General features: G+C 34.4%; 4 protein-coding genes across 5 annotated transcripts; all 4 read left to right on the top strand.

Annotated features, from left to right (window-relative positions):
- The first annotated feature begins 2,817 nt into the window (after positions 1–2,817).
- On the top strand, positions 2,818–10,074 carry LOC133293471 (protein argonaute 1-like). Of its 2 annotated transcripts, XM_061492054.1 has the most exons (22): positions 2,818–3,032; positions 4,047–4,693; positions 4,777–4,985; positions 5,074–5,223; positions 5,308–5,441; positions 5,572–5,681; positions 5,974–6,080; positions 6,167–6,305; positions 6,387–6,503; positions 6,653–6,760; positions 6,865–6,936; positions 7,449–7,571; positions 7,657–7,816; positions 7,910–8,169; positions 8,267–8,409; positions 8,548–8,610; positions 8,697–8,760; positions 8,849–8,984; positions 9,079–9,152; positions 9,225–9,319; positions 9,438–9,469; positions 9,570–10,074. In XM_061492054.1, the coding sequence occupies exons 2-22, from the start codon at positions 4,055–4,057 to the stop codon at positions 9,785–9,787; spliced, it is 3,153 nt and encodes a 1,050-aa protein (XP_061348038.1). In that variant the 5' UTR covers positions 2,818–3,032; positions 4,047–4,054; the 3' UTR covers positions 9,788–10,074. The 2 variants fall into 2 exon arrangements, 1 of the variants encoding a protein (XP_061348038.1); XR_009749059.1 differs by lacking the exons at positions 9,438–9,469; positions 9,570–10,074 and having other exon boundaries at positions 9,068–9,152.
- Positions 10,075–28,389: 18,315 nt separating this feature from the next.
- On the top strand, positions 28,390–40,292 carry LOC133293435 (sucrose synthase 7-like). The gene is made up of 16 exons (XM_061492002.1): positions 28,390–28,408; positions 35,196–35,280; positions 35,369–35,501; positions 35,599–35,753; positions 36,045–36,237; positions 36,365–36,483; positions 36,795–37,011; positions 37,267–37,362; positions 37,528–37,701; positions 37,821–37,937; positions 38,031–38,197; positions 38,309–38,533; positions 38,638–39,204; positions 39,471–39,609; positions 39,701–39,882; positions 40,121–40,292. Exons 1-16 carry the CDS (start codon positions 28,390–28,392, stop codon positions 40,290–40,292), a joined length of 2,760 nt encoding a protein of 919 aa, XP_061347986.1.
- Positions 40,293–55,527: 15,235 nt separating this feature from the next.
- LOC133293459 (uncharacterized protein At4g15970-like) lies at positions 55,528–61,505 on the top strand. The gene is made up of 5 exons (XM_061492041.1): positions 55,528–55,855; positions 59,431–59,796; positions 60,009–60,490; positions 60,633–60,724; positions 61,239–61,505. Exons 1-4 carry the CDS (start codon positions 55,643–55,645, stop codon positions 60,682–60,684), a joined length of 1,113 nt encoding a protein of 370 aa, XP_061348025.1. The 5' UTR covers positions 55,528–55,642; the 3' UTR covers positions 60,685–60,724; positions 61,239–61,505.
- Positions 61,506–64,339: 2,834 nt separating this feature from the next.
- LOC133293405 (organic cation/carnitine transporter 1) lies at positions 64,340–66,720 on the top strand. The gene is made up of 2 exons (XM_061491973.1): positions 64,340–64,757; positions 65,504–66,720. Exons 1-2 carry the CDS (start codon positions 64,340–64,342, stop codon positions 66,718–66,720), a joined length of 1,635 nt encoding a protein of 544 aa, XP_061347957.1.
- Positions 66,721–72,089: the final 5,369 nt, after the last annotated feature.

The following is a 72,089-nucleotide window of genomic DNA, read 5'->3' as shown; positions in this document are numbered from 1 at the left end:
AGATAATAAAGGAAAAAAAGAGGGAATGTAAAAAATGTTAGGATTGAGCAATTATCACTAGGTCAAAAGCTATAACTGTTAGTCAGAGTTACTCTGACCCCACATTAGGCTTTGTCAGGGTAGCATTATTTTGTCTATTTTATATTATTGTCTATCCTTGTTTATATGTTTGAATGGATAAAAACCTTTGGGATAATTGAGTTGTACATTCTAAGATTTAAGGTGAGATCACAATCATAACGACTCAAGTACACAATCTGATTATTTGTTAAACTTATTCATAGTCCAGAGTCACCAAAAAAGGGTATTGATTGACTAAATTAGAATAGCATGACATCAGACTACTTACATATTGATATAAGGCACGAACCTCGTGGATGCACACATGGAGATGCATTGGCCGATGTTGTGGGTGGACTTATTAGTAGAACAAAATGCACTAAATTGACCCACAGAGAGATTTTACAAGAAATTCTTACAATATGTGTCATTGGATATAGTTGTCTCTCATTGTTTGATGTGGATCACCTTAGGCTTAAGGTTGTCATTGAATACTATGTTTAAATGTCATGCTTTAATTGTACTACTCTATTCACATGAAACATGGGGAGAACAATATATTTTTGGGTATGATTTGAGAAAACGAGCATAAATGATTTTGTATGAGAGTGAATTATCCAATGTGTCATTTAACATGATTATATTACATGGGAGGATCTTAATTATTCACGGGCAAATCAATATTAATGATGAGAAAGTAAAAATATCATCACAGAGAATAATAAAATCATCATCATTAATTTATCTATAAATAATTAAAACTCTCCCATATAATATGATTATGTCAAATAATATACGAGTATTTAGTTTGATTTTATAGGAACAGTCACCAAAATATCATTTTTTGACAAAATTTTTATTCAAATGTCACGCGAACAATATTTTTTATCAGATTGCCACGTGTCATAACTCGCTACGACTGGTAATGAATTACGTTCACCAATAATTTTGTGACATGTGGCACACTTTCGCAGGAAAAAGCTGACATGTCATAATTCGCTACAAGTGGTAGGCCGTAGCGAATTTGGTCTGCAATATGGCCACGTGTCATGAAATTATTGGCTACGAAATTCACTACCAGTGATAGCGAATTTTGACACGTGATAGTCTGGTAAAAAATACTGTTCACGTGACATTTGGATAAAATTTTTGTCAAAAAATAATATTTTGATCACCGATTTTATACCTCTGGCTCACTGCAAGCATTACTTTGAGCAAATGAATTACAGGTGATTTTTTTGTTAAAGAAAGCAAATGTGTTAGGTGCCTTTAGAGGAGTGTTTGGTATAGGAGAAATTTTTATTTGTCAAGAATCTCGATTTTTAAAAATATAATTTTTATATTCAGTTTACGATAATATCTGAAAATTTAAAATTTTAAAAATTTCAATTTCTCATAAATCCAGAAAAAATCCGTGTACCAAACGATCTGTAGAAGGATTTTTTTTTTTTTTTTTTTGTAAATACCTGTAGAAGGATTTTGTACATAGAGACATTCCGTCTAAAAATGTCCCTTAGCTGTAACGTGTATTTTATTTTATTTTTTCAAATTTGTGTCGTGTTGCTGAATCACCCGTATAAGTTATGATAAAATTGTCCCAATTCTTTTGATGATGCATATAAACACCTCAACAAAAATGTGAGTTCACAAAAGAAATGTGTCAGCTAAAATTACGCATATTTCAATTGTGTATTTTCCTTATAAGTGAAATTGCACATCTTTTTCTGCCGAAATTGTGCAATTTAACAATAGCATTGCACTTTTTGAATTTTTTTTAATCTAATTAGCTGTTATGATTTTTTTTTTAAATTAATCCTTTTTTTAAAGAATAAACATGATTTTATATGGGAGTGAATCATTTATGGGTGCATATTTTCTTATGTTGTAGGATAGTAGGAGAGAAAAAAAGTAGAGATAAGTTAAATGTGGGTCCCACATTTTAAATTAAAAAAGAAAAAAAAAATTAATTGGCACGGAAAACGAATTTGTGTAGGAAAAAATTCTTATCTCATGTAGATGGAGATAATGATTTCCCATCATTTATTGTGTTATTTGACATGATCATACTAAATAGAAAAATCCTAATCATTCAAAGACAAATCAATATCCATTAAAGATGAGAAAATAAAAATATTGTGATATGGAATAATAAAATCATCACAGTTAATTTATCTATAAATAATTAAAATTCTCCCATAATTATGTTACATAATACCGAGTATCTAGTTCCATTTTATGCCACTTGCTCACTAATTTAGAAACGTTGAAGATTTATTTGTTGGCAAACTTTTCTTTAACGATTCTCGAGAAACTGTTAAGAAAATAAAATAAAGAAAATTCCATTTACAAACAAGGAAACAAACAACCAGTTAAGATAAAAAAAAGTTTATATCACTTTCTTTGCCTTTTTTTCCAAATATTCTGTTGTTATATATATTGGGCACAACAAAAAAGAAATTAAAACTGCTATTCTAGTATTAAATAAGTCAATGATGAAACTTCAAAGAAGAAAACAAAAATTCATTTAATAAAGCAATAAATATTTGAATTATTTTTATAAAAAAGTATCGTTGATTATATTAATTTTTAAATGATAAAAAAATTATACATTCAATATTTTTTTAAATAGATAGGGGAAACGACAGATAAGAGAGTGGATGAATTAGAGGGTAAGGTAGGGACAGAGTGGTCATTTTCAATGACCTACCCCATCTTTATAACATGTCCGTTTCCTAGCCTTCATACGGTTTCACCCTCTCTTACAGTTTTCTCTCTCTCTTTTCACCTCTAAAATTTATAGTGAGAGAAACTCAGTGTTCTTCTTACTACCTTCACTCTTTCTCTCTCTCTCTCTCTGTCTCTGTGTGTGTGTGTGTTTTCATTCTTCGATACGCTGCGCTGCGCTGCGCTCTGCTTCGTTCTTCCCTACACCTAGAATCGGAGCCGATTTTATTTTCCATCTTCTTTTTCAGGTACTAGTCGATCACTCTTGTTTTTAGGGTTTTGCTGCCCCCAATGATTTTTCGGTGTGTTCTATATGTTCTCCTTTGTGAGCCGCGTTAAATTTTTGTTTTATTTTGTGGTTGATTTACAATTTTTATTTTCTGCTAGGGTTTACGTGTGTAGATCTAGTGTCTGTGTACTGTGGTAGGTGTCGCTGTGGTTGATTCTTGCTCTGATCTGTTCATGATTTTGACTATTTTTTTGTTTTGTTTTTGTCGTTTTTCTGGTCTTGGTTTTGAGGTTTTGTTGGTGGTTGTAAGGGTTAACACGCTTTTTGGGTTTCAGATCGTAGTTGCTTTTTTTCTTACACCGATGTTCTTTGGGGGGTTTGGTGTTGTTGGTTCTGGTGGTTTTCTAATGTTTTTGTTGTTGGTTTTTGTTTTTGTTGCAATGTGTGTGGAGATTTTTGATTTTATGTCCTTTTGAAAATACCCTTTAATTTATTTTTCGTTGTGCTTTTGATTTTTTTTCGTGGTTTCTGTGCGTGGAATAAAAAGGGTAGAGTCATGGGGAAAAGCCCATAGATATCTGCTTTTCTTGTTTACTTTTTATCGTTTGTGCGATATTTTATATTTTTAAATTCCCGTGATTTTTTCTCTTGCTGCTTTGTGAGTTTTGTTGCTGGAAATTTACTGTAAGCAGTTCCTCTGGAACTGCCCACTGTTTCAGTGGGTCAGTTCTTGTATATGTTGATGACTTTGTTTTTTTTTTTTTTTTTTTTTGTTTCATTAGTGTATGCTGAATGTTTTTGGTGTGCATCCTTTGGTTGATTTTTTGATTGAAAAAATGATGTTGGCTTGTGTTTGTGTGGGTTGCTCGTATGTAGCTTATCTTCAGAGTGATTGTATCCATTGGCTTTGGCATAGGTTTCCTTTTGCTTCTTATATGTTCTCATTGGCAATGTTGAAAATAGTGTTTCCTTCTGTTCAGGAATTATTAGTCACTAATATGGTAATGTTTTCTGTTGTATTGTGTGTTTCTAGTGTTCATCATGGTCAGAAAGAAGAGAACTGAAGGACCTAGCGGGGGTGAAAGCTCTGAGGGTCAACGTCCTCCTGAAAGGACTGCACCACCACCACAACAGGCGGCTGCAGCAGGAGGGGCAGCACCCCAAGGAGGTAGAGGTTGGGGTCCCCAAGGAGGACGTGGGGGACGTGGTGGTCGTGGGATGCCACAACAGCAGTATGGTGCCCCCCCTGACTATCAAGGTAGGGGGAGGGGAGGGCCTTCTCCTCAGCAAGGAGGTCGAGGAGGATATGGGGGTGGCCGTGGCAGCGGCGGTGCTGTGGGCAGTGGCCGAGGCATAGGTCCTTCATATGGTGGCCCATCTCGACCACCAGTCCCCGAGCTGCACCAAGCAACCTCAGTTCCACATCATGCTGGGGTGACTCCTCAGCCTACATCACCTGAGGCCAGTTCTTCTTCCCAGCCGCCGGAAACGTCCCAGTTGGAAACACAAATGGGGCAGATGACAATTCATTCTGAAGCTGCAGCTGCTGCTGCTCCTCCCTCAAGTAAATCAATGAGGTTTCCCCTTCGCCCTGGAAAGGGTAGTTATGGCACCAAATGTATTGTTAAGGCCAATCATTTCTTTGCTGAGTTACCCAATAAAGATTTGCATCAGTATGATGTAAGTGTTTCATTTTAACGTTTGGTGATAATGTTTTGCCCTTAAATTTACCAAATTACTTATATTGCTCCTCTTTATTGCAGGTAACAATTACTCCAGAAGTTACTTCAAGAGGTGTAAACCGTGCTGTTATGGAGCAGTTAGTGAGGCTGTATCGAGAGTCACATCTTGGAAGGAGACTTCCAGTTTATGATGGGCGCAAGAGCCTCTATACAGCTGGTGCCCTTCCTTTTATGTTGAAGGATTTTAGAATCACCCTCATTGATGACGATGATGGAACGGGAGGGCAGAGGTTTGCTTTATATTTATTAGCAATTATTTCTTCATGTTAATTTTCATAGTTGTTTATTTATGAATCTTTTGTTTATATTTCAATACAGGAGGGAGAGAGAATTCACAGTTGTCATAAAATTTGCTGCACGGGCGGACCTTCACCATTTAGGACTCTTTTTGGAGGGGAGGCAAACTGATGCACCTCAAGAAGCTCTTCAAGTTCTTGACATTGTTCTTCGCGAACTCCCCACCACAAGGTTACTGATATAGCCTGTTTTCCCCCTTCATTTTGGCTCATCATGTGTTATATTATTTAGCTAACTCGTCTTTTGATATTGCAGGTATTGTCCGGTAGGAAGGTCATTTTATTCTCCTGACCTAGGAAGGAGGCAGCCATTGGGAGAGGGGTTGGAAAGCTGGCGTGGCTTTTATCAGAGTATTCGTCCCACTCAGATGGGACTATCTCTGAATATTGGTACGTAACATCATAGTATTAATTTGTATCTCTCTTTCTTTTTAACCTTGATTCTCTATTTTATTTTTGTAAAATTATTCTTTTGACAAATCAATTTGCAATGTAAATATGCTTATATATGGATGTGCAGATATGTCATCAACTGCTTTTATCGAGCCATTGCCAGTAATCGACTTTGTAACACAACTGTTGAACAGGGATGTGTCGAGTCGACCACTTTCGGATGCTGATCGTGTTAAGGTCAGATTTTGTTGATGCCTCTTTTTGATATTTTCGTCTCTATGCCATAACATGTCAATTTTATTTCTAATATTGTAATGGTACATCATTGTATGCATGGGTTTGTGTTTTTTGTTTTGTTGTCTCTATATTCCAAATTTACTTGCATCTGGCAGCATCAATGAATTGTGATTTTATTTAGTTGAATTTTTGAAGATGTTTTTCTTTAGAGCATTGGTTTTAAAGAAATGAGAATGGGGATCCTCCAATATCTCTCACATTGTCTTTTCTCCTCTTTATTTCTGAATAACAGATCAAGAAAGCTCTTAGAGGGATTAAGGTTGAAGTAACACATCGCGGAAACATGCGGAGAAAATATCGTATCTCTGGCCTGACTTCGCAGGCTACAAGAGAGCTGACGTGAGTTGTTATATCTTAATTTTTATTTTAAAATGTAATAAGGAAATTTTTCTGCTAATTTTCTTTTGGGTTTTCAATAACGTTAGGTTCCCTGTGGACGAGAGGGGAACAATGAAATCGGTTGTTGAATACTTCTCCGAGACATATGGTTTTGTAATCCAACATACGCAGTGGCCATGCTTACAAGTTGGAAATACTCAGCGACCTAATTATCTTCCAATGGAGGTAAACATTCAAATAAAGTTATCATCTTTTGTCTATTATATGGATGGGTGTTCTTATGCTAATAGGTTGTCTGCAATGTAGGTTTGCAAGATAGTGGAAGGCCAGAGGTACTCAAAGAGGCTGAATGAGAGGCAGATTACTGCTTTGCTAAAAGTCACATGCCAGCGTCCTGTTGAGAGGGAGCGTGATATTATGCAGGTTAGTAGAACGTTGTCATAGCATTCTATGCAGTTTCATTACTTGTTTATCTCTTCTTGTTTTGGATTGAAAGGGTTATGGTGCCATATGTATGTTTTGAGTTCATTTTTTCCCCTCCCCTTAATGCATCTTGCGTTTGCCTGGTTCAGACTGTACATCATAATGCCTACCATGAAGATCCTTATGCCAGAGAATTTGGAATCAAAATCAGTGAGAGGCTTGCTCAAGTCGAAGCTCGCATCCTACCTGCTCCTTGGGTATCTTTTCCTCAAGATTTGTCTTTATATAAATTAGTTTTATTGACTTTTAAACTTTTAAATTGTCTTTTTTATTGTGGCAATTGTCTTTATGTCTCCTTCAGCTCAAATATCATGATACGGGTAGAGAAAAGGATTGCCTGCCTCAAGTTGGCCAATGGAATATGATGAACAAGGTAATTTTTTTTTCTTTATTAGGTGTATGGTAGTGTCTTTATGAAGACAATAATTTTTTTTCCCTTTTAATTTGTTAGTATATTCATTTGCATATTGTAATTGTAGACTGTCCTTTTGCATTATCTTTTCTGCTGGGATTTATATTTCTTTTTCTTGTCTGGGTTGGAGTGAATAGTTCAGGTATTTGTTTTTTCCCCAATTGTGTGTATATGATAAAATGTGTTGGATGTCTGCCATGATATTTTATCCTGTAAAGATGCTTGATATATAAGTGGGATTACTGACTCTATTTTTTCCTATACTCTTATATAATAATTTAAATAGTTGCACACACACTGAGTGAAGATGTTTAATCCCTTGAAAGATTTTAGAAGGTGTAGATATTGAGGAAAATTTCAATCAGATTAGTGCCTGTAATGCTGATTTGTAATGTCTTTGTGAAAGGCATACTGTTGTTTTGCTTGCCCTGATTGAATCTGAATTAACCTTTTTCTGTCTATGTTCCTTTCAGAAAATGGTTAACGGTGGAACAGTCAATCACTGGTTCTGCATAAACTTTTCAAGGAATGTTCAAGATAGCATTGCACGGGGTTTTTGCTATGAACTTGCACAGATGTGTTATATATCTGGCATGGTATTGATATATTCTCTTAACTCATATTTGTTCTTTCTTGCATACAGTTTACTTGATTTTTTATCTTTCTTTTGCTTGAAATCAGGCATTTAATCCAGAGCCAGTAGTTCCCCCACTCAGTGCTCGTCCTGACCAAGTAGAAAAAGTTTTGAAAACTCGGTATCATGATGCCAAGAGCAAACTGCAGGGAAAGGAGCTTGATTTGCTCATTGTTATTTTGCCTGATAATAATGGGTCTCTCTATGGTAGTGATGCATTGACTAATTTCTTCAAATTTTTTCCCCTTTCATACTGAACAGACCTGTGAACATATTATGACATCTTGATTTGTTATGCAGGAGACCTTAAACGTATATGTGAGACAGATCTTGGGCTTGTTTCCCAGTGTTGTTTAACTAAGCACGTCTTTAAAATGAGCAAGCAGTACCTTGCAAATGTTGCATTGAAAATTAATGTGAAGGTTGGAGGAAGGAACACCGTGCTTGTTGATGCGCTCTCACGACGCATCCCGCTTGTGAGTGACAGGCCCACAATTATTTTTGGTGCTGATGTGACTCATCCACATCCTGGAGAGGATTCAAGTCCATCAATTGCGGCTGTAAGTTTCTGAATTTTTATTTGGGTCCATGCAGTGCCTTAGCTTTAAGGCATTCTTGTATTTAGCTCTATTTTAATCATGCATGTTGAAACTGCAGGTTGTGGCTTCGCAAGATTGGCCTGAAATTACAAAGTATGCCGGTTTGGTTTGTGCCCAAGCACATCGACAGGAGCTAATTCAAGATCTTTTCAAACAATGGCAAGATCCAGTCAGAGGAACATTATCTGGCGGAATGATCAAGTACTCTCTGTCTTTCCCTCTTATCATATGTGAGCTCATTTAATGCACATGGGGAGGGGGGCACTTGCATTTTTTGTTTGAAAGTTTCATTAATTTCAGTTTTCTGGTTAATTTTTGTTTTATTTAAATTTTTGGCAGAGAACTTCTTATATCTTTTCGGAGGGCTACAGGGCAGAAGCCACAGCGTATCATATTTTACAGGTAACCTTATGCTTTTATAGTCTTTGTGATCATCATATTGATTTATTTTGTTATATATGATGATGATTCTAAAATATTTTCTGCAGGGATGGTGTGAGCGAGGGGCAGTTTTATCAAGTTTTATTGTTTGAGCTTGATGCTATCCGAAAGGTGAAAATGTTTTGCTTGCTCGAGAATATATAATGATTAATCCATTGCTAATGCTAACCTTGTCATCTTAACTGTTGCTCACTACTAGGCTTGTGCATCGCTTGAACCCAACTATCAGCCTCCTGTGACATTTGTGGTGGTTCAAAAGCGACATCACACCAGGCTCTTTGCCAGCAACCATCATGACAGGAGTTCTGTTGACAGAAGTGGCAATATATTGCCTGGTATTTACTCTAATTTGATATATTGTATGCATACCTTTATTATCATGCCTCACAATTCTGATCCAAAAGAACATTACCTGGAGTCTCGTTGCAGGCACTGTTGTAGACTCTAAGATCTGCCATCCAACTGAATTTGACTTTTATCTTTGTAGTCATGCTGGAATACAGGTGAAATTTTTGGCTTTCTTTTGTTACGAATAATTTGAAGTTGGATTATGTTCTTATGGCAAGATGTTACAGGGTACAAGCCGTCCAGCTCATTATCATGTGCTTTGGGATGAAAACAATTTTACTGCTGATGCTTTGCAAGTGCTTACAAACAACCTGTGCTACACGTAAGAACTTCGATGTTTTGCTTTTTTGCTGTGCCTTCCTCTTGTTTCTTCAGTTTCCAACAGTTTTTCATTTTCTAAGACATATTGAATGGTGATGTTTCTTTAATATTTTGTGTAGATATGCTAGATGCACGCGTTCTGTTTCAATTGGTGAGTTTTCTCAACGCTGATGATAAGTTGTCTGGTGGATTAATGTGCATTTATGATGATGTTTATGTATTTTAACAATTGGTGTATGATACAAATGCAGTGCCCCCTGCATATTATGCTCATTTGGCTGCATTTCGTGCACGATTTTATATGGAACCTGAGACATCTGATAGTGGGTCTATGACAAGTGGTGCTGTTGCTGGTCGTGGAATGGTAGGTGGTGCAGGACGGAGTACCCGTGCACCTGGTGTTAATGCTGCTGTTAGACCCCTTCCAGCCCTCAAGGAGAATGTTAAGAGGGTTATGTTTTATTGCTAAAATGATGTTTCCTGCCCTCAAGGAGAATGTTAAGAGGGTTATGTTTTATTGCTTAAATGATGTTGTATTGCTAAAATGATGTTGTATTGCTCCTGTTGAAATTGTGCACCCGTGCACCTGGCTCTCTTTTTTTGTTTTTGTTTTTCTGAAACATTTGTCATTAGTAATTATTGCACTGCACTAGTTGGATGTTTAATCGAGAAATTGAATTTGAGATCTGATTATTATTTTCTATTGATCCATTACTTCATTCTAAATGAAAAATATGATTATTGTTTTTCGGTGAATTCGAGTCTTTAATTTTGACGCAAGTACAACTGATCTAGCTGGGTTCCATGTGAAGATTGGAATCTTTTGTAAATGGAAAGTCTTTGAATTTTAATGGATTAAAATAATGAAGGAAGTATTAAGCCCTGTATGATATTACTCTCTGGTTCAGTCTGCATTTCTGCTTATCAAGCTAATGAGTGTCAATAGTCTTTGAATCTTAATGAGTTACAATTGTGAAGTTTTTAAAAATTAATTTGAGGTGAATACGTTATTGCTTATTCTTGCCGGAGTTTTATTTAGTAAATGTGTGTATAATAAATTTTTATTTTTTTTGGGTATTAAGTGTTCGATAAATTTATTTCGTTTGATTGAATATGTTTTTAATTTGCTATTAAGATTCTTATGGTGAATTTGTTATTAGAATATGGTTGTGTGAGTTACACGTCAAAGACTTAATTTATATTAGCTAAATATTTTTTTTATGGGTTTTATAAAAGTTAGGAAAATTGAATTTGTCATGTTGTAGAGATTTGTTTTTTGTGTCTTATTTTTTTTTTGTTTTAAAAAATGTGTGCTCACAAAATGTTGTATGATTATCATGTGACTTTTATAAGTTACATAAACACCAATGGTATTTTATATCTTAATGGGCTCTTCTTTCCTTTATCAATAGAAACTATTCTTGTTAGAGTATTTCTTGTCGGAGTGCTTTTCTGCTTTTTAAGTTGGTACTTACGATGATAAATCATAGCATGATGCCCAAAGCCCTTTCTTTCACGTTGATTGGAGGCTTATAGCTGGTTCTACAATCTCCTTAAACTTCTCATAAGAAGTAATTGATGATTTATGGAAGAGTTGCAGGAGGTAGTTTTTTTTTTAACCTGTCTAGGAATGTTGAGGCAGGTTTGAAAAACATTCGTGCCAACAATGATAAGTAGGAGATTTTTAATCGCAAAGACAAATCTATGACATGATTTTGAACTCCATTTGGTGGTGGAGGGTCGTCATGGTATTGCCTGCTACTTTGGGGCTTAGACCGTTAACGCTTTGGAGATGTGTTTGTCTTTAAAGTATTAGTTTGCACGGTTTCAATCGCAACATGTTGGTACTCAAGATATTTGGAATTCAAGAGGGAGATATTGACAGCAATAGGTTGTCCTTTTCTGCCATGGTATGTGAGGGCAAGACATATTGCACCTATATAAAGTAGATGTATGAATGTTTTCCCCAATCTTTGGCAAATTGTTGTGGGATCTCAAGGGTTATATAATGTTTTGTAGGAGAATATGGTCATGATGTGAAAAGGAAAAGGCTTGAACAAAATTCTTTGATGGTTTGGTTTTTCAGGGAGATGAGGGTTCTGATGGATTGGGTGCGAGTTGTTTTTTGAAAGCATAGAAAGAGTTTTTTTGGACTGAAGCTTTTTCAGCTATATTCGTGGTTTCAGGGATGTGAGTGATTTCGTATATGTTGTCTAATTTAAAGGCTACATGTTTACTACAAGTAGGTGCGATACACATTAAGGGGGTGTTTGTTTCAGGTTTTTGAAGAGGATTACCGATAATCTTTCTTTGGTAAATGTAATTACCACGTTTGGTAGAAGGAATAAATTACGATTCCCGGATATCCAAAGATTACCGGTAATTTGATTTATAAAGAAAAGTCATTATTCAGATTATCAAAAATATTATGGTAATTCGGAATACCAATCAGAATACCAAGTAAAGGGAAAACACAACAATAAATTTTGAGACAAAAATACCCCAATACACATAAAAATCTAGACCCAATCTATCAATTACAAAAGTAAAAATAGTTTGGATTTTGTAAAATAACCTCATATTCCAAGTCATATTTCGTTTTAAACCAAATATGAAATCAGTAATTCTTATACAATATTCCCGGTAATATTCTGGCGAACCAAACACCTCTTTCGTAAAATTCCAAGTAAACTCAATTTCTACTGTATTCCCATTAATCATGATTCCCGGTCACCAAAAAATTTCTCTTGTACCAAACACACCCTAAATAGCTAAGTAGAGGAAGAAATAGATGGACAGGGCCACAAGGGGAGGTTATGATGTTAGCATTTTGATGGTGATCCGTATCTTAATGGACTCGACTTTCCTATATTACTACTAATTATATATATTCTGATATCATTTTGGGATCAGAAAAATAATATATATATATATATATATATATATATATATATATATATGTATGTATGTATGAAACAGTGTGTGTCATTTTAAATGACACTAGTTATGTCATTTCAGACACACAAAGAGGTGAGATTCACACCTTTATTTTTTTGTCTTTATTCTTTTCAGTGGGACCACACCTCTTTGTATCTATGTAATGATACTCACTTTTCCATATATATATATATATATATATATATATATATATATATGGCTTATCTTTTCTCAAGTCACTTGAGATAACTGTATCTCCGGTTATAAATCATAACCGCACAAAGATGGACTAATAGTGATAAAGGAAGAGAGAGAAAAAAGTAATCATTATCATTCAAATGTGAATAAATTAATATAAAGAAATAACTAAAAAAAACGACATAATTTTGGGGGGACCGGAGATAAATATATCAAAGCTAAAATAGGAAAAAAGTGGATATTTTCCCACCCAAGCACTCTCTCCCTTGTCTTTACCTCTGCCATACTAGAAGGAAGCCATAGTTGGAGCTTGAAAACACAACTCCCTCAATACTTGATGAAATCACGTGAAACTTGAAGCAAAAGTGCTTAACCATCCATTCTTAGCAAAACCTATAATCCAGAATTCCTTAAAACACTGTGTTGTGAAATTTTCTTTGGAGAAAGTGATACAAACCGGCAAGTGTAGCGATTGTTCAAGTAATAAAGTGATAAGTAAATTATCGTCTCCACAGGGATTGTGAGCTAATATCTTATAAACTTCTTATCAAGATTTAAAACTCAAGTGATTTGAAGAACAATGGAAATTAAAGGCAAAGATGTATTTTTGGATTTTAAAATAAGAGAATGATGCAAAATGATTTGGATAAAAAATATGAGAGATATTGCAGGTAAGTACACTCGCCCTATGATCCCCTCTTTTTACTACGGATTGATTCACAATGCTCTATTAAAATAAACAACCAAACAATTTATCATCCAAACAATTATTAGCTAAACCCCAATTCCTTGCAAATTTAGCCCTTTAATCACAATTAAAACCCCAATTCCTTGCAATGTTTCAATTGAGATCAAACATTACACAGATAAATTAAACGTTTGTAATAAAAAATGCGTCTATTCCTAGCACGCATGTTAATTATTATCCTACCCCCTTTCTGGACCAAAACCCCAACATTCCTATCTAGGGTTCTAACCCTCAGATTATCATTCAATACTAAACTGATCAGATTTAATATAAACGATAAGCAATACGCACATAGTAGGCATAAATCAATTAAATTAAAGAGCGAAAAGTAAACCAATCCATAAATAAACAAAAGGTTCGCGGTTTGTGACCCTACCCACAATGAAAAGAGATCTAGCCAACCATAGACATGACTGATCTCGAAAAATAAAACATAAACTAGAAAAGACGAAGAAGAAAAACTAGAAGAAATCTGAATGGATTGGAATTCTCAATTGTCTCCAATGTCTTGGAATGGTGGAGGACCACCCTTTAAATAGGCAACTGGTCAATCAGGTTATAATCTTTGAATTTAATTTCATTAATTTTTCATTTTGATCATAATTCCACAATTCAAGGACAGCATTTATGACGCCCACGCTATCAGCGCCAAATCCGCGATCCGGTCATAATTCCTGAATTTATTCTGATTAATTTTCTGTTTTTCATCATAATTCCACAATTTAAGGATTGCATTCATGACGCCCGCACGATCAGCGCCAAATCCTTTCCTTGTTTTTTTTTTTCAAATTTCGAATTTCTTCACCTTTTAACCTAATTTCTGTGCAAAGTCTCCTATTTATAAGCTTTTTTTTCTTCTTCAGAAAATACCCTCGTGGAATCGCGTCAACATGCTTTTCATAATTTTGTAATTTTCACTTCTTTTACCTGTATAAACACAATAAATAGGTGAGAAATATCATTGACGTAGAAAGAATCAATATAATAAGCAAATATGTATTTAATTTGCTCTTTTATGACTAAATCTTATCAATTTTAACTTAGAAAACTACACCTGCCAGAGGCACATCAAATCATTCCCAAATTTAAACGTTGCTGTCCCCAGCAATGTACAAGACTCAATCCAGAAAATATTCAATTATTCCAACATAACATCACACAGACAATCAATAGTTCTTTATGCTAAGCATGACTGAATCAATGCAAAGAACTCCTAGCAATGCCTTCTATTCTCATGAAAATGTCAGAATCTAGCTTGAACACCCCTCACCAAGATAAACATATAACACTCAGCACTCAAGTGTTTGGGGGGAGTAACAATCACTCAATCCATCACAACAATAACACTACCATAAGCTTGATCATATTCTCAAGTTCCTAAAGATGAGGAACATTAACACATACACAATTGATCAAAAGGACTTCTCATGGATATAATTTGGTCGGGCTTAAGGGTAGGAATTTATGGGAAGTAGCTAAAATTGTGAGTTGAGATTGAAATACTGATATATTCTTGAAAACAATCAAATCTCAAACAAATTTTCAGCTCCAATATTCTTTAAGATCAGGGGTCCATCCCTTTTTATTTCCCACCTTTTTTTTTTTTTTAACATTGCTATAGACCCTTCCAAACTTTTTTTTTTTAAAGAAATATTTTATATTTCTTCTTTTCTTTTTGACATATTACTTAGCTTCAGTGAAGCTTACCCCCATCGATTTTCTTTTCTTGTCAAGTATTTCAATCTCAACAAAGGTAAGACAATAGGAATATGGCTAAGCAATCAGCAGGAATTATGAACAAAAAGGCTCAGGCTCAAAGGGGTTAACAATGGAGAAATCAAACAGGTGGGCTATCTGGCCATGGCTAATAGTATAAAATTGCCTTAATTATTTCAATCAATGCATGCATCACAGAGAAACAGAGCAAGTTCTAGAATGTTATCACAGTGAGGTCTCTCAGAATAAAATAAGTGTTTAAGCACAAAACCTCACCAGCTATGATGTCAAGCTAGACTTCCAAAAGAAACATCAGGCATCATTAATCATTCAAGCACAAAATTCAGACAAACGAGCAATCATGACTACTCAGGCCTATACAATATCATGTCAGAAGTTCATACAAAACATGTTTTCTATGATGAATCAGTCAAGTTAACTAGGGGAAGCATATCTAAACCTGGGACTTGCTCAGAAAATATTTTCCAATTTTTATTTTTATTTTATTTTATTTATTTTTTTATTTTTTATTTATTTTTATTTTTAGGCATAAAGAGCACACAAAATACTAACTAAAATAAAAACAACAAAAGAGTTTAGGATATCTCCCCTGATAAGAAGTGCAGTTCCAAGGTGCTTTCCAAAAGCCCACCATTCCCAGATTTAAAGAATTGTTGTCCCCAACAATAGTCAAACCAAAAGATGGATGATAAACCTGCACCATGGAACAAACTGTGGCATATAGGATAAACTATAATGCGCACGAATAAGCATCAGAATGTTGGGGAAATATACAAACTTAAAACAGCAAAATACTAAAAAGAATAATAAACTAATATACACTAAATCTCCGTCAGCAAGGAGATATACTCAACCCTCCATGTCATCCCCCTCAGCAGCGTGGGATGACTCAGCAAATGGAGGATCTGGTGGTGCTGGATGCTTTGGTGTATGAGACCACCATTCCCAGATTTGTTCCAAACCATGAAGCCATGTTAAGAACTCTTTCAAGCTTTGATTTTTCTGAGAGATAGAGTCTCGGTGTCTCTTGTCAAACTTCAGCTCCCGGTGTCTCTTCCAACTCGTATCAAAGAGTTTCACCACTTCCTTTCTTAGTACCTTCTTCAGTATCGGATTACGCCTCCTTTGAGACGTCTTCACCTCTTTGACATCATCTTTTAGAGTTTGAGGAAGATCCTTCAATTCCACTTTTGAGGTTCCATCTTCCTTGTAATCATCTGCTTTTTCAGGAACCTCAACCGCTACATATTTTTCTTTCTTTACGACTTCAAAACTAAAACAATCGTCTTTGTGAGAAGACTGTTTTAGAGAATCGAAGACATGAATAGTAACGGTTTCATCATTCATTCTTAGCTCGGGCTTCCCGCTTTCAACATCAATCAGTGCACGAGATGTAGCTAAGAAAGGTCTACCCAGCAAAAGAGGCATTTCAGCTCCCCCTTCCATGTCCAACACCACAAAATCAGCAGGGAAGATGAACTTGTCCACCTTCACAAGAACATCTTCAATAATACCACTAGGCTTCCTCAAAGACTTATCAGCAAGTTGAAGAGATGCTAAAGTAGGCTTCAACTCGGTGATCCCCAAGGAATTACAAATAGAAAGGGGCATCAAATTAATGCTAGCCCCTAGATCACATAATGCTCTGCCAATTTTTGTGTTACCAATTTCAACAGAAATATTGAAGCTCCCTGGATCATGACGCTTAGGCGGGAACTTCTTTGTAATAATAGCACTACACTCCTCAGTGAGTGTCACCGTTTGACATTCTTGCAACTTGTGCTTTCTTGACAACAAATCCTTCATGAACTTGGCATAATTTGGCATGCTAGCCAAGGCTTCAGCAAAAGGGATATTGATATGCAATTTCTTGAATATATCAAGAAACCTTCCATATTGTTGCTTCTGATCCTCCTTCTTGAATCTGTCAGGATAAGGTGCCATGACTCTCACATAGTCAGGACTCAGCTCAAACTTCTTCTTTTCAACTGGCTTCTCCACTTCAGCAGGTTTTTCAATTTCTTTTTCTGGCTCCTTAACCTCCTTTAGCTTCCATATTTATTCTCGGCTTTTCTGGAGCTGTTACCACTTTTCCACTTCTAGTTGTGACAAACATACAATCCTCCTTGGGATTTGTAACTGTGTTACTAGGAAAAGTACCTGGAATTCTTTCTGAAACTTGCTTTGCCAATTGGCCTATCTGATTCTCCAGGTTCTTTATGGAAGCATTTGTATTTTTGTTGTTGGCTTTAGTCTCCTCCATAAAGGTATTAGTGGTCTGAGCCATCTCATTCGAAGTCTTGGCCATTTGTGATAGTTGAAAAAGAGGACCACCAGCCTTCCAGCTCGAGCCTTATGATGGATTTGAGGAGGAGGATGCCTATGACGCCGCATTGAGAGGGACCAGCACGTATCCGGCTACTGAGGGCCATGATGATGAGGATGAGGATACCGTCATGACACCTGCCATTGTGCGAGATGCAGAGGACGAGGAGGAGCTTGATGAATGATCACTTTATCTATTTTCATTTTATTTCTTTTTTCTTTTCGATTATTTCTTTTTATTGTTATGGTATGAGATAACCATATGATGCAGTATGGTATTTCATTACTGATGACTGATAGTTTTGATTGATGCTATTTCAGAGGAATCCACTAGTTCTTAACTCTCAACGCGATTTTTTTAAGATTTAAATCAGTTGCTGGGGACAGCAACATTTAAATCTGGGAATGAGAAACGCATAATTCATCAGTGGGTATTGCTAAATGAACCGAAGAAACTGCATGAGTATACACGGAACATCCGGCTTGTACAAGGAACTATCTCAACCTTTTTCTTTTCTTTAATGCAACATTTTTAGAAATTTTTTAGAGTTTTAAATAATAAAAACCCCAATCTAGTGTTTTGTGAAAATTTGAAAGGTTTACTCAGTGCTTTTAAATGGAAGATTGGTAGGAAATTTGATCGGTGATTTGATTCAGAGCATGATCACGCACCTTCTTAATTTTTCATAATGAGCATCAATGTAATGATTTTCATGATTCATTGAATATTCTCTTTAGTGATGAAACTTTTTTTAAGATAAAGAATAAGGGAATTACTGAGCATTCATAGTCGTGAGGTTTTGAGCCTGTACAGAAATTTTTTATTGAGTGTGCATCCCACTGTATGAAAGACTCTAGAACTTGCTTGAATTGGTATGTGTTATATTCTATGGATATGATTGAGGCATGTCCTTTCTTTAAACTAGATGGACAAATATTCAACCATTGCTGACATTCCATAGTTAAACCCTTTTGAGCCTAGGCCTGTTTATTCTTTGAAAACCAATGAAGATGAACAAGCCACTTTCCATATAAATCCTCACTTTATTTGGGATTAACTTTCAGATTTGAATTGAGGAACAGATGATAATTAATTGATTACATAAGTTGTGATGTATGTGAGTACAGGGAAGAAAGACAAAAGCTAAGGAAGTAAGGTTGGTTAGAATGAAAAAGAAACAAAGAAAAGGAAGATTACTCAGAAAGAGCAAAAAGAAAAGAAGTGAAAAGAAAGAAGAAAACTTGTTATGAGAAAAGAGAACGACAAACAAGAAAACAAGTTCAAAAGAAGAAGAAGAAGAATGGACCAAAAAGAAGAAAGAAAGTTGTTTAGAAATTGTAAACGATTACATTTATTCCTCTTTGAATCTAGATTTTTAATCTTGGAGATCATTCTCTAAATTTTCCTTTCCTTCAACCAGTCCAAGTTATAACCCTAAGCAAGACCTCTTGATCTGTGAGATATGTCACAATAATTATGGAGAGCAAAAATATAAGCAAGCCTATGGTAGTGATGACTCCGTGGGATACGAGTGAAACACCAACCCTCTAGACAGTTGAGTGTGAGTGAATTAAATTCTTAGTGAGGGAGTGTTTCAGGAAATTTTCCTTATTCTTGATCTTAAGAAATTTTGTTACAGCTTTTAACTTGTGAATTATGAATCTCGTTGATTGATGTATCATTCCTTAGAGTCTGAATGCTCTGTAATCATGTCTCTGATTTAGTCATTCATGTCAAAATTCCGTGCAATTAAGGATTCCTACTCTCTAATTCCTTAGTTTTATTCTGATTGATTGCTGAGGACAACATTTTTCAAATCTGGGAATGTTTGATAAACCCTTGGTTTACCATATTTTTATGCTAAATTCTACAAGAATTTTATGGTAGATTGCAAAGAATTTGTAACACCCCGTATATATCCGGTAGTGTTATCATTACATCGTATTAAGCTACGCTTAATTAAAAATGCGGAATATTCTTTTTCTTTTCAATTATGACGTCATTATCAATTACCAACTTGATTACTTAATCAATTTCATAAAATATCGCCTGAATGTAAATTGCAATAAGACATCTACTGAAATACCTCAATATATAAATAAAATGAGTATCTAAGTTACGACATTACATCACGTAATCCGGACAATATCCTGATACATTAATACAACTCTACTATCAGCAAGACATAACAAGCCTATGTGGCATGGACAATTTCCATGCTCACCAAATCAACAGCGTCTCAACAAGATAATCCAAAATCATAACACGAAGCAAAAGCATAAAAACAGCAAGCACATCAGCATCCAACATGTCAGCATATAATGTCATCACTAGCTAACTCAGCTCCGGCCTCCTGCCGCCTGAGGTCTCAACATTACCTGACCCTGAAATAAGCATTCCCCAAACGTGGGGTGAGATCTCTAAACCAGAAATCTCAGTAAGACAAGGGGTCCTCAAGGATCTTCCACCCCAAGCTCACTTACATGTGCAATATAAGTTCTAAAAGCATTTATATCAATATCAGTTCCAAAACTATGCAGTGCAACAGATATTCATGCCATGTGTGTTATCACTATTCTACTGGCCAGAGAAATGCAGGAATACGTCTATTACCTACATATAGTACAAGGAACACCGCTTGCACCTCACCCACAGCCTCACCATATTGTATGTACCACATGAAAGTAAAATGACCTTGAAGGTCGAGGCATGTGATAGGGAAAAACAAAATTTTTCGCTAGCGGAACACACATGAACATCAAGAAACGTGCTTTAAGACGTATATTATACCTTTGTTCATAAAACTTCAGGATGATCAAGGTCAGGTTTGAAGGGTTCAAACCCTCTAACGTTGATCCAGACCACCCGCGTCTAGATGCAAGAACTCCTTCTTGTAGAACCACCAATTGATCACCACAATAAGGCTTGCTATGCGCTCAATGTATGAAAGAGGAGGCTAGGCAAATGTGTTTAGAAGAGTGATGTTTTCAGAGAGAAAACCTCACAAGGTGGCGCATGGAAGGAGGAGAGAATGGCTAGGTCTTTTCACTTAAAAACCCTAAGGAGGAACACACTTATATATAGCACAAGAGAGTGAGGGAATAAATAAGTGAAATCAGATTTTTCACTTCAAAATCCCATGAAAGTGGCGCACAACAATTGAGAAGATAAAGGAGTTGTTGCAATTCAAAACTCCAAACAACCTCTCCATTGAATCCTTATGAGATAAGGTCTTTATCTAATCAAGATTCTGACCTGATGGTCATCACATGACCACTCATACTGTGCGCCCCATTCAGTCCCAAAAGGAGTCCAGATACGTTTGAGTAGTTGCATTCAAACTTGAATCAACTCACTCAAATATTCTCCCAACAGACCGTATCTTTTGGAGCTGATTTTGATGACTAAATGACACTCACCAACATCCAAAATCAGTGCCCCAATCTTCTTGAATCATGTCCAAATGATCTCCTCTTGATACTAGTGATTTGTTCCAACAAGATCTTATCTTATCCTTTTGTTATGAAATAACTTTTCATAGCCAATTCAAATTCGAATATTCAAATATTCAAATTCAAACTTTCAAACATTCAAATTCAAAATTCAAAATTCAAAATTCAAAATTCGAATTTCAAAATTCAAATTCCAAATTTCAAAATTTTAATGTTTGATAATTAATTTAACCAATTAAATTAATTAGTAGTGTCTTGGACTATCCAAGCCCATTACTGTGATCCATGCGCCCTCCACCCTCAAGGTGGACTTCCAAACTACTTCATGGACTAATGACCATTATTAGGCCCAATACCTTTAATGTTAGTTCATCTATACAATTGGGTGTTAGCGTGTGACCCATTAGGTCCAACATAGCCACTGACATAAATGGGTTTGAGCCCAATAAGCCCAATCTAATGACAACACAGAGCACTAGCAATGCTTTGTTGCCCCAGAACTAGTTAGATTAATGACTTGATCATCCTATTACACATATTTGGTTGCCGTATGTATTTCCCTCCGTCTCGGTTACCTTTCCATTAACCTAGGGTAAGGAAATGTATCAACCCTTGCGGTTTAGGGTAAGCTTTATTCGAAATAGGGAATCTTTAATTTACTGATTCTAAAGGCAGATCATCTCATGATCTCTTTTACTATGCATAGATTCCCTAGTCCCTGTAAATGTCATCCCGATTTCTCCGGTTTACAGATAACCTAATCTCTCACAGAGATTTGACGAATTCCTTCAGCTTATCACCCTAGCCCTGTGCTCTTTCAGGACAAGCCCAACAGTATATCTATGAGTCTCCATGTTTCAGGCAGACGAGGTATACAGTCAAACATGCCTTCTAGAACAAGTCTAGGTAATAACTTCTGGTCTAAGGAAAGACATACCCAGATATAAAGAGACTACTCTAATGATACTCTATGTGAGATTTCCTCATAGAGTCTCTTTGTGGGTCTGTTCAGTGCGAGCTATACCCTTATAGGTCCACCCACGACTTTAGCTAAGACATCTCCATATCTGTAGCACATGAGGTCTTTACCTTGTATCCGTATACAAGTAGATAAGTCGTGCTAGTCTTATCCGAGATCACTGATCCTCATTCTCAGTGTCTCTAGATTAGGAACATAAAATTAGGAATAAACGTGCGGTATCCTTGAATCCTCATGATTGTGATCTCATCACAAGTACTCAAGAAATACCTGTTCTATTCCAAGGGGTTTATCCAGTTACTCATATAAAATATTAACAGTAATATCGAGACATAATATGAAACAGGATAAAGAGTGCTTATTATTTATTTGCGACAGTAAAGGTCTACATTTAATGTCCTTATTTAATCAAAAGATTGTCTCTAGGACACCCATATACTAACACCACATACTCAGGCTTACCGTATAGGTGGAACACCACATGCATATCAACAAGGCACTAGCATATAACAGCTCAATAGCATTTTCAAAACATTAAAAGCATGTAACACAACATGCATATAACCATACCCCCATGGGACATGGTGGAACCACAACATGGCTAACCCGAGGACACGAAAGCTTACCTTGCAAGCTCACTATCCAATGCCAAGAGTCCACACAGCTCAAGTCCAACACACAGCAGATCACAATCTGATATGGACCAACAAGTATATCAATATACATAGCTCAAAAGCATTAACATAAAGACTACGTTCTCCTTTAACGATTTACGTCTTAAGGCATCCAACGAAGCCACAAGCCCTTAATCACATGACTCTGACTTAGTTCATTAATTACAGAAGTTCAACTTCATCACTCTAGGGTCCACAAACCCCCAATAGCCTACTGTCGTCACAACACAGCTACTGTTCTTCGAAATCTCAGAATATCCGGATTTTCCTCGGTACATATCCGGATATGCAATATCCGGATATCTCACTGTCCATATCCGGATATACAATATCCGGATATCCAGATTCCCATATCCGGATATCCAATATCCGGATATCCAAATCCCATATCCAGATATCAAATATTCGGATATTTCATGGGCAGATATCCGGATATTTCACGACAGAATGCAGAAACTGCATTTCATGAAGATATCTTTCCAAGGTTGGGTTTTTACCGATTATAAACACTTAAACATGTATTTCTTGGTGTGTTTGACATTACCCAACGTTAAGTTATCATCTTTTAGCCTTTAGATGCATCAAGGTTCCATTTTTAGGCATAAAAACTCAAGATCAAGTTGAGGTACATACTCAAGGCTTCAAAGCAGAAACAAGGGCTGCTCTTGGAGCTCACAACCAGCTCCAACAAACTGACTACACAAGGCCAACGAAAATGCCACAAAGCTTGGCCCTTTCTATACCAAGGAAGCTCCTTGAAGCTTCACAAACCAAGAAGATGACTCCACAACCCCCAACTCAACAAGACAGCACCTCAAGCTCATAACAATAGCATCACAACTCAGAATGGAGCTCACCACACTCTTATCATGATAGTTCCCACTCACCCAAGGTGTTTAAATGAAGAAACAACCAAGAAAAATGGTCTCTTGGAGGTCTCAAAGGAGGAAGAAGGAGGTGCAAGGCTGCTGCACACAAGACTCAGCAATTTCTCACTTAGAAATGAAAGGTGGCTGACCTAGGATCATGTGCAAGGGTCCTTAAATAGCTTACTTAAAATTAAAACACACAGTATTAACTTTAATTGCTACGCTTAGCATTTTACTCCCAAACTTGGGATTCTTATCCTACTCAATTTTACAAGAATTGTCATATTTTTATTATATTTTTCGGAGCACCTTTCCGGTACGCGCTTTTCATAGCCACTATCAGTTTCTGGCACCAGTTCTCATTATTTGGACTTGAAACTCGTTTTACAAGTCCTATATATCATTCTAGTAATTATCATGCACTTATTATAATTTTCCAGGATACTTTTTCGGTACGCATTTATACCGACTAGCAGAACCGGTATCTGCATTTTTCTTCCGAAAAGCGACTATCAGCATTCTAAATCACTTACTATAAATATTAGAGCCTCTTAATAATTATTAGGGTCAATTATGGAATTATTTCCTAATTTTGCATAATTAATTAATTAAATACCTTATTTAACGGTGCAGGTTCTTACATTCACCCCACCTTTTTAGGATTTTGACCTCAAAATCAAAAACATACCTGGTCGAAACTCAGGGTGCTGCTGGAGAAGCTCGTCCTCACGCTCCCAAGTACACTCCTCAACTGCTTCTCGCCACGATCGAGAATCTTTAGTGGTCCGACGGGAGTCTTTAGGTTCTCCGAACCTCCACATCATCAGGTTGCACCACGTACGAAGGATCTGCTATGTACTTCCGAAGCTGAGACACGTGAAACACGTTGTGAATGTTAGCCAAGTTCGGAGGCAAGGCAAGCCGGTAGGCAACAGGTCCTACTCTACCAAGGATCTGGTATGGCCCAATATATCGCGGGCTCAGCTTCCTCACTCCGAGTGCCCGACCAACACCGGTGACAGGTGAAAGTCTCACAAACACGTGCTAAGCCTCACTGTACTCCAGAGGACGATGCTTGACATCATAGTAGCTCTTCTGGCGATTCTGCGTTTGCTTCAACTTTTCACGGATCATCTGGATCTGTAAGGTGGTATCTTTGACAAAGTCCAAGCCAATAAGCTCCTTGTCTCCAACCTCAGACCAACAAGTAGGAGTCCGACACCTCCTACCATACAGTGCCTCGTAGGGCGCCATGTCCAGGCTAGCATGAAAGCTGTTGTTGTACGAAAACTCCACCAACGGAAGGTACCTATCCTATGCCGAGCCTTGCTCCAACGTGCAAGCTCGCAACATGTCCTCCAAGGTCTGGATGGTCCTCTCAGTCTGTCCATCAGTCTGAGGGTGATAGGCGGTACTCAATCTCAACTGCGTACCAAAACCCTCCTGCAGCGCCTCCCAGAACCGAGATGTGAACTTCGGGTCCCTATCACTGATGATACTCTCGGGCACCCCGTGAAGCCTCACAATCTCGCGAACATAAAGCTTGGCCAACTGCTCTGAAGTGAAGCTCACCTTCACTGGAAGAAAATGGGCAGACTTCGTCAGTCTGTCCACAATGACCCAAATAGAGTCACAACCCGCCTGAGTCTTCGGCAATCCCACCACGAAGTCCATGGAAATACCTTCCCACTTCCACTGTGGTACTTCAAGAGGTTGAAGTTCACTAGGGGTCTCTGATGTTCAATCTTCACCTTCTGGCAAACCAAACACTTGGACACAAAGACAACAACATCTTTCTTCATGCCCGGCCACCAAAAGTTCTTATTCAGGTCTTGATACATCTTAGTAGCACCAGGGTGGATCGAAAATTGGCCCTTATGGCCCTCTTCCATAACCTCTTCGGTCTACGGACCTCGAGGAACCACGATCCTCTGCTGAAACAAAAGCAATCCATCATCATTCCAAGACACACCGTCTTGGTACTTCACATAATTCAGACACTCTCTCAGAACTTGTGCCTCTTTGATCTTTTCTAAACAGCTCATTCACAACGTCTGTTGCTTCCATCTCGAGAAGTACACCCTCACGCGGAGCGGTCACTGCCAAGTTTTGAAACTTCTCAACCACATCAAAGTTACCAAGTAACAAACTGGATGAGCTACTGGTTTTCCGACTCAAAGCATCAGCTACCACATTGGCCTTGGCAGGATGATACCTCAGCTCGAAGTCGTAGTCCTTTATGAACTCCATCAATCTTCTCTGCCTCTTGTTCAACTCCTTCTGGTCGAACATGTACTTCAAACTCTTGTGGTCACCACAAACCTCAAACCAAAAAGTTAATGCCTCCAAATCTTGAAAGCAAACACAATAGCAGCCAACTCCAAGTCATGAGTAGGGTAGTTCTCCTCATGAGGTTTCAACTGCCTCGAAGCATAGGCAATCACTTTGTCCAACTGCATCAACACACAACCTAGCCCCTTCCCGGAGGCGTCGGTGTAAAGCTCAATCTCAAGCGCAAGATCAAGAAGGACCAACACAGGAGCAGTAGTCAGTATCTCCTTCAATTCCTGAAAGCATTCCTCACACTCGTGAATCCAGACAAATGGAGTCTCCTTCCGAGTAAGGCGATTCAAAGGGAGAACCATCGTGGAGAAACCCTTGATCAACCTTCGATAGTAACCTGCCAAACCCAGAAAGCTCCTCACTTCTGCAACTGTCTTGGGTCTCTCTCAATCCACTACGGCCTCGATCTTGTTCGGATCCACTGCAACTCTTTCAGCAGAAATAACATGCCCAAGGAATTTCACAGACTTGAGCCAAAACTCACACTTAGAAGGCTTCACGTACAACTTCTTCTCCTTCAGCACTTGCAGAACAATCCTCAGATGCTCCACATGCTCCTACTCCGTCTTGGAGTAAATCAAAATATCGTCAATGAAGACGATCACAAACTGATCCAGGTACGGCTGGAAAATCCGGTTCATGTAATCCATGAACACAGCAGGTGCATTGGTGAGTCCAAAAGGAATCACCAAATACTCAAAATGACCGTATCTCGAACGAAATGCGGTCTTAGGGACATCCTCCGGCTTCACCCGAATCTGATGGTATCCGGACCGAAGATCAATCTTGGAATACACGCGAACACCCCTGAGGTGATCCAACAGATCATCAATCCGAGGAAGGGGATACTTGTTCTTGATCGTCACCTTGTTCAGCTGCTTGTACACGGTGCACAATCACACTGTCCTGTCCTTCTTCTTTACAAAGATAACTGGTGTTCCCCAAGGAGACACACTCGGTCTAATGAAATCTTTCGCTGAAAGATCCTCAATATGCTTCTTCAGCTCTGCCAACTCCGGTGGCGACATCCGGTATGAAGCTAAAGAAATCGGCCCCACACCATGCAACATATCTATGGAGAACTTTATCTCCCTCTGTGGCGAAAACTCAGGAATCTCCTCAGAAAACACCTCGAGGAATTCCCTCACCACAGGAATGCCAGTGATATCCTCCTGTGTCTCACTCACCAAACCTTCCAACATGACATAACCAAATCCCCTGCTCTCAAGGCTCTCTTAGCCTGCAACAACGAAATGTACGACGAGGAACTGGCTGTGGAATAACACGGAGACAACACCACACGCTTGGCACAACAGTCAATCAACACACAATTTCTGGACAACCAATCCATGCCCAGAATAACCTCCAAGTTGGCCATCGGAAATCCTATCAGATCTACTGAGAACTCACAGCCATCCCACTGAAACGCTACATCGCGATGAACAGTGGTCGCATCACACTTTTCTCCGGTGGCGGTGGTAACCCGCAATCGAGGTTGCAACAAAAGAATGCGTAGCCCCAGAGTCAAACAAGACATCCACAGGTGAACCACCAATGGTAACAGTACCTCTAACAAGGTTCAGAGCTCGATCCGACTGCTGACGATCCAGAGAATAAACTCTCCCAGAAAATGGTGGCACTGCCGGTGCCGAAGTAGGTGGAAGAGGAACCATTTGAAGTGGAACTGCCTGCACTGCAGTAGCCCTCGTCGTCGCCGACGGACAGTCTCTGGTGAAGTGGCCCTCCTTGCCACACTGAAAGCAAATCAACTGACCGGTAGAACACTGCCCAAAATGAGTCTTCCCGCATCCCGAGCACCTGGGAGCAGGAGGTCTCGTTGCATTCCCTTGAGCATAAGTCCTCTTGAACTGAGTCGGCGCCTGTCGAGCTGCCATCTGTTTACCTTTGCCCTTGTTCCCAAACTTCCTGTCTCTCTAAGAAGTGGAACTACCAGCTACAACCTTCGTCGCCTCTGCAACCTTGGCCTTCTTGGCCTTACTTGTGCTGTAGAAATCCTCAATATCACGACACTGCTGAACCAGTGTCCCAAAGTCTCTAGAAGCAGAACCAGCAAGGTAACCAGCAATATCCTCACTAAGTCCCCTGCGAAACTTAGCAGCCAAGAATGTAGGAGTAGGCCTCGCCATCCTAAAGTGTGCAAACTTCACCAACTGGTTGAACTTGGCCAGGTACTCGTCCACAGACAACGAGCCCTGAACCAATCTGTCAAACTCTCCCAGCTGTCTCTCCTGAGCGTCATACGGAAAGTACTGACCCAAGAAGAAATCCTCGAACAATGGCCACGTCATCCTATGGCCCTGCATCTCGTAAATGTGAGAAGTGTTCGTCCACCACTCGTAGGCATCGCCCTCCAGCATGTAAGTAGAGAACAACAGCTTCTACGGATCTGTGCACTGCATGACTCGAAATATCTTGTCCAACGGCTGTAGCCAACGCGCCGCAGCAACAGGATCAAATGATCCATCAAAGGCAGGTGGCTTATGCTTACGGAAAGCATTCAACCGGCGATCGATCTCATCTCGATCCTCAACAAAAACAGGGACGGTCTGCATGGACCCCGTAAGGTGACTGCCATTACCCATCTGACTCTGAGAGTCATCCTGCAGACTGGGCGGAGGTGGTGGTGGTGGCGGAGGAACATGGCCAACAGCAGGACCATTCCTCATCTCCTTCAACATGACTCTAAACATCGTCATGTTCGCTAGACGGTTGGCCTCCAACACGTCCTCAGTGGCCTTCCTGTTTGCCTCTCTGACGGCGTCCAACATGGTCTGGTTTTCCATTCTCATGGCCTTCTGGTCGGCTTGTCGGGCCGCCTGCATGTCAGCCAATGCAGCCAGGACAGGATCAGGCTGATCCTCCGAAGTCTCGCGGGTTCTCCCGGGTCTTACCATGACTCTGCACAAGTTACACAAATTATGAGTTGATCAGGCCCACACAATGGGTTCACATATGCATTATCATAATAATACTCGACGAAGCAAACACACAAAACAGACACAACCAAACATCCTAATCATTGCAATACATACAAGCTCTTCCCTTGAACCGTTGCTCTGATACCATAAAATGTAACACCCCGTATATATCTGGTAGTGTTATCATTACATCGTATTAAGCTACGCTTAATTAAAAATGTGGAATATTCTTTTTCTTTTCAATTATGACGTCATTATCAATTACCAACTTGATTACTTAATCAATTTCATAAAATATTGCCAGAATGTAAATTGCAATAAGACATCTACTGAAACACCTCAATATATAAATAAAGTGAGTATCTAAGTCACGGCATTACATCACGTAATCCGGACAATATCCTGATACATTAATACAACTATAATAAAAGCAAGACATAATAAGTCTACATGGCATGGACAATTCCCATGCTCACCAAATCAACAGCGTCTCAACAAGATAATCCAAAATCATAACACGAAGCAAAAGCATAAAAACAGCAAGCATATCCAGCATCCAACATGTCAGCATATAATGTCATCACTAGCTAACTCAGCCTGAGGTCTCAACATTACCTGACCCTGAAATAAGCATTCCCCAAACGTGGGGTGAGATCTCTAAACCAGAAATCTCAGTAAAACAAGGGGTCCTCAAGGATCTTTCACCCAAGCTCACTTACATGTGCAATATAAGTTCAAAAAGCATTTATATCAATATCAGTTCCAAAACTATGCAGTGCAACAGATATTCATGCCATGTGTGTTATCACTATTCTACTGGCCAGAGAAATGCAGAAATACGTCTATTACCTACATATAGTACAAGGAACACCGCTTGCACCTCACCCACAGCCTCACCATATTGTATGTACCACATACTCAGGCTTACCGTATAGGTGGAACACCACATGCATATCAACAAGGCATTAGCATATAACAGCTCAATAGCATTTCCAAAACATTAAAAGCATGTAACACAACATGCATATAACCATACCCCCATGGCACATGGTGGAACCACAACATGGCTAACCCGAGGACACGAAAGCTTACCTTGCAAGCCCACTATCCAATGCCAAGAGTCCACACGGCTCAAGTCCAACACACAGCAGATCATAATCTGATATGGACCAACAAGTATATCAACATACATAGCTCAAAAGCATTAACATAAAAACTACGTTCTCCTTTAACGATTTACGTCTTAAGGCTTCCAACGAAGTCACAAGCCCTTAATCACATGATTCTGACTTAGTTCATTAATTACAGAAGTTCAACTTCATCACTCTAGGGTCCACAAACCCCCAATAGCCTACTGTCCTCACAGCACAGCTACTGTTCTTCGAAATCCCAAAATATCCGGATATGCAATATCCGGATATCTCACTGACCATATCCGGATATACAATATCCGGATATCCAGATTCCCATATTCGGATATCCAATATCCGGATATCCAAATCCCATATCCGGATATCAAATATCCGGATATTTCACGACAGAATGCAGAAACTGCATTTCGTGAAGATATCCTTCCAAGGTTGGGTTTTTACCGATTATAAACACTTAAACATGCATTTTTAGGTGTGCTTGACATTACCCAACGTTAAGTTATCATCTTTTAGCCTTTAGATGCATCAAGGTTCCATTTTTAGGCATAAAAACTCAAGATCAAGTTGAGGTACATACTCAAGGCTTCAAAGCAGAAACAAGGGCTGCTCTTGGAGCTCACAACCAGCTCCAACAAACTGACTACACAAGACCAACGAAAATGCCACAAAGTTTGACCCTTTCTCCACAAAGGAAGCTCCTTGAAGCTTCACAAACCAAGAAGATGACTCCACAACCCCCAACTCAACAAGACAGCACCTCAAGCTCACAACAACAACATCACAACTCAGAATGGAGCTCACTACACTCTCACCATGATAGTTCCCACTCACCCAAGGTGTTTAAATGAAGAAACAACAACAAAAAAATGGTCTCTTGGAGGTCTCAAAGGAGGAAGAAGGAGGTGCAAGGCTGCTGCACACAAGACTCAGCAATTTCTCACGTAGAAATGAAAGGCGGCTGACCTAGGATCATGTGCAAGGGTCCTTAAATAGCTCACTTAAAATTAAAACACACAGTATTAACTTTAATTGCTACGCTTAAAATTTTAATCCCAAACTTGGAATTCTTAACCAACTCAATTTTACAAGAATTTTCATATTTTTTTATATTTTTCGGAGCACCTTTCTGGTACGCGCTTTTCATAGTCAGTATCAGTTTCTGGCATCAGTTCTCATAATTTGGACTTGAAACTCGTTTTACAAGTCCTATATATCATTCTAGTAATTATCATGCACTTATTATAATTTTCCGGGATACTTTTTTGTTACGCATTTATACCGACTAGCAGAACCGGTATCTGCACTTTTCTTCCGAAAAATGACTATCAGCATTCTAAATCACTTACTATAATTATTAGAGCCTCATAATAATTATTAGGGTCATTTATGAAATCATTTCCTAATTCTGGATAATTAATTAATTAAATACCTTATTTAACGGTGCGGGTTCTTACAGAATTCATGGTGTTATATGATAAAATCATAAAGATTTGAAATTGAGCTAATGTTTTGATATCTTGCTCATTTTGAAGGTAAATCCACAAGATTTGGTGCTAAGAAGTGATAAAGGAATCATAACAAAGATTTGAAGCCCAATCTGCAGGATCTTAAATAAAACAAAAACAAATCAAGATTTGATTGGGAATTGATAGAGATTCATGGGGAGATTTGATGAAGAATTAATGGATATGGCTTCAAAAGTTATAAATAGGGTGCTTGGGGTCAATGGAACCAACCAATTCAGAGACACACCAAGGAATTACACAGAGACCTGAAGGAGGAATCCTGTTGCGGAGCGTTGGAGCACTGAGGAACCAAGTCAACATCACACCAATGGAGGCTTGAGGTTCTCTTTTATTTCTTATTGCTTTTTAATTCAGTATGCTAGGCTAAGTGTTTATGTAGTTAGGGGTAGTTGGAACCCAATTGAATCTTATGCTTTGAATTAAATTGTCTCTGAATTCTTTTTTTTATAATTGAATAAATTTATCTGTCTTTAATGCTTTCTATGAGTTTGCTCCTTATAGATTGATTTAGGAGAATTGTATGACAATAGGGATGTTGGTGCATGAACCCAGACTTGGTAAATTTATCACAATTCTTGTGATCTAGAGATAGACATAGGGTAATTGTGCAATCTTGAATTCTTGATCTTAATGTATGTTTTCTTGGGGAATAACCAGGGAACTAGGGTTCTTCTGAGATCACATAGATTTAGGGTAACAAGAAATTGAGCCCTAATTAACTTAAAAAGAATTGATTGGCAATATTTTAAGAACATATTCTTGACAGTTTAATTCATAGCATATAGAGGAGATTGGGGAAAGTCGAAGCCCTAACTACGCTTGTTTTTAATCTTTAAATCAATCATCTTTCCAATTGCTTTTTAATTATGAATTTTAATTTGCATGTTGTTAATTGTTTTCTTTTTAATTTCAATTTTCTTCATCTAAATATTGATTGTCCAACTAAATCGCGATTAGCAAACTAGTGTTTGAAACCCAATTCTCGTGGAAACGATTTCGTACTCCGATACACTTTTATTACTTAACGATCGGTGCACTTGCCGAGTCGCAACACCGTGATGTGAAAAAGAAGAGGCTTGGACAAATTCTTTGATGGTTTGGGTTTTTTAGGGAGACGAGGGTTATGATGGATTGAGTTTGAGTTATTTTTTGTTTTTTTGAAAGCATAATAAGGGTTTTTGGGACTGAAGCTTTTTCTACTATTTTCGTGGTTTCAGGGATGTGGGTGATTTCGTATAGGTTGTCTAATTTAAAGGCTACATGTTTACTACAATAAGGTGGGATAAGCATATATAGCTTAGTAGAGGAAGAAATATATAGACACGTGGAGGCTATGAAGTTAGCATTTTGATGGTGATCCATATCTTAATGAACTTGTCTTTCCTATATTATTACTAATTTAATCTATGACACGATATCATTTTGGGGTTAGAAAAAATAATTATATATATATATATATATATATATATATATATATATATATATATATATATATATATATATATATATCTTGAGTATTAATAAAGTTTTATTAAGTTGTATTATGTTTTATTAGTTTAATAAATTTTTTTTTGTTTTTCTATCAACATTAACAATCTTTCATCATCACTTTCTACTCTTTTTTTTAGTTTTAAATAAAAGTAAACTATGGAAGTTATTGACATCTACCTTAGTGTTTTTCGTCCCTTTGTATTAAAAAGGAATTACTAGATTGTGTTAAAAGTAGATGATCAAATTTTAAATTATTACCGGATGCGTTGATATAATATGTGCCATTAATAATCATACATGTTAATTTTAATTTATAAAATACATTGCACATTGCACCCAAATTTTTGGCCAGATTTAATTCTTTCTTTTACATCTTCAAATAAATAGTTTGTATTTGAATTATGGGGTGACTATATTTTCTATCATTTTAATCTTACTTTTTTTACTATCTGTTTGGTTACTGTTGGATCAACTTGAAATCAACGTTTGAAGAAAAGAAAAAATTAACTACCATTAATTTCAAATTAATCAAACGGTAATCAAATAGATAGTAAGAATAGTAAGATTAAAATGGTACTAAATATAACCTTCCACTTGAATTATATGATAAGCTTGTGTTTTATACAAATTTAAAAGGCAAAACACAAAACACCAAGTTTTGGAAAGAACCTTGGGATACACCACTCTAAAAGCTAGCTCAAAGTCGGGGTGTTCATCAACCGATCCAAACCGATTCAAACCGCGGTGACCGAATCGACAAACCGAAAACCGAAAAACGAAAAACCGAAAAAAAACCGCAAATTTTAATTGGATTGGATCGGTTTTCGGATGGGTTGATGAAAACCGATCCAATCCAAACCGATCCAATATATTAATTCCCTTATACTTACTTGGGCCTTTTCCTAATTATAACCCAAAAATTTATAAACCCAATACCTATTAACCTATCAACTAAATCCAAGAAAAAAAACCTAGTCACATCTCATCAATAATATTTCAAAAAAAAAAACTATATTATCGTCTATTGATGCTTCATATATCATTGCCAAAAAAAAAACCTACATTTTCGTCTATTGATACTTTTGTATTTCAAAAAATAAATAAATTTACAAATCAATATATACAAAAGTTGTTATTTGCACAATAATCATGAAACAAATTTTAGGATTTTTAAAAAACCGATAACCGATCCAATCCAAACCGAAAAAAATTGGATTGGATCGGATCGGATTTGAAAAAAAATTCAAACCGAATGGATGATTACATGAACAAACCGAAGTGATTAGATCAGATATTTTTGCTTCCAAAACCGATCCAATCTAGACCGCGAACACCCCTAGCTCAAAGGGTGAGAGTGCCCAAGGTTTTATAATCTTCACATTAGTTGCTCATACAACTAATGTGGGATTATATATCTCAATAAAATATTCCAATATACTACACTTCCAAACTTCTTTTTTATTTGCCACATTTAAGATGGGTCCACCAATGATATTGCTTTTGACACTTGGCAAGCAAAAGAAATCTGGCTAATGGAGACAACCGTACTTAAATGTGATAGATATGAAAAAAGTTAAAAAATATGGCATATTGGAGAATATATTTTCCCATGACATTTTGGTTTTTGTACCCAAATTTCTAATTTTTGTTTTTTTAAAGTATAATTTTTTCTTAGAACTTAATCTTTTCTATACGTAGTTGACTTTCTAATGTTGTGGAAACTCAATGCTGTTAAAAATATGAGTAAATGACCCTTTTTATCCCTAACAAAAAAACACGATTTTCACTTTAGTCTCTTACAAAAATAAATTAGTTAGTTAGTCCTTAACAAATTCAAGGTGGATTCATTTTAGTCCTTTTGAGGGACTAATATGGATCTTTTTTGAATTTGTGAGGGACCACAATTTCAACTAAATGGATTCCCTTTAAATTTGTTAGGGACTAACTGACTAATTTATTTTTATAAAAAACTAAAGTGGGGACCGTATTTTTTGTTAGGGATAGAAGGTATTTACTCTAAAAATATACACAACACAATATGCATCTGATTTGATGTTGATGCACCTGATTCCTCGAATATCATAAATTATATACAAAGTCGCAGAAACTGCTCAAGTACAACGTGTGCATTTGAAATGGAATAAAGAAAAGAACATCAACGTTACCTCACATGACAACTTCATGTTCCTTAAACATTCTTTGCCTCCACTTTTAAAACAAATAACACAAAGGGCAATGTTATTTGCTTTCACCCCATCATCATATTTCATATATTCTTTTCTTGCTTTCACTCTTTCTTTCAGACAAATGATAACCAAAATCCAATCTTTCTGATTATGAAACCACACCCCATGTTAAAATCCAATATAAATATCACCCCAACATGATCCAAACAACATGTAGAAAACTATTCTCTCTCAATTCAACCCAAGTCCTTTGTTATTTGTTTCATAGTTATTATTGGCTTATTGCCATTGTTGTTCAAATGGCTTCTACCTCAAGTCCAGTCTTGAAGAGATCAGATTCAATAGCAGATAGCATGCCAAATGCCTTGAAGCAGAGCCGTTTCCATATGAAGAAATGCTTTGCCAGGTACTATATGTCATTGCACATAGAGTTTTATTTTTGTTTATGTGTTCCACATTTTGGCTCTTTCATTTTCTCATAAAATGTAAAACAGGTTTGTTGCAAGTGGGAAAAGGTTAATTAAAAGGCATCATATAATGGAGGATGTGGAGAAAACAGTTGAAGACAAAGTTGAGAGGAGCAAGCTCCTTGAGGGCTTGTTGGGTTATATTCTGAGTAGCACTCAGGTACAATTTTAAAGCTAACAATTTGAATCTCTTTTGACAAACTCTAAAAAAGTGATTTAAGGGATTAACTTTTGGAACAAATTGGGATTGTGTGCAGGAGGCAGCTGTTGTTCCACCTTATGTTGCTTTGGCAGTGAGGCCTAATCCTGGGTTCTGGGAATTTGTTAAAGTGAATGCAGATGATTTGCAAGTAGAAGGTATTGAGGTCTCAGAATACTTGAAGTATAAGGAAATGGTATTTGATGAAGAGTGGTAAGTGGTTTTCTCTTATGCTCATTTGCATAATGGTTTAGCTAGCCATGCCATTTTCTTTTTGTCAACATGTTAAGAGATATTAATATAAAATCATTAATGTCGACATGATTTACCAGCATAACTTGTTAGGTTGAATTGATTGCATTACATGGTATCAGAGCTTGTGACCAAGTCATCACGAGTTCAAACGTTACCCCTCCTGTTCTCTAATAAAATTACAATGATTAGTTGACCCTTTGATGAGCCTTGAGGCAGTGCAAATGCTGAACATCACTTGAATATGTGCAGGGCAAGTGATGAAAACGCTTTGGAGATAGATTTTGGGGCTATTGATTTCTCAACCCCTCGCATGGCTCTTTCTTCTACTATTGGAAATGGACTAAACTTTACTACCAAGATCATGACCTCAAGGTTGAGTGAGAGCTCCCATTTTACAAATCCATTGCTCGATTACTTATTGAGCCTTAACCATCAAGGAGAGGTAAATAGAGACCTGAGACTATCAAATATTGAAATGTTTATAAATGAAAAAGCAGTAAAAACTAATTTTGTAATAGAAGAAAAGGTGGTTATAACAGCGACTGCATATTTATTTTACCATTCTGCAGAGTCTTATGATCAATGACACTTTGAATACCTTGCCAAAGCTTCAGCAAGCACTGAAAATAGCTGAAACTTATGTATCTGCACTCCACAAAGATACACCATACCAGAATTTTGAAGCCAGGTCAAAATCTAACTTTTCTACTTCATGCCTCCATTTTGGTAATAGTGAATAAACGTACATGAAAAGATTGAAAAAAAAAAGGTTTAGAAAGTTCACTCTGAGTTGAAGATATAGTAAAGAACTAATGAGTAATGAACTTTTGTTGTTATTATTATTATTGTCTTTATTTTTTTCTTTCCTAAGTTTTGATCATAAGTTATTTAATTTTCTACTTCTGATTGTGTCTTACTTTCTTGTTCATTTTACCTGGGGAACCAAATGAAGATGGGAAAATCTATTTCCATATTGATAATCTCTACTAATGTTAGCAGGTTCAAAGAATGGGGATTTGATAAAGGGTGGGGAAACACTGCTGAAAGGGTTAAAGAGACAATGAGAATGCTTTCTGAGGTACTAGAAGCAGCAGACCCAGTGAAATTGGAATTGCTTTTCAGTAGGCTTCCAAATATGTTCAACATTGTTATTTTCTCTATTCATGGGTACTTTGGTCAAGCAAATGTTCTTGGATTGCCAGATACTGGAGGCCAGGTATGATTCCCTCCTCTTCAATGATTGAATATAAGAAAATGCAACATAGTCAAAATTTTATTGTCAAAATTTTTGAGCACACTAAGTTCATTGACTCTTAGATGTATTATGGTCCTTACCATGTTATTTTATCTAACAACTTCCCTTGAATTTTACCTTAATTTTGTCAAAATTATGGCTATGTTTTTTTTCTGGCTATTTGAAGTCTATAAACTGAGTGTTCTTTTCTTTTGATGGGGTTGCTTTTTCTAACAGGTGGTATATATTCTTGATCAAGTAAGGGCCTTGGAGGAAGAGTTACTTCATAAGATTAAGCTTCAAGGCCTTAATGTGAAGCCCCAGATTCTTGTGGTAGGCTACTAAGTACTAACTAGTAATACAAAAAAAACAAATTATGCTTCAAAAAATTGAAAAAAAGTAAAAGCCATCACCACATTTCTTGTTTTCATCATTCTTATTCCTTTTTATTTTGCTTCCTCTATCTTCAAAGTGTTTACACTTATGTTCCATGCACAGGTTACTCGTCTTATACCAGATGCAAGAGGGACCACGTGTAACCAAGAACTGGAACCTATCATCAATACTAAGCACTCCCACATTCTAAGGGTCCCTTTCTGGACAGAGAAGGGAATTCTACACCAATGGGTCTCACGTTTTGATATCTACCCTTACTTAGAAAGATTTTCCCAGGCATGTGCTATCATATCTTTATTTCATTCCATATAAGAGAGGAGGTTGAATAACAAAAGAATGGAAAAGATAATGTGCTTATGTTACTCTTTTAATTCATGTAACTTTATCTTCAACAGGATGCTACTAGCAAGATTCTTGAACTCATGGAAGGGAAGCCTGACCTCATTATTGGAAATTACACTGATGGAAACTTGGTGTCATCCTTAATGGCTTCTAAACTTGGAGTAACTCAGGTTCTTTCAATCACCTGAAGAGTCAAAAGTGTGCATGTACATTATTTTCCTATTAGAACTTTGGACTAAAACTTCTATCCATAATAAATGAAGGCAACTATTGCTCATGCATTGGAGAAAACCAAATATGAGGACTCAGATGCCAAATGGAAGGAATTTGATGAGAAGTACCACTTTTCAAGTCAGTTCACAGCTGACATGATCTCAATGAATGCAGCTGATTTCATCATAACTAGCACATACCAAGAGATTGCTGGAAGGTAGGTCTTTTTTTTTTCCTTCTGAGTCCTACATTCTTATTTATAAACTATCTTATGGCTGATTATTATATATTATCAAGATGGTAACTTTTCATTATTTTGTATCATCAGCAAGGATAGACCAGGACAGTATGAAAGTCACACTGCATTTACCATGCCTGGACTTTGTCGCATAGTCTCAGGCATCAATGTGTTTGATCCAAAGTTCAACATTGCTGCACCTGGAGCTGATCAGACTGTGTACTTCCCTTTCACAGAGAAAAAGCAAAGATTGACCACATTTCATCCTGCCATTGAAGAACTAGTTTATAGTAAGAATGACAATGAAGAACACATGTGAGTCTCTTCCAAGTTTGATCCCATCATCCACTTGCATTTTATAGTAATGGAATCTAGTCATTATAATGGCCTCATTCAATCTAAAATGTGTTTTGGAACAGTGGATTTTTAGAAGACAGGAAGAAACCAATCATCTTCTCCATGGCTAGGCTTGACAAAGTGAAAAACCTTAGTGGCCTAGTTGAGTGGTATGCAAAGAATAAGAGGCTAAGGAGTTTGGTAAATCTTGTGGTTGTTGGAGGGTTTTTCAATGCATCCAAATCCAAAGACAGAGAAGAAACTGCAGAAATCCAAAAGATGCATTTCCTAATGAAGGAATACAAACTCAAAGGTGAATTCAGATGGATTGCAGCACAAACTGATCGGTACCGCAATGGAGAGCTCTACCGGTGCATTGCAGATACAAGGGGAGCTTTTGTGCAACCAGCATTGTATGAAGCTTTTGGTCTCACAGTCATTGAGGCAATGAACTGTGGATTACCTACTTTTGCAACAAATCAAGGAGGTCCAGCAGAAATTATAGTTGATGGGGTCTCAGGTTTTCATATTGATCCCTACAATGGAGGAGAATCAAGCAACAAGATTGCTAACTTCTTTGAAAAGTGCAAGGATGATTCTGAACTTTGGAACAGAATGTCACAAGCTGGTCTTCAACGTATCAATGAATGGTATTACTTTTAGGGTTCATTTAATCTTATGTTGAAGGAGAGATATTCTCTCATGTTGTTGTGACACATATGTGGCAGGACCCGCCATTTAAAGAAAAAAGAAAAAAAAAGAAAAATAAATGTCACGATTTTTGATGAGTGTGTAGGAGATAAAACTACTCTTATGCAACATAAGAGTAGTTTTTCCCTTACTTTTAACTAACAAGTGTACTTAAAACATTATTCATGGTTGAATTTCTTAATTTCATGGTTGGTTTTCCTTGCAGCTATACATGGAAGATATATGCAAACAAAGTCTTGAACATGGGATCAATTTATGGGTTTTGGAGAAGGTTGAACAAGGAGCAAAAATTGGCTAAGGAAAGATACATTCAAATGTTCTATAACCTTCAATTCAGGAACTTGGTAAGTTTGGCAAATGGTGTTACTTCCTTTGTTCTAAGTTCAATAATTATTGAAAAATCATGGGATTTTTTTCTTCTTCTTTGCATTGCAGGCAAGAAAGGTTCTCATTCCTATGGAGACACACCAGGAACCTACATCAATCTCAACAACTTCAGCCAAAAAACCAGCAACAGAAGCATTGCCTACACCCAAGGTCTTGAGGCCTGGTGCATCACCTCAAGCTCAATTAACAGCACCACCACCCCCCAAAATTGAATATCAGCCAACCCCAAGGTAAGTCATTTAATGCAAGTAGCTAGACCTCATGTGTCAAATAAAAAAAATACTAAGATTTACCCCAAATGAATATTTTATTCCAGCTTTGCAGATAAATTAAAAAAAAAATTAAGTAACATGGATGAATATTTGCATGAAGTTTTCATAAATTGTATCAACTGAGAAATTATATTGATATGATCTAAATGAGATAGAAAATTGTATGAAGCTTTTGCATGTATTCATCTTGGTCTAGCCCTTATGAGGTTCTCTTTAGCAGGGTTGATGGTTCAAGTCAAGGACTAGCTGCTTCTAAAGAAAGGGTTGGTGTTTGCAATGGATTAACTTGGTTGGTTTCCATTGTTGCTTGTCTGTTCATCATCCATTACTACTTCAATTTGGACCGTCTATTCAATTGGAAGCAATGATTTCAGATAGAATCACAATCAACTATAGATATAATTTTAGTTTTAACTTATATACATATATTTGTATTTCAGTCTAATTGTAAATGATTTCAATAGTAAATAAGATGTGCCATTTCAACTGAAGTCCGTTGGAATTAGTGGCATGTGAAGTCAAAACATTACAAATTCTCTTTCACATGGATCATTCATCATGTCACGGCATGTTTATTTTTTCTTATACAAAAATTGCAAATTATAATTCAGAACAATACATATACAGATAGGTGGAGATTTCCAGAGAGATATTACAAATTCATAAAAAAAGGGCAAACCCAATAACCAATGATATCAATTTCAAAGTAGTTAGGGGATTGACATTTTTCCCATATGAGAAAGATATCAAATATTTACATTATAAATTAACTTCTCTTTCTCTTTATTTAGAAATTGTCAGCGCACACACAAAAATACCGAAATACGCAAGTAAAGCTAAAAAAGACGTACACAATTATCTGATTTATACTTATTTGTAAGAGTCATTTATCAACTCACAAAAAATTATACACTTCATAGATGAAGCTAGAAAATTTTGATATTATTGTTTTGCATAAAAGATAAGCAAATATTTGATATTTTTATTTTATAACTTGTAAAAATATCAAACACCGAATTAGTACCAACACCCCACTATCTATAACAAAAACTATCTTACTTCTTAAATATATATATATATATATAGGGGGGAATGATCCGTTTACAAACTTTTTTTACAAATTTTTATAAATTACACTATCGTCCCCCGGGAGAAGATAGTGTAACTAGTGTTCTCCCGGAAGAAGATAGTATAGTTTGTAAACAAAAAAGTTTGTAAATATAATCTACTATATATATATATATATATATATTGTGGCCTGACCAATTTAAGTTTTTTTTTTTCACCTTAATTTTTACTTTTGGAATGGATCTCGTGTCTACGGTGTTTTTGAGAAGCAGAATTGACCTTGTCGAAGTTAGGAATTTACATACATTTTGGAAAGATTTTACATATTGACATGCTTGAACCTTTTTCTCTCCGTTGAGCTGAAACTTGAGCTATAGCTGGTTAATTTGAAACTTCCAAAATTACGTATGGTTGCTTTGTTTCTTTCTTAACTGGCTCACTTGATTGATATGAAAACTGAATTTTTTTTGGCTAAAATCTTGATTATGAATAGAGTTACAGTTTGTTTGGTTGGAGAGCATTGAGAAAGAAAGAAAATTGAAGGAGACAAAATGGACAGCTTTTGGGTCTTTTGACCCATTTAATATGAAAAATGAACATTTTTTTTTCATTTATTCAAAAGTCAAATGTTTTATCAAAGTAATACGGTGACACACACTAGAGATGTACACAAGTAACATGTAATGTGGCCGTGTAAATTCAATTTTGCATAAATCGTGTATCACTCCATGTACAATTTGAACATACATATATTTTTATATGTTCGTTTCACAGCATTATTTTAACAAAATATTTAACATCCAAATCAACTTAAGAAAATATTTGCCTCTTGAAATCATTATTCTTGTAAGGGTTAGATTCCAATACTTTATCTTCCGTGGATGAGGAAATAAAAGGGATGAGAAAGGGGGGAAATATAGGTGTGGGGTCCACTAAGAATTTTGTGAAGCAAATAAGAGGGAGACTGGGTGAATTTTAAATATGTAATTGTCCAAAAATAGAAATTCTTTTCAAATCATATTAAAGGTAAATAGGTCATTTTATACAAGTACATTTTTGTTTCTTCTCACATTTTTATACAACCAAACAAGAGAAAATATTATTTCTCTCTCCTTCTCTTCAACCAAATATTAGTGTGATGTATTGCTTTTGAGAGCGGGATGAAAACGTAAGGCTGAAAGCTTGTGTGATCCAAATTACTAAGATGGAATTTTTTGTTAATTTTTTTCCCTTTCTTTTCCTTGGCTCTGTAAATTTTCCTTGGGACACATAATTTTAAATGATATATTATGTTGTTTCTTGATAATTAAGAAAAGACAATCTTACTAGAAAAAAAAAGCCAAGAAATCTCAGAAATTTAGTCCTTCTAGTGATTATTAATCATGGTTATTTGAAATGTACATGGGATATCTACAATGATTCAATTTGTAATATGGAATCTACCCTGATTTCGCTGCACGGTATGTGGATTTATTAGAAGGATTTCCAACTAGTTAGGGTTTGCAGCCACATGGCCTAATGTCCACCTGGTCAATTTAAGATCAATTAATCAAAATAAAAGTCTAAGAAGGAATGCATGACTTTTGTATTATGAAGATAAATGTTGTGACAAGAGATTAAGTATATATAAATAATAGGGTAAATAGTACTACATCCCATTTAAGATTTCTTATATAATACAAAACTATTATTTAAAATCTACACCGCATTTACATTTGACCATATTAGCAGCAGCAACAGAGGGAGGAGAGAGAAAACCTCTCTCATATCATAAATATATATATATATATATATATATATATATATATATATATATATATGGCAAAATGATTTCTGCAGCTGTTATACCTACAGTAAGCAAGGATACACGTCCGAATCCTAGGATACGGCAACGGATTCTGAGTTTTTTTTTTTTTTTAAAAGCCGTGGGGCCCACTTTTTTGTGTCAGCTGTAGATAACACTATCTACGGCTGCTGCAGAAATGTTAAGCCTATATATATATATATATATATATCCAAGGAAGATGAAGCTCATGTGCTTATCTCCCTTTAAAGCAAAGTTGGAAATTTAGAATGGAACAGAACCAATTAGATTTTGGTCTGCTTCTTTATCAGCCTCCAAATGGTTGATTCTTGAAGTAAGAGGCAGCGGATTTTCATGGCTTCATGGGTGCTTAGGCTATACGTCAAAGTTATCCCTTGCACTATATTCATGTACAATTACATTACAAATAATTTGAGAATTTATCTTAGTTTTACATTTATTTGCATCTTTTAAAGACTCACTCTTAATATTCCGTCTTGCTCTTTGAATATAAAATTTAAGATAATTATTGCTTGTGGTAAAAATAAAATATATAGGAGACTACAATAAGATAATTATTGTGTGTGTTTGTAGCTGCAACAAAACTAGCTTTTTGTTTGTTTGTAATGTTATCTTATTTTGTTGCTCCATGTTTACTTGCATCTTTTATGGACTCACTTTTGAAATCCAAACTTGCACCTTGTATACAACATTTAATTTTATGTCCCTCTCTATATAAAAAGTAAAGCCTATGGCAAAAATAAAATAAGAGACACCTATAAGCTAATCTATTTACAATTGAGTATAGGAAAGTCTTTCTCGAAGGAGATGCTCCAGCAGTATACAATTGTATTTTGGACCAGTCTGAATGAAGATCATTCACATAATGGTATCATTTAGGACCTGTTTGGATTAGTTTTTTTCTTAACCAAAAGTCTTTTTTTTTTTTTTTTTAGAAAAAAAAAAAACATTTCTGCTACAAAGTTCATTTGGATGTCTGCTTTTAAAAAAACAGAAGTTACAAAAAAAAAATCAAAAATCTATTTTTTTTTAAGCTAAAAATCTTAGCTTCTAAAAAAAGAAAAAAAAATTAAACCAATTTCTTTTTCAAAAGTTAAATCTTTTTTTTTTAAATCTAAAGAGCTTTTAACTTTTACAAAAAAACACTTCTAAAATAAACAAGACATAAAACATCTTTTTTTAGAAGCTCATCCAAACGGATTTTTCCAAGACAGATATGTTTATGCTTCCTGGTGGTGGATCTATGGAAAAGTTAGGAAGGGCTATCCCCCCTCCCCCTTCTCTCAAATTCATTAAATTTTTGTCTTAGACCACATTTAGACTTAAGAGAAAGGTAATCTTCCATAAATTTCTTGTTTGAAGAATATTTCAAATCTGACTATATATCGATCTACTATTATATTGCTCTCTCTAAGTTAGTGTAATTTTACTTTTCTAGTTCTCTCGTGCAAAATTTTGTGGCTAGTTATGGCTTTGTTCCACGTGATTGTAATGAAGTGGGATCTGCTTTGAGGAATTTTGCTAGGTAGGTTGGTTCTTGTATACCTGGCTGGAAGAACCTCCAGACCTGATCATTCATTCCTCTTGTTATCTGATTTTGATCAATCTATTTGAAGTTTCGAATTTTAGATCCCGAAAAAAAAAACCTAATCTATATTCTATATTACTACATAGTAAATTACCCTGAGAGATAAAAAATTATTTTAATAAAACTATTAAATACGAAATAAACTTCTGTTAATTTTTAAAAGAAAAAATAGAATAATGAAATTTAAAAAGTCAACAATTTTAGAGTGAAAGTGTTGGTAAAAAACAAACAAGTCTAATGATAGCAAATAGTAAAATTTAAGGGTTCGCTTTTTCTGCGGTTACTGCAGATAAGTTATCTGCGGTTACTGCAGATAAGTTATCTGCAGTAAGCTCAATACGACGTCGTTTTGAGGCTGAAATTATGATATTTTTGTAATTTTAATTTATGTCAAGGTTATAATTGTCTTTATATTTATAATTTTTTAATATTTCAACATAAAAACGACGTCGTTTTGGGAATAAATACAGATAACTTATCTGCAGTAACTGCAGAAATATTTTTCCCAAAATTTAATTGAGAATTAGAGTTTTATTTGAACAAATTATAAACATTAAATGTTAAATAAACATTATATTAATTTTTAAAAGAAAAAGAATGGAGTAACAAAATCAAAAGAAGACTAAAATCTAAGTGTTGAATTTGGTGATACATTACTGCATTATTGAGAAAGGTTGGAGAGGCCAAGATTCTCTCTGAAAAAGATTTAGTGGAGGGGTCGGAATTCGATCGAACCATGATGTTTGGGTGGTAGGGATAAATAGAAAGAATTATGCTCTGACTTAAAACTATAATTTTTAACTTAATTAGTAATAAATATTTAATTCAACAATTGTATCAAAGCTAATTAAGCTCATGGGTTCAATTTTTTTACTATTACATTTTGTAAGAAATAGGTGTTGGGAGAATTATTGGAGAGGTCAACATCCTATCTTGAAAAAGCCCAATGTAAGATGAAAGTGAATTATGGCGCTAGAGATAAATAGAAAGAGTTGTCTTTTGATTAAAAGTTATGACCTTTGCCCTAATGGCAAGCGCTCCATAAAAAAAAAGTTTAATGAAGATAGAGTATAATTTTATTTTATTTTTGGTACACTAAATTAACCTTAATTGATATCATATTTAATTAGCTGACGTAGATATGATAGTTTGACGCAGACATGAGGCTGCAACTGGGGCTGGCCTTTACCTGTGATGACTCAATGTGTTTGAAAATCACTTATCCTCGGTGTCTTTTGGAACCATGCATATCAACCAATCACGTCACGTTTCCCCGTTCTTACAATTGGACACAATTTAGAAAGTGTGAGTTGAACAAATCAAACTGACGGCAAAAAAATAAAACTAAATTCACGGTTCTGAATTCCTTGTAAGGTTAGTTTGATTTGTTAGCCCTCAGTCTTTCTAAATTGCAGTTGAATTTAACTTTAGTCTCGTCTTGGAATCACAAAAAATCAAAGAGAGCTATACTTTAGTACTTATGAGAATAATATTTTATATCTATAGAGATAGGATCATTTAACACTAATGTCAAATTTAAAAGTTTGATATCAAATTTTAATAATTGATTTTCACCAATTGACGATTATAATTTATTATAAATTATTAATAAATTTAAATCAATAAATTATAATCGTCAGAATGACATAAATCAATGATTAAGAAAAATTATAGAGAGAGCGAGAGCAGGTAAATTGCTTAACTTATGCGCGTCTGTGATGCAATTGTTTTTTAAGTTTCATATTTTCAGTTGATCTCATGATGACTGCAATTTTCTTGTAACTTTGTTTTGTGATACGGTTGCTTTTGTTTTTGGGTTCAATTCCTATGTAAGCAAGTGGCGGACTTTTCATCAAGGCGAATTACTTAAAATATGTATAAGTTTATTTGAATATTGCTGGATTGCAATATTTAAAAAAGTGTATAAGTCATATATGTAATTTCGTTCGAATTATAATTTAAAATTTAATATTATTGTTACAATAGTTGTTTTTATTCAGTAGTTATTTAGTATTAATATATCACCTTCAAGCCAGGGGAGGCATTAAAATTAAAAATATAAACTCTTTTGAAGTGAGTTTACCTTTAAGTTTTAGTATATAAAGATCATGATTTGATTTAAATTAAATAAAAATGCATACACCAATTATGTAGTTTATAGACAAAGCTCACTTTAAAGGAATTTTATCTGACATTTTTTATAATATCCATCTTGGGATTATAGTAATAGAAGAATTGTTATATAGTATATAAATAGATATTAATAAAAAAATTAGCCATCCTCTAGCTGATGACGTGGAGTGATTCTCTTATTTTGAGACCCTGGTGTCTGGGTAGTTCTGTCATCTGTGGGCGTCCCTCCTTTGTTACAAAAATAAAATAAAAATTATTGAGTAGAATAAATATATATTAACCTTTAAACAATGAGTAGGTTTTTAATTCTTTTTATTTTCCTCTTTCAATGTGTGAAAGTTTAGAAGAGGAAATGCTATTTTATTGTAACGTAAAATCTTGTCACAAATTTTAATAAAATTTATAATACACAATAATTATAAATAACTAGCTACCAACAAATTTCGACTTTTAAAGTGTTTGGCATTGTGCGCATGCATCTTAGGTTTTACTTGTTTCAGTCATGAGTCCTGAAATATTGAATTATACATGGAGTAGATATCACTCCATCTGCATGTAGAAGATTGAATACACTTACTTTATTATTGAATTTTTTTATGAACTTTGATTTGTTATATTAAAGTATTTATAATATCATATTAGCTCACCTTTCGGTCAGTTCAAGTTTATTGTATGCCCTGATTAGTTTAATTTCTAATAGGTGATACCGCTAGATATTAAATAACTTTTTTAAGGGAAGGGCCCAGTAGCTTATTTACCTGTTAAAAAAAAGTCTTTATGAAATATATCAATAAATGTGAAATAATAGATTGAAAACTTATGAATATCTTATTTAATTTTTTTGGTTGTAATATCTACCATACATACATCAATCTATATAGAAAATGATTTTTAGCAATCTGGTTATTGAATTATATATTCAATTGACATGTGAATCTTGCTCATCAATACATTATTAGATTGGCAAGAAAGAATTTATTGATTTAATTGGAAGTAAATGCTAGACGTAATAATATCTTCTTCCATATTATAATTTTGAAGTCAAATGAGGGAGGTTTCGTGTTTCGGAGATTAGTTGCTAACTACGTGACTTCAACATTTATAAATTTGGTTCTTTAATATGATAACCTCACATCCGCACCATGTGATTTCGAAGATAAATAATTAAACTTAAACATTTTATAATGATTAATCTTCCGTAGGTTGGTTTTCGGTCTATGATTAGATGTTTAAAAATCATAGTTTTAATTTTAATTGTATTATTTGGAAAGTTTCTTGTCAAAACCAATTGGAAAATGATTCAAATTCAAGAACTATCGGAAGATACTTTAACTAAAATAAATATATAAATAAAGTTAAGACAATGATCGATTAAGCAAGCATATTGTCATATTTTATCCACTCTTATACAATAAAAGTAAAGGGTTAACACACTTATCAAGTACATTTACACTAATATTTTTTCAAAAACTCTTAAATTATTAATCACTTTTTTATGCCAACATTTCTCCTTCCTTTTTATACATTAGCTAATTCTTATACTCACAAAATGATTATTTTATTTTATTTAGTTTTTTTTCTTTCAAATCTTAACGGCTGATTCTCTCTAATTGATTTTTTTTTACGTTGCTATTTTTTTTATGGGTTCGCTTTTTTTTTGCAGATAAGCAGTAAACTCAATACGACATCATTTTGAGGTGAAAATCATGTTGTTTTTGTAATTTTAATTTATTTCAAGATTATTATAGTCTTTATAATTATAATTTTTTAATATTTCAATCCCAAAACAAAGTCATTTTGAGAGTAAATGCAGATAACTTATCTGGCAGAAATATTTTTCTATTCTTTTATTCAAGTCTTAGTTTCTTTATTCTTATTTTTCAAATTAGAATACATATTTTGACAGTGAGTTAATCTTTTAATTTAGTTTTTTTTAAATGGCATTTTTTCTAGTACATAATAATGGCATTTCTTTCTTACTTCTCTTCTTTTAAATTTTTTTTTTTAAATTAATCATGTATATCTTTTTTATAATTTTAAATTTTTCTTTGTTAATTTATACTTGTTATATTTTACTTAAATTTCAAATACTTATATACTACACAGACGTAATTATTTTATGGGGGTACCTAATCTTTGATGATATCAGAAATCTTTGATCAATTTGATTATACGTATTATAATGAAGTCATTAATGGTAATGCTTTTTTTAGAGTAATATAAGGTATGCGTTATTTTCTAACTTAGTGCTTTACTCAACTTTTTTTTTTAAGAAAAATATTTCTTCTAAAAAATTATCTTAAAAATATAATAGTTATTAAAATAAATCAATACAGATGCACATTAATTTATAATATTTTATTCAATGAAGAAAGTTAAAGACAATAAAGAGATCAATGCGGAAAAAGTTATTCCGTTGGTACCAAGTTGCCTTTGCCCTTTGTGTCGGTCTTTCCTGAATCCCATGAAAATTATAAGATATAACACAATAAAGAACAAATGCAAATTGCAATGATTTGCCTTTCGTTGTTATATACGCTGTTGTCTCTTTCCTTCTTAGTACTCTAGTGGTGCTGGCAACAACTAACAAGTAGTGCCTTCGCTAGCATGTATCTGCCGTGAAAGGCCAAAATATATATATAGGAGAAACATATTTTTGTAAGTCGTGATATTTTTTTTTTCCGATGACCTTTCGTTTTGTTATTTATTTTTTTATATTAATTTATTTATTTTTAAATGTTTATAATTCTCTTTTTCTTTCTTTTCTTTTATCACTATTAATTTATTTTTATAGGGTTATGATTTAGTAGCCGAGGAAAGTTATTTCAATTAACTTGAGAAATGATAAGTTATTTATATATATATATATATGGGTAAACATTTCTACAGTTACTTCAGATAAGGTTATCTACAGCTACTTAAAAAACTACATCATTTGATTAATGAAGGGTATTTCTATAATTTCAAGTGAATTAATGAAGGGTGTTTCAGTAAAATATATATGATAAAAAAAAAAATTACAGAAACACCCTTCATTAATTCATCAAGTTACAAAAACATCATTCATTAATCAAAACGACGTAGTTTTTGGGGTAGCTGTAGATAACCTTATCTAAAGGGGAATAAATCTTTGGTGCTACTATTGCACCAAGATTCATTACATCCCACCAATAGAAATATTACACATCATAGGAGAGAGAAAAAATTTAGTAGAAAAAAGAAAACTTTAACTGACATGTAATATTTCTATTGGTGGAATGTACTGAATCTTTGGTGCAATAGTAACACCAAAGATTTATTATCTAAAGGGGCTGTAGAAATATTTTTTTCTATATATATATATATATATATATATGGGATATGATCATTTGACATCGGTGTCAAAGTTTAAAATTTGACACTAAATTCTAACTGATAATTTTTGTCAATCAACGATTATCATTATTGAGAATTAATATTAATTAATAAGTTTGATTCCCAATAAATGATAACAATTGATTGACGAAAATCAAATATTAGGATTTGGTGTCAAATTTCAAAATTTGACACTGACGTCAAATGATCCTACCCTTATATATATACATATATGAGGCAGGATCTTTTGACACCAGTGTTAAATTTGAAGTTTGACACCTCATATGAAAGTCATTAGATCATAAAAGATCAATGATGTCACATGCTTACAAATCAGAGCCATTGATCTTTTTTGATCTAGTGGCTCTCATATGAGGTGTCAAACTTCAAATTTGACACTGGTGTCAAAGGATCCTACCTATATATATATATAGGGATATGATATTGTGACACCCAAGTTATGTTACACCCATGTGACACCCAGTCAATCTCACCGTTAGATCGCTTATGTTGATCCAACGGTTATATTTATTTCCATCTTTGTATGGTCATGATTTCCCAAATTTAATATTTTATATTTTTTTTACCTTTGTATGGTTATGATTTCCCATATTTAATGCTTTCACTTTAAATTTGGGAAATCATGACCATACAAAGATGGAAATAAATATAACCGTTGGATCAACATAAGCGATCTAACGGTGAGATTGACTGGGTGTAACATAATTTGGGTGTCACAATATCCTACCCCATATTTATATATATATATATATATATATATATATATATATATATATATATATATATATAATATTAAATTTGGGAAATCATGACCATACAAATATGGAAATAAATATAACCGTTGGATCAACATAAGCAATCTAACGGTGAGATTGACTGGGTGTCACACGAGTGTAACATAACTTGGGTGTCACAATATCCTATCCCTATATATATATATATATATATATATATATATATATATATATATATATATATATATATATATATATATATATATATATATAATCATATCTAAAGTTGTTATACGTGCAATAATGATAGGTGTATAGCTATGATTTCCCACATCTAATGCTTATTTTGTATGGTTATGATTCCCCATATTAAATATTTTAACCTATATATATGTAAAATTTGTCACTGCTGCACGTAAAGCCGCTGCAGTAAAATCGAACCATATAAAGATGAATCAATAATTATAAAAGAAGAGAGAAAAAAATGAATCTTAATCATACAAAGATGAATTAATTAATATAAGGAAATAAATAAACAAAATGACGTATTTTAATACTGACAGGACAATCCAGACAAACAATAAACCCTATATATATATATATATATATATATATATATATGGGAAGGATATTGTAACAACCAAATTGTGTTACTACCAATCAATCTCACCGTTAGATCGATTATGTTGATCCAACGGTTATATTTATTTTCATCTTTGTATGGTCATGATTTCCCAAATTTAATACTTTATATTTATTTTCACCTTTGTATGGTTATGATTTCTCATATTTAATGCTTTCACTTTGAATATGGGGAATCATAACCATACAAAGATGAAAATAAATATAACTGTTGGATCAACATAACCGATGTAATGGTGAGATTGATTGGTAGTAACACAACTTGGTTGTTACAATATCGTTCCCCCCACACACACACACACACACATATATATATGTGGATTTAATATTTCTATAGTGAATGTAGATAAGTATCTACATTTTCTCCCAAAATGACGTCATTTTGGGTTAAAAAATTAAAAAATTATAATGAAAAATACTATTATAACCCTGAAATAAATTATAATTACAAAAATACCTTGATTTTCGCCTCAAAACGACGTCATTTTGGGTTCAATATAAATAAATTTACATTGACTGTAGAAAAAGTGAACCATTTATATATATATATATATATATATATATATATATATATATATATATGGTTCTACAGTCACTTTAGATGAGGGTATCTATAGTTACTCCAAAAACTACGTCATTTTGATTAATAAAGGGTTTTTCTGTAATTTTAGGTGAATTAATTAAAAGTGTTTCAGTAAAATGTATATGATAAAAAAGTAAACAAAAGTACGGAAACATCCTTCATTAATTCACCTAAAATTACAGAAACACTCTTCATTAATCAAAACGTCGTAATTTTTGGGGTTGCTGTAGATAACCTTATCTAAAGCGGCTGTAGAAATATTTATCCCTATATATATATATATATATAATGCGAATATACAGTGACTGCACCTAAAATTTGGTGCGGTTCACTATGTATTCTCGGAACTACATAGTTATAATAAATATTATAACTATGTACTTTCGGAAATACACCAATGTACATAGTTATAATTATTATTATAACTATGTATTTTCGAAAGTACATAATGCACTGGACCGTCCAGTTACTGCATATTCATTTTTCATATATATATATATATATATTTGTTCGTATCTTTTTTTAGTACATCATTATTTTGTTTGATTGGATGTATCAAATATTATACAGCATTAAACTTTTTAAATAAATTTGGAGCCATATGTTTTTTCCAACCTTATATAACATCATCATACATATTGTTTTATTACGATCATTGGTGCTTGAGATAGTTTACATACGTCTCAATTTTTTTTATACAAAATATATAAATATAAATTAATTGTATTTTTGAGTTAACAGTGTAGATTTTTTATTAATTAAATACCTGGTATACATTCAATTCTTTGATATTTTTTCTTATTTCTTTTACTATTCGTAAGTTATCAATAGCTTTCCTAAAGTTTGTATATACTCTCTACATAAAAATGTTTGGGCATTTGTCATTTTTGTTAGTTAAATATTGTAAAGTTTATTTGTTAGTTTACACTCAACTCAATCTATTCATTTCTCTAATTTAGTTAAAGACATTTTACATGTATTATATGTTCGTCCACCACTAAACTAACATTTTACAATATTTAACGTAACAAAAATGACAAAAGTTAATATGAAATGCACAACAGTTATTTTTTAATAGAAAAATAATTTTCTTAAAAAAATATACATATAATAATTAATAATCAAAACAGACAAGAAAACATAAAATAATAATAAGGAAGATTCCAAAAATATGAAAAATTAAGAAAAAAATCCGAGTCCAAGATTGCCCTGTTTCCTTAAAACAATTTGTCTTGTCCAAATTGCTAAGAAATAATGAACAATTATTTTTAGGATATAATCAATTACCTCTTTTATATGAGAGCACTTAGGAATAAGAGCTCCCTTGAGTTTTGAAACGACACATCTCTTAATCGAAAAGACACATCTTTTCATTTTTCTTTCCCAACTTTTTATTTATAACTATAATTAATTTACAATTAACAAAAAAGCCAAAATGATAGGCCAAATAAGGACAAGCTTAAAAAACATTTGATATTCTTATCCACATAAAAAATGGCTGTTAAAAACCTACGAGAAATGAATCATACCAAGTTGGATGAATGTATACATAAAATATTTTAAAAATAAACCTTTCCTTAGTATAACAACTAATATTTTTATCAGAAATTAAATTGGCGAACATCTAAGCCGTGATTCAATTACATTAATGGTTTGGACCAAATTTTAGAACATTAATAACAATACATAATTTTTTTATTAACCCTGAATAAGACATGTTCCGATTGCAACAAAACAAAATAGACAAGAAACTCCATAAAACTGAAAAGTCCTTGCCAATGAGCTGTCCCACATATAATAGTTTACTACTTTATATATCTGATATTGACGAATTATTATTTTTATATTATAGGAGATAATTTTATTTTGTATATGTACATAAAAATATGTAAAACTCGTATAAAACTATATAAAAAAAAGAAAAAAGAAAATAACATAAATACCACACACTTTTATTTATATATATATATAAAATAAAATTATTTTGTAGGGAAAACATTAATATCTTAATATTATGCACACAAAAGAAACTTACATTTATTGCAGAATATTCCCCTTATCAAGCTGCCTTGAATTGACCAATTAACCATTTCCGGATCTTCCAAACGCCACAACCCTTTTTACCTTCTCTTTCATATAAATTATGAATTGATTCTTGAAATCAAAAAAGTACTTTTATTAGCACAGATAGAATCGCTCATCTAAATAATTAATATAATTAAAAATTCCATCCACCCAAATCAGAGAATGTTTGAATGACTTTTTAAATCTGCAGAACTGAAAACAAAAATAAATAAATAATTACCTAAATATTTATCTATTTGTAGTTGCCATTCCTTTATAATATATATATCAAACATAATTTTTTTGTCCCTTCGTTAGTTTTATATGTTTTGTATTAAAATAAAAAACAGATATTCTCATTTACAAATCAAATTAATTTTGGGAAACACATTTTTTATTTACTTTTGTATTTTGGTATATATTTATTGGGTTTAGTATGTGTCCTTTTAAAGGACACAATATTTGTGTATTTCTAGCAGTTATAACTATGAAGTACGGGTAATACATAGTTGTAATATTAAAGTTGTACTTTTTTTATTTTTTATGTCAGCAGACAATTTTTGAAGAGAGAGAAAATATAACTTTAATATTATAATTATATACTACCCATAATATATGATCATAACTGCAAAGGACATAACATTGTGTCCTTTAAAAAGACAAAAAAAAATTCATATTTATTAATCAATTATATTGTTTTTACTTTATTAAATTAGGAGGAGGAGAGAGAAAGATACGATATTTAGGAGGATAAAAAATTAATAAATATGAAACAAAACATAATTATTTACACTGAAAATGACACAAAAATTATGTTTTTGAAATGATAAATACTTTTTTTCATTATTTTTAAAAATTTTCTAATTTGAGATATACTATTTCGTCTTTCACCGACTTGGTCTCTGCCCATTTCAACTACTTCAAAATTTCTACTCACGCGTAACACACGTTATACCAAAGTTACAATATGTGATATATTTTTTTTGGTGGAGACAATATGTGATATTTTATTGGGGATAAAAAAAATCTGGTATAAATATGAGTATATCTTATAAGGGTTTAATTTTTTATGATGTATGAGATAATAAATTTATCTACTGTACATACATAAAAGTGTATGGGATTCATATTTTTTATTTCTTTCTCTTTTCTCTTCACATGTTCCTATATAAACTCCACACACTTTTATGTATATATAAAAAATAAATTATCTCTTACAATACGAGAAACATTAATCTCATAATATAATTATAAACTTTCTATTTCTTTTGTTTGAACAAATTTTAATTAATTAAAAAAGTAAAATTATTAAATTAATTTTCTCTCATTTGCAACTTGGTCTCTCGTCTCTCTCCCATGTCTCTCGTTTGTGGCACCCTACATGGTCCACATTTAATTCATTCGAAACTGTTTCCATAAACAACACTCCCTCAAATTCCAAGTCCCTTTTCTCTCATCTCACGCATGATCTCTTTCAACTCGATCATGTGATCTCCAAAAGTGTCCTAAGAAAATCCTTAAACTTTGTAAATACTAAAAATCACACATACGACATATACATATATTTTTGCATAGGTTATAACATGATGGTGTTGGTGAAGAAAACAAAGAAGCATTAGTCAAAAACACATCATAGCATATATAATTCTCATTCATAAGAAGCCAAAGAGACCATTTTTTGCCACCCCAATTCAACTTATCAAACAATGAAGGATACCGCCGCCGACAACGCCGCCGCCGACGGCAACAAGCCGTGGAATTCAGGTGGTTCCGGCAGCAGCCACCGTTTTGTGAGAAGGGTCATGCAAATCACCATGTTCCTTGTTGGGTTTGCTGTGTTGTGGATGTTTCTCTATAACTCTGCTTCTCCCTTTGGATTCCCTGCTTTCTCACATCACTTCTTTGCTGAGTCAACAAAGGTCTCTCTCTCTCTCTCTATATATATATATATATCTTTCTATGTTAGATTGTGTTTTTTAATTGGAATTGGTGGAGAACAGAGAAGAATAAAAGGGGTTTGAGTTTTGGATTTTTGGCTTCTGCTGATGCACAATTTTCTTTAGAACTAATCAAAAAGTTGAATTTTTGAATTCTGGGTTTTGATGCTTTTTACATGCTTTTTCAGTTCATGCTTGGCTTCTGATTGGTTTGTGCAAACTTTTTTTTTTTTTGGTTTTTTGTGGGTCAATTTTGATTCTTCATGCCAAACTTGAACTAAAAACCATGCTTTTTGAATGTTTATCCGGTTAGGTATAATTATGGATATTTGTTTTCTAAGTGGAGCTCACTGTTTCATTCTAATTTTTCCACCCTGGAAAATGATTATCTAATAGCATATTTGATTAGGCCAAAAGTAATTTTATTTTATTTTATTTTTTTACTTTGGCTTATTACATGGTTTGAAACTTTAAGATCATGTCCAAACACAACTCAACCATTATTAAGATTCTAATTAAAATTAAATAAAAGCTTCTGAGATTTTTAGGAAGATAAGAAGGTTCATGGATTGGTAACTGATGAGAAAAAAGTGGCCGAAATTAATGGATAGTGGCGTGTGGGGCTTATTGTAATACTTGATGACAAAAATCTAAGCATTGCTGATTGGATACGCATCTCATTCGGCAGACTCTTCGGGTAAAATGTTTGAATTTACAAATGTAAATTTGGCACCATTTGAAAGTGTGCAAATGGTCTCTTTCTAATAAATAGCCTTTGAAGCATAGCAGTCAGTGGGTAAAATCTTCCTAATCACTAAAGCTGCAATTTCCGTGGCCATGTTCTGAATTGGTATGTTTATGCATTTATTTTATTTTTTTGGACTGGAAATGACAAGAACGTGCATATTTTGCTTTTCAAACTTGTATTAATTGATTAATTTTTGGTGAATTGTTCCCCTTCTCTTTCTCTCTCTAGAACGTATCTCCTAAAAAGGAGATATGTCAGTGGGGATTTTGTTTCTGAAAGATGTAAGGTTCACATGAGGTCCAATTACTAATGCACACAAACAAATATTATATTCATTTTCGGTTAAGATAATATGATATACAGCACTGATATATATTTTAAATATTTTAATTTACTTAAAACATTTTTATTTCTTCTTGAATGAATTTTCTCGTTAAGATTACATATAATACATAAAAAAAATATTTATAATTTTAAATGATATAATTTATGTTATTTTAACTGAAATGACCGTATTTTGGTATATATTTAGTCATAAATATCTTTCCCATAATATATAATTTATTTCTATTATAAACCTTATTCCAATTGGTCATAATGAGAAGTTTGTATTTTATTATTGAAAATAAATTTTGGACATCTAGTGTTTTAATTCTGTTTTGTCTTCTGAATTTATAAATATATATATAGTTTTATAAAAAACGGAATATATAAATGCCACTTTTGAGAGAATAAATTAGTAATGCTTCAAAAATAATAAAAATTGGTAGAATAATATGCGGGCACTAACATGTTGAAATCATCTTTGCTATCTTTCTCAATTCACAAACATGTGCATCTATTGAATTTATATTCTTTTGTACCCAATATGAAATTTGTTTCTGTTTCTGGGTATCCATCTTATTCAATGAATTAATCATGTTTAGTTTGGTCATTATTTTTATCTCATTAATAATGAATGTGTTGAGGAATGGAATATGCCAATTCAATCCTTAGACAACCCTATTTTAGTTATTTAGTGTAAAATGTTTTTTGTTTTTTGTTTTCATAGTTGATGTATTTTCAAAAGCCTAACTTCCATATTTACATTTTTGTAAGGTCATTTTTTTTTTTTTTTTGTTAAACAATGTTGCATGTTGGGACGCTATTGAACCACGTGACATAGTTGCCATCAGACATAATCAGCAGTTCACATGATTGTCCCAATGTAGACTTAGGTTGACTCTGTTGACCTGATTGCTTTAACTTTCAAATAAACAATATTATTATGGATGTGAGGTTACTAATTATCATTTTATCATTAGGCTAAGATTAGAGAAATTACCAATTCATTGACTTCATGGAAAGAATAATTTTAAGTGAGTATTGTTTATTATTAATATTTTTTTTCAATTTTTTAATGTTTTTATTCATTTTTAATTTTTATTTAACATATGTGTGTATATTGTTTTCTTAAGTATTATTTATTTTTCCTTGGTCAATTCCTATTTTTATATGACAACTAGTTTGGGAGATGATGTTGTTATATATAGGATCTCGATTATGGCCACTTTACTCATAGTTAAGCTCTTGACAAAAGAACTATGTGAAACCTACCACAATGCTTGAGTAAGGATGAAAGTAACTACGGAAGGAGTTACTTTAAGGAGACGTTTGGTACAGGAGAAATTTTTATTTTTTCGGGAATCTCGATTTTTAAAAATATAATTTTTGCATTCAGTTTATGATAATATCTAAAATTTAAAAATTTAAAAAAATTCAGTTTGCCGAAAATCTCGAAAAATTCTGCGTACCAAACACCCTCCAATTACATTTTTGGGTAGGAGGAACATTAATAACTTATCATCTGATTGCATTTTTGGGTAGGAGAAACATTAATAACTTATCATATGACACTATGAAGTATGAAATCTCATGTAGGTCCCACTAAATAACCTCGACCTACTCTTTATCAATAGGGTTAACACTAAAGCTTAGATTTCACCTAATAATAGAAAAAATATTTTAAAAAAAATGTAAAATAATATGTTGCTAACAATTTCGGATAAAAGGAACAGCGTGATCCATAGTGGATTGAGGAATGCTGATATGTCAGTGTGAAAGGAATAAAGGGTTTCAATTTCATTGTAGGGGAATTATTCTATTGAGGATGTCATATTCAATAATGGTAGTGTGATAGTTTCACTATCGGCCACCACCTTTGAGTCCTATAGGGGCAGTGTAAGAACTTGGTGGCTACCAGAAATGTAGTCCACTTAAAATTTATCTACAATCTTGACCAAAAAAAATTAAAAGAGTCACTGATCTTTTGGTATATAATTCACTTGAGGGTCCATCTTGTTCATTTATGTTTAGAAGTTTGTCTATGTCCTTATTATATTGACTTCTTATTTGATGTCTTGCAAGTACTTTTTTTTTTTATAATGTTTTCATAACAATTGTGGATCACATAAAAAGGACAAAAATGATCGATTATATGCAGTCTTACTCTTAGATTCTTATAAAGAGACTATATTTCTAATTTGATCCCGTGACTTTTCGGTCATAAAAACCAACCTTAGTGTTATTTGAAAGCTAACATTAAAATTGTGGATCACATAAAGTCTCAAATTATTTGATTCCTCTGCATTCTAGAAATGAATAGTTCTATGATTTGACGTCCATTTATGTGAAACTAGTTGTAATGCTAAGATTGACTCTAGTTTTCCACTAGTCTTATTATCCCTCTCATGTGCTTGATGAATTTCTTCTGTGAAATATGAACTTAGTTTTGCCAAGTTTTCAATGCTACCTCATCTTTATGTATCAGGAGAATTATGATCCAAAGCTAGAGAGTGTTCTTAGAAACGCTTCTATGAAGGACAAGACAGTGATAATCACAACTTTAAATGATGCATGGGCAGAGCCAGGTTCAATATTTGATCTCTTTCTTGAGAGTTTTCATATTGGGAACCAGACAGAGAAGCTTTTAAATCACTTGGTGGTAATAACTTGGGACCAAAAGGCATATGCACGTTGCCTAGCTTTGCATAAACATTGTTATCAACTTCAAACTAAAGGTGACAATTTTACCAGTGAAGCATTTTTCATGACCGCAGACTACCTACACATGATGTGGAGAAGAATTGAATTTCTTGGTTCTGTCCTTGAAATGGGGTACAGCTTTGTGTTCACGGTATATATATATATATATATATTTGTTTTGCAACAAGCTACTTCTAAAAAACTTTAGCATGCACACACACATACAACCACACAAAGAACTAAGATTTAGATTCAAAGTTAATAAAAAAACTCTCCGTTAAACCTCGACTAGTGAGGATAGAGTAAGGACAATTCTTGTATGTAACCTTATCCTTGCATATTGTTCTATTTTTTCCGTTGCAGGATACTGATATAATGTGGCTTAGAGACCCCTTCAAACGATTTTACAAAGATGCAGATTTCCAAATCGCTTGTGATTTTTTCAATGGCAACTCCTATGACTTAAAGAACCTTCCAAATGGAGGGTTTACCTATGTAAAATCTAATATCCGAACTATTTGGTTCTACAAGTACTGGTTCAACTCTAGGAATGCCTATCCAAAGTTGCATGATCAAGATGTGCTCAACAAGATCAAAAAGCATCGCCTCATTTCTGATATGAACCTGAAGATTAGGTTCCTTAGCACAAGTTATTTTGGTGGGTTTTGTCAGGCTAGCAAGGATTTTAACAAGGTCTTAACAATGCATGCCAATTGTTGTGTTGGTTTAGAAAACAAAATCAATGATCTTAAAATTTTGCTTGAGGATTGGAAGAAGTATATGGCATTGCCTGAAAATGAGAAAAAACAGTCACATCCTTCTTGGAGCGTACCACAAAGTTGCAGGTAATATAAATGAATTTGTTAACATGGGGTCTTAATTAATTTATTATTTATTCAGTAAATACATTGATTTTATGAAGTAAAAATATTTCATTATTTGAGATTGTTTTCTTTCTCTGTTTTTCACGTTGTTGACATCATGCAGGGGATCCTTTCAACGTAGCAAACAAAGGATGAAGAGTGGAGGGAGGTTGTGACGAGCTTTTGTCTATAACCGTTTGACGCTTGTATAAAGAGGTATGCAAAATAGTGTACACTTACAGGATTCTCTAGAAAAACATTGCACATTAATCTTACACTATGATTTGTTTGTTGTAAGTAGCATTTTATTCTTGTAAATCCACCCCTCCTTGCAGAAAAAAGAAAAGAAAAGAAAAAACATTGTCTCGTTTAAAATGTGTCTTTGTTTTACTCCACAATGATAGCTTCATCTGTTTTAGAGTATAAATAAAGGGCTTTACATTTCTCATTTGACATGAGGTTACAAAAGTTCCTACACACACATAATTTAAATGGGTCCCACCATAAACAAAAAATAAAAAAAATATTGCACGCAAAACGATCTCTCACTAACATGAGAATACAATTCTTCTATTAAAGGAGAAATAGTTTTCCTATAAATAAATGGGAACGTTTAGGAATCATGTGTGACAAAAGATTTGGATAACATTATTATTTAATTATAAGTTTTTTAGTTTTTTTTTCTTCCTGTCTTTGCTCAATAACATTTTTATGTTGATTGGTTTTGAAGGTTGGAGAATGATTCGCTCAAGTATCGGATAACAGCAGAGAATAAGTGGTAAACAAATTGAAAATGCAGGATATGGAGAAAAAAGTTGTTCAAGTTCTCAGAATTCAGATACAAACCATACAATTGTGAATTTTAATGATTTTTTACACCCTTTTGGTTAAAATTAAATTATTGTCATTTCTCATGTATTTATTTAATTTTTTGTTGTTGTTAATTTACAGTTTTTCGCAAATCTCTCTTTAACTGTAAAAAATCTATAATTTTTCTTCTCTCACAAATTACACCTGTTAAGAAAAAATATCTGTAGGTTTTTGTTGAGATATATAGTCTCACATTGATTGTGTGGACAACTAATGTAGCCTTTATAAGACCTTGTGCACTCTCACCCTTTGAGCTAGCTTTTGGAGTGGTGTATCCTAAAGTTATTTACATGGTATCAGAGCCTCACCGTCCCCCACTTTAAAGTGGAATTAAAATAAAAAACACAAAAAGGTAAACCAAAAATTGGGCCTGTGCAATTCCACGCTTCTAGTCTAAGGGGCTCTTGCGTGAGGGGGCGTGTTGAGATATATAGTCTCACATTGATTGTGTGGGCAACTAATATAGCCTTTATAAAGCCTTGGATACTCTCACCCTTTGAGCTAGCTTTTGAAATGATGTATGATAAGGTTCTTTACAGTTTTAGAAATGAAAACTATTCGTCCAATAAAAATACAGTTCAAGAAATCTATAATGTTCTGTTTTTTGCTTCTCAGTAAACATTTACGCTGAGGATGAAAACTCGTGAATTTATAGTTTCAAATACCTTGAGTTCGTTTCTTCTTTTTGGGTCTTTGCCTCTTAGGCTACCTGCAGTATATGGGATGGGTGAAATAGTATATGGTTTGGTATTGCATGGTTATATTTACAAATTTTATACTTATAAATTTTTTCAAATTATATTATGTATTACGGGTAGCATATATTATTTGAACATGTACTACTTGAACATGTATTACCCGTAATAGTAATATAATATTGTTTGTAAATAAAAAATTTATAAATATAACTTAATTTCAATTTTTATATGTTTAAGTCTTTAATCCCAAAATAGGATCTTACACTTGGCCCAAAGCCTTGTGGTCCAAGGGGAACTGAGAAGGAAGGTTAAGCCATAGAAAATAATATATATATACCGTATAAAAACACAATATTTTTAAGGATTGGTTTAAAAGATAGTTCGGAAATATTTTCAATTATATGAAGAAATCTCTTTCCTTTGTTTCTCTCTTTGCATTATTCACTCCCTAAACTCTTGGGCCTTAAGTTGCCAAATGTTGTCTATGGCTAATATATAGAGCTAGAATAATCATTAAGAGGCGAAGAAAAAGGATAAAATAAGTAGATATATTTTTTTCTTCCACTTAGTTTTATTCTATGTATGTGATTGAATTTGAATTTAGACAAAATATAATATGATCAATTAGAGAATCATTCAAATTATCAAAATTGTTTCATAAAGAGAAGGAACAAATTGGTGCTTTAGTTGCTAAGCTGTGTGAGTTTAATTAGGACCGAACTCTATCCAATGTCAATTTAAATATTGAAACACCTTGAAAGAGTTCGTTTCATTACCAAGAAATCAGCCACTTTTCAGCATCGTGATAAAAGCATGCTAAGTCTCCAAACCTGCTTAGGCAAGTCATACTTAAAAAGTTCAGAGCCTTGAAGTAACGTGATTCATTAACGTGCTACTTACAAACAATTATGGATTTGAGTGATAAAGAAGCCTGTTCTTTTTAATTAAAACTCTCGAGTTATATTCCTGGAAATATAAAAAATAACCTTGGAATGTTATCAAAAAAAAAAAAAAATAACCTTGGAAGAGTTATCTCTTAAATGGATCCATCATACTTGAATCGGATTAAGTCAGATAATCTATTAACCGATGGAGAAATAAAACAATTCACAACATAGGTTTTTATTTTTTATTTTTGATCATATATTTCAAGCTTGTTCCCCTTCAAAATTTATAGAAACTTTTAATTGTAAATACTGTTTTAATTTTTTTATCACATAAATAATTATAAAGGGTTTAATGTATTTCCAATCAATGGAAATAACTTATCTTCAGTGAACCAATACGATATAATTTTAGGATTGGAAGAGTAAAAAATTATAATAATAAAGACTAATTATATAACTCTAAAATAAATTAAAATTACAAAAATATATTTTTTTAACCTAAAACGACATTGTTTTGGACTCGCTGGAAATAATTTTGTTTCCAATTACTGGAGAAACATTAAACCCCCAAACTATAATTTCAAAGAAAAAATTTATATTATAATTTTACCCCCTTCAAAAAAAATTCTCTTGGTCTAGGACCGATATTAAAAAATAGATCCTTGAGAATTCCAATATGTTTTGGTTTAACACACACTTAATTTCCACTAGGGGCTGAAATTAAAAACATTTATTTTTTAGGATGACTATTCAATCTATGATCAATGAGCACAGCACGTTCCCCCCACCCCAAACTATAGGTATGTTTCACGCTTCTTTTGATTAAATCTCTATAGATTTCAATAAGAGATGGTTCTAAATACAGGGTCCCAGATTCATCTATCACCGTTATCAATAATTGATCACTATTTCATTAGTATGTTCCACATTATCCCACCAATTAATTACCATTATCAATAATTGATCACTATTTCATTAGTATGTTCCAACAATTAGTACACCAACTAATTCTATATATTATGCACCTTTTTATCATAATAAGTGTGTCATCAAAATTTAATTTACTCTACCATGTGATTCTAATTGGCACTTGTCCACTGTCACAGAGACTCACCAAAACACCGTGGTGCACATCAAATTGTTTAAGTGTAAGCACGCAAGATATATGTACCGACAAAATCATTTTTTTCATGGCCAAAAAAAAAGGGTTCTGTTATTATGTCACCCCCATTCTTTTCATTTTTTTAATTTTGTTTTAACCTCTATGTGCACTAGAATAAGCTTAACAAGTAACAATAATATATATATAGGTGTGGAAATACTAACACTAGAGCAAGCTAGCCACCAATTTCCTTTTCTTTGATTGTAGGAATCATATGGAAGAGGAACAAAAACTGGTTCATGGAAGCACTAGTTTGGTGGGAAGTGAAGAAGTGAATACCAAACTTGAGCTCACTATAGATGAAGTTTTTGATGTGTATGTAGGTTCCTTGGGCTTCTCTCAGCTGCTGCATGTGTTCTTGGTGTCATTGGCATGGATATCTGATGCTCAGAGTACATTGGTGACAATCTTCAGTGATGCACAACCTTCTGCTTGGAGGTGCAAAAATGGATTGTGCCTAAGTAATAATAGCACAGCCAAAGCAAGTGGTTCTGTTTGTGGGTTGGTGCCTGGGACTTGGGAATGGGTTGATGGCCATACAAGTTCCACCATAGCTGAGTGGGGTCTAATATGTGATCACAAGTTTCTAGCTGCAGTGCCTACTTCTGTATTCTTCCTTGGTTCTCTTGTAGGTACATATTCTTGTTCCTTTTGTTCTGCTTCCTCAACAATTGAAAAAAATTCTGGATGAAACTTTTAAATAAATAATAATGAAATCATTGATGGTATGTGAAGTTATGTAAAAAGAAATTCATGTGTTAGAGATTAATATAAATCATTAAAAAGACCCTCATCCAATCCAACACCTTAAAGTTTTGGATTGAAGTGGTTCTTTACATGGTATCAGAGCTTGAGTGACTACAAGGTCACAAGTTCGATCATCGCCGCCCCCCACTTTAAAGTGGAATTAAAATAAAAAGCACAAAAAGTAAACCAAAAATTGAGCCTGTGCAATATCCACGCTTCTAGCCCAAATGGCTCTTGCGTGAGAGAGTGTGTTAGAGATTAATATAAATCATTAAAAAGACCTTCACCCAACACCGTGCAATATCCACGCTTCTAGCCCAAATGGCTCTTGCGTGAGAGAGTGTGTTAGAAATTAATATAAATCATTAAAAAGACCTTCACCCAACACCTTAAGGTTTTGGGTTGAAGTAGTTGTTTACGGTATGTGAAGTTATGTATTTTTATCTGTGTATTACAAAATCAAAGGTAACGTTTATCTCCTAATAAACCTTGATTGTCCAATAAAAAGGCTAGGTGAAACATAATCTCAAATCCCTATGACCATATATGATGCTGTGGAGATGAATTAAATTTGCCACACTAATAACAATAATGACACCTACATGCACTTGTTTTTTCAACTTTGGTGTAGGTTCTGCTGTATATGGCTACCTAGCTGATTCATGGTTGGGGAGAAAAAGAACAGTGCAGGTTTCCTGCATCTTAACATCAATAACAGCCTTTGCAACATCTCTCTCCCCAAATGTTTTGGTTTATGCTTTCTTTCGCTTTGCAAATGGGTTTTCCAGATCAGGAATTGGAATTTGTTGCCTTGTTCTCACCACAGAATCAGTAGGTAGCAAGTGGCGTGGTCAAGTAGGCCAATATGGCTTCTTTTTCTTCACACTTGGTTTTCTTAGCCTCCCTTTTGTGGCTTATCCAACTAGAACTTGTTGGAGAAACTTGTATAAAATCTTGTCCCTTTTTCCATTGGCATATTCCATCCTATTACTCCCTTTTGTTTCAGAATCACCACGTTGGCTTCTGATAAGAGGGAGAAGCAAAGAAGCTCTGGCAATATTGGATAGATTTGCTAGACTAAATGGGAAGAAGAAAATTCCTAACAATATCTCTTTGGCAAACCCTTGTGGATTCAAAGATGGATGCACCAACGAAGGTGAAATAAGCACAAACAACATGGAAAGTCTTTGGACCACAACATGGGCAGCTTCAAGAATGGTTACTGTTATGGTAGCTGGCTTTGGAGTTGGGTTTGTTTACTATGGAGTTCAACTAAATGTTGAAAACTTGAACTTCAATCTTTTTATCTCAGTTGCACTTAATGCACTAATGGAAATTCCTGCAGTTTTTTTAGGTACTTTTCTCTTGGGGTTTGCTAACAGACGCTTGTTGTTCTCTGTGTCCTCTTACATAGCTGGAGTTTCTTGTATCCTATGCACTTTCTTTTCACACAAAGGAGGAAGTTCAAAAGTGCATGAATTTGGAGGCAATTGGAGTCAACTTTTTGTTGAAGCAATTGGCTTCATGGGTGCTTCATTAGCATTTGATATATTGTATATATATTGTGTGGAACTTTTTCCTACAAATGTAAGAAACTTTGCTGTGTCAATGTTGCGTCAAGCTTTGATGTTAGGGGCTTCATTGGCACCTTTGCTTGTTGTGTTGGGCCGTTTGAGTCCATCTCTTTCTTTCCTAATATTTGGGGCCTTCTCAATTACTAGTGGTTTTTTGAGTATTTGGCTTCCTGAGACTAGAAATGCTCCTCTCTATGAGACCCTGAAACAGCAAGAGGAGGAGGAGAAACATAACCTGGTGTCTCATGATAGTGGCCTCGAGCTTGGAAAATAACTGTTCATAAACTAAATATGTTATGTGCAAACTTCTCTCCTGCTTAAGGAATTTCAGTCATTCACCTTCTTTAAGGAAAATTTGAAAACTTATTTTTTGATTTAATTTTTAATCTGATTTTAATGAATACATATAAGGTTCAGTTTATGAGTCCTAATATATTCGTGTCAGCAAATTATCATGTGAGGATGTCAGCAAGAGTGTCCTAATATATTCGTGTCATGTTTTATTTAATATGACTATGTAAGAGAATTCTAATCATATAAAAATAAATTAACGGTGATAATTTTATAATTACTTATTCCAATATATTTCTCTCTCTTTCTTTATTATCATTGATTCATCTCCCAATAGTATACTTGATCTTGATTGCAATAACAAGCAAATTATGGTACTCTCATAGATGTCAAAACTGGTTCAATTTGTTCGGTTAGCCCAATTAACCAGGTTGGGTTGAATTCATTACAAATCGGGTTAATCGTTAGGTTTTTCAGTAAAAAAATTAGTCATTGAAATTTTTACCATTCTTTGATTTTCATTTGATATACTTTATTTCTATTAGGCAATACAAGGTATCTGCGAAATTAAATTTATAGTGCCAATCCGTTTTAAAATGAAGCAGGTTGAGATTTTCAACCAATTTTAATAAATGAAAACATGACATATTATCTCATTTTGTAATATGTTGGGGCCAAACCGGTTGCCAGTTTTAACAAATGTTATTAAACTCAGCCCGATTATTAATCCAATCGAGATATTGGGTCATTGATTCAACCAGTGAATTACTGATTCAATTGCATAACACGGTAAAAATATGTAAATATATAATTTATATTAAAAAATATAAATATATTTAAATATCTGTAAAATAATATATCAATTTCAAACATTTTAATATAAACAATAATAAATTACATATCAGTGTCTAACAAAAGATCAATTCAAAGGACTCTAGAGGTTAAGGTGAAAATGCAAAAATAAGTCACTAGAACATGGGTTAGGCGCGTACTTGCACGCGCGCGAAAAAATTCACTTCTGCTAGGGTTTCGTCATCAAAGTTTTCTGGAATTTTAATGGAGGAAGCGATCAACACTAATGGAGAGGCTCTGTCAATGGCGAGAAAGAGTACCAAAAGAACTAAGAGTACCAAAAGAACTAAGAGTGGGGAGGAAATCCCTACGGAGTTGCGTATGCGAGAAGCGGTGAAGGAGTATCAAGCCGATTCATCGTTGAAGGCTAAACAAAGATGCTGAAGTCACGGGAGAGGAGAACGGAGTAGCAGGAGATGCACTTCCATGGTTAATTGAGGAAGAAGCTCCAGATCTGGAACCTCTGGACCCAAGTTTGGGTGCAATTTCGGAATGAGGCTTTCAAACGATTATCAGGGAGGATGGATCGGTGGAAATAAGGAGTAATAGTGAAGCCAGAGCAAGGATGAGGCAGCGTTGGAAGAATGCACTGATAGTTAAACTTCTGGGCAAGAAGATTGGGGTGGGTTTCATGAAGAAGAAACTAGAATCTCTTTGGGAAAAGGCAGGAAGTATTATGGTAGCAGATCTTGGGAACGAGTTCTTTTCAGTGAGATTCAGTAGCCTAGAAGATCTCAATCTAGCCATCACGGGTGGTCCTTGGGTCATTCTAGGGCACTACCTTGCCACTCGAAAATGGGAACCATGCTTTGATCCGGACAAAACTAACATCACAAGGTGGTAGCCTGGGTCAAGAATATTGTGAGTTTCCTTTTATTAACCAACTGGGAAATGTAATTGGGAAAGTTCTCAAAATAGATAGAACCACATCCATTGGAGATAGAGCTTGATTTGCTAGAGTTTGTATTGAGATTGATCTTTCTAAACCATTGAGAGGGGAATATATCCTCGATGGTTGTAGGAAGAGGGTGGAATATGAGGGCCTCTTCTTGATTTGTCTCAAATGTGGAAGGTATGGGCACAACTCGGCCTCTTGTCCTGATTATGTCAAACTTGCATCATCGGTCAAACCTGAGAAGACACCTGAACAATCTGTGGAAATACCATGCAATCAAGGTGTAGGCCCTTGGATGGTGGTCCAGCGTAAGAAAAAAAACCAACAACAGTTCCAGAAAAAAGATTCTGTCAATGGCAGAAGCTTTGGTGAAGATATATTGAACAAGAAGAATTTGAAGGGGTCAGGGATAAATCCTAGAGTAGAGAAGAGCTCTCAGGAAACTAACTCTGGAAAATCTCCAGGAGCAGTCAATTCAGTGGCTAAAGTAAATAAGGAGAATGAGGTTTTAAAGAATATAGTTCATTCCCCTGTTTTAGGAATGAACTTCTCTGCAGTAGCAACTGATCAAAATAAGAAGGCTTTAGGGAATAAGGCCCCTATGTCAGTAAACAAGAAACCTTCTTCTAAGAATCAAAATGCAAAAGGCAAGGGAATTATCCGGTCTACTCCTCCTACTATTGCCTTGGGTAGTAGCTCTAAGATTCAGAATGACAGTGATAAAGATTCCCAGTTTATTATGGGGCAACAGAAAGGTAAACTTTGGGGGGATTTGATGATGGTGGTCGAAAGCTCCACGGAAGAGGACAAATCTGATCTTCCTAGCAAGAATTTGTCAGATGTTAGTTTGGTCATGAATGAGGCAATGGAAATTCCTGACCCACCTGACCAAGACATGAGAGAGGTATCCAAGGTGGGAGAAATCCAGGCAGGTATGGAGTTTGCATTATCTTTGGATAATTCAATGAACAATTCTATGAATGTTGATTGTGATGTAATATGTGATGAAGAGATTTCTGTATTAAGGGAATCTGGTTTTGTGAATCATGAATTAAGTAGCAAGAACTTAGAAATCTTGCAACCAATTCAAAATTCATTATGAATATTATTACCTGGAATTGTAGAGGTGCTGTCAAAAAACAATTTAAGAGCATCTTTAACAGATATTGTAGGAAGCATGATGTTGGAGTGGCTGCTATTTTAGAGCCTAGAGTTAGTGGCAATAAAGCTACTAATATAATTTGTAGATTGGGTTTTTCTAATCATTTAATTGCAGATGCTCATGGCTTTGCTGGAGGCATCTAGATTTTGTGGAATAACAGAGATGTTAAAATTTCTCTGATTAATAAACATGATCAGTTTATACATTGCTGGGTTGAATTTCCTGAAATAAAGGGGGTTTTTTGGACGGTTGTGTATGCTAGTCCTCAGGAAGACACTCGTCAAGTGCTTTGGGAGGAATTGAAGCACATTGGCAGGAATATGAATGATCATTGGCTATTAACTGGGGACTTTAATGAAATAGCTATGGCTTCAGAAAAAAAAAAGGTGGGGGCCTGTGGATTTGAATAGATGTAATCAATTTGCTAATGTCCTTAATGCTTGTAGGGTGATGGATCTGGGAGGTAGAGGTAACAGATTCACTTGGAAAGGCCCAAAGTTCCTCCATTTAGACAGAGTATTTAAAAGGTTGGATAGAGCAGTTAGTAATGTAGATTGGAGAGCCTCTTTTGAGGATGCTGATGTTCTAGTCCTCCCTAGACTGTTTTCTTATCATTGCCCAATCCTGGTGAGAATGACTGAAGAAGAAATTTGCTGGAGGGAGAGGCCATTCAGATTCTTGGCTACTTGGCAAAATGATGTCAGGTTTATAACTTTTCTGAAGGAAAATTTGAACCCTACTGATGGATTGTTGAACAACTTAGATTCTTTTATGCCTCTGTTAAAGGATTGGAATAAAAATATCTTTGGGTTCACTTATCATAGAAAAAATAGGGTTATTGCTAGAATGGAGGGTATTCAAAATCAAATGAGTTCTTCTAATAGTTACCATCTGGAAAAACTCGAAGATGAATTGAAGAAGGAGCTATCTGATATCCTTGATCAGGAAGAACAGATCTGGTTCCAGAAGTCTAGGGGTGATTGGATAAGAGATGGAGACAGAAATACTAGGTTTTACCATACTAGTACTGTTGTCCGGAGAAAAAGAAATAAAATCTTGAAGCTTCAGGATGATTTTGGGAAGTGGGTGACTGGAGAGGATGAGCTTATCAATTTAGCTAGAAGTTTTTTCCAGAATCTCTTTAAAGACAATTCTGAAGAAACTATATGGTATCATACTAATAATTCTTGGCCTACTATAAGGGAGGAACAAATTAGTAATTTGTCTATGAGCATCTCTCTTGAGCAAGTGAAGAGGGCCTTTTTCCAAATGCCTGCTTTGAGAGCCCCAGAAGCATATGGGTTTCCAGCCTTGTTTTACCAAAGAAATTGGGAGATCCTTAAAGATCAAGTGTTTAGCAGCATGCAGTTTTACTTACAAAACCCAAGTCAGATTGGTAAGCTTAACCATACTCTTATTGTGCTGATTCCCAAAGTTGAAAGACCTTGTTTGATGAAACAATTCAGGCCTATAACTCTTTGCAACACTGTCTACAAAGGTCTTAGCAAGATTCTGGCTAATAGAATCAAACCCCTTCTAATGGAGCTTATTTCCCTGAACCAGGCCAGTTTTGTCCCTAAGAGGCATATTCAGGACAATATTATTATTGTTCAAGAACTCATCCATTCTATGCATAGGATGAAGGGAAAAAAGAGCTTCTTATCTATCAAGATTGATTTAGAAAAAACGTATAATAAACTTAGCTGGAAGTTCATCAGATCTGTTTTAGAAGATTTGAAGTTCCCTGGGGATTTAACTGAAGCTATCATGGGTTGTGTAACTAGCCTTGTTTTAGAAGTGCTTTGGAATGGAGCCAGAACCCCAAGCTTCCAATCTCAAAGGGGAATTAGACAAGGGAATCCTTTATCCCCTTATCTATTTGTCCTCTGTATGGAGAAATTAACCCACTTAATCATGGATGAAGTGGAAGTTGGTAACTGGCTGCCAATTAAAGTGGGTAAATATGGCCCTCCTTTGTCTCATATTATGTTTGCTGATGACATTATCATTTTTGCATAAGCTTCTTTAAGTCAGCTCAGTTGTATTGTCCACTGCCTTGATAAGTTCTCAAAGATGTCTGGACAAAGTGTAAGCATAGAAAAATCTTACATTTATTTCTCTAAGAATGCTCTTTAGGAAATTAGGAAGTCCATTACTGATGTTAGTGGTTTCAAAAAGGTTGACAATCTGGGTAGGTACTTGGGGTCTATGATGAGGCATGGAAGAATCAAGAAGGATCATTATGCTGAGGTTATCTCTAGAGTCCAGAATAAGCTTCAAGGCTGAAAATCTAAATGCCTTTCTCTAGCAGGCAGAATTACTCTAGCAAGAAGTGTTATCTCTGCTATTCCCCGTTATCATATGCAAAATAATATTCTCCGCATTCATGTTTTCCAAGACATTGAAGAGCTCCAAAGGAATTTTATTTGGGGAGATCAAGAGG

This window comes from Gastrolobium bilobum, unplaced genomic scaffold (assembly GCF_033153095.1).
Source record: "Gastrolobium bilobum isolate Gb01-03AN ecotype WA unplaced genomic scaffold, APGP_CSIRO_Gbil_v1 utg18566, whole genome shotgun sequence".
Taxonomy (NCBI): domain Eukaryota; kingdom Viridiplantae; phylum Streptophyta; class Magnoliopsida; order Fabales; family Fabaceae; genus Gastrolobium; species Gastrolobium bilobum.
The sequence above is the reverse complement of the archived record's forward strand: the minus strand, read 5'-3'. Positions and strand labels throughout refer to the sequence as shown.

Coding starts and splice junctions, on each gene's coding strand:
- LOC133293471 (XM_061492054.1), top strand. CDS start 4,055: ATGGTCAGAAAGAAGAGAACTGAAGGACCTAGCGGGGGTGAAAGCTCT. Junction 5,682..5,973: donor CGGATGCTGATCGTGTTAAG/GTCAGATTTTGT, acceptor TCTGAATAACAG/ATCAAGAAAGCTCTTAGAGG. Junction 6,504..6,652: donor GGGAGCGTGATATTATGCAG/GTTAGTAGAACG, acceptor TGCCTGGTTCAG/ACTGTACATCATAATGCCTA.
- LOC133293435 (XM_061492002.1), top strand. Junction 39,205..39,470: donor CTTCAACGTATCAATGAATG/GTATTACTTTTA, acceptor TTTTCCTTGCAG/CTATACATGGAAGATATATG. Junction 39,610..39,700: donor ACCTTCAATTCAGGAACTTG/GTAAGTTTGGCA, acceptor TTTGCATTGCAG/GCAAGAAAGGTTCTCATTCC.
- LOC133293459 (XM_061492041.1), top strand. CDS start 55,643: ATGAAGGATACCGCCGCCGACAACGCCGCCGCCGACGGCAACAAGCCG. Junction 55,856..59,430: donor TCTTTGCTGAGTCAACAAAG/GTCTCTCTCTCT, acceptor TTTATGTATCAG/GAGAATTATGATCCAAAGCT. Junction 59,797..60,008: donor GGTACAGCTTTGTGTTCACG/GTATATATATAT, acceptor TTTCCGTTGCAG/GATACTGATATAATGTGGCT.
- LOC133293405 (XM_061491973.1), top strand. CDS start 64,340: ATGGAAGAGGAACAAAAACTGGTTCATGGAAGCACTAGTTTGGTGGGA. Junction 64,758..65,503: donor CTTCCTTGGTTCTCTTGTAG/GTACATATTCTT, acceptor ACTTTGGTGTAG/GTTCTGCTGTATATGGCTAC.